We start from the raw sequence: 67,937 nt of genomic DNA on the forward strand, positions 1-67,937 counted from the left end.
ACACATAAAAAACATACTAGAGGAAAGCTTTCTATTTCAGTCATGTATGAGGGCTGACATCACTAAAATGGACAAAGGTGATGTGTTGTCACAATTATGAGCAAGAATTTATAATTGCAACTTCAAAATATTTTCTACATATTCTAATACACGCAGAGAAACACAAACTACGTAATAGCAGAGGAGAGATGCATGGTTATCAAAAGATGAGACTTAAACCAGTGAAAACACCAATTACTTTCCTATTGCAAAACAAAGTTGTTATTTTTAAGGATACTTACCAGCTACAAAACACCGAACAGCCACATCTCCAGTACAATGACACTTAGAGAAAAGCCAGTAGTGTAAAAGTCCCTTTTTTGAGAAATTGCATACAATACTATCCTCCAGTTGTTGGCTCCAGAATCCAAATATTATCTCTCCCTTTTATTTAGCCAGTAGGGTAAATAAATTTAGGCAGTTGGATACTCCTAAAAAGATTTTTTTTTTTGCTTAGTTCTCTTCTTTTCTCATTCAGTTTTTTTCTCTTTTTGATTTAATGTATTTCCATTTTGGTACTGAATTTGGGCTCAGTTTTTCAGGATGGCTTTTAAGTATGAACACCTAACATACTGAGAAAAGTTGAGGTATCAATTTAATTTTATGCCTTAAACAAACCATTTTAAATTTTTTCAATATTTTAAAATATTAAATATAAGTATTTTAAAATATTTTAAAACCTTTGAAATTCAGAGATACTCCTAAAATTGTAAATCTACTACCGGTAATTGTTATAAGGTACACATTTATGCTATTGCTCCACAAATAATATATTGCCACATATCAGAAGCTTCTTCTTTAGTCTTCATTATCTGTCAAGTACTTTGCCCATCTAATTTCCTCTTTGTGAATATTTATCTGCATTAGTTCCTTTCTCACTGATCTCAGGTCACTCCGACTCTAGCCCAAATTAAGGGACTACAAAATTGTAAAAAAGGGAGAGTTCCTTTCTCCCTGATAAGAGTTCACAGTTCCTATAATTATAGTTTCAGCATCCTTATGGTCCCAGTAGATACCATTTTTCTACCCACTTTCTTCCCTATTCATAATCAATTATCCTGGGCGACTTAAAATACATATTCGGTGTATGTATGTGTGTGTGTCTCTGTATTACAACTAAAAATGTTAAAACATTTAAAAACAATAACAATACAAACTCTAAATACATCCAGATTAATTATACATACTATTGGAAAAAGATACTTGGCCAGTTGGGCAATACATTCAGGAAACAGAGTCCTTAACACATTCAGCACCCCAGACCTAGGAGCGTAGCCAGTTTTTAAGGCATTATAAAAGTTGGGGCCACTCTAATCTTCGGAAGGAGAATGTTCCACATATTTTTGTCCCAAAATAGCTGTTAAATCATCTTCTTGAAAGTCATGACAAGTTAGGTCATAACTGATTTGAAGGACATATTCATAACTTCCCCATCAAATGTACTCGGTGATATATTTCATTCCAGGAACTGCAAGGTCCAGGAACACGAAAAGATGTCTGAAAACCTCAGGCTTAAGGTAAACAAGGAGAGCGGAGATTCATTAGCAACAAATGCTGAAAACACCTTTATGACTTTCAGTAACAAAAGCATTTTATGGACGAGAAATGAGTAAAGATAAATGGCTAACCTACCAAGATATACTAAAATTTTCTCAAGGGGACTGTTAAAAGAAATATTTGATACCAGAAGGATATTCCTGTCAATAGTTTTTTATGAAAAAATAACTGAAAAGTTTAAAGTAGATAAAAGTTATGATTTTGAACAAAGAATGAATTTGAAACAGAATGATACACTTAAGATGAATATATTATTGCTAAAATGTATAAACTTTTGTTGAAATATGAGACAGAGAATAAGTGAAAGAACGTTATGATAAAATGGGCTAAACTTTTAGTTATAATATACAAATGGACTAATGGGAAAATATGTGGTTGAAAAGACTGAAATTTATATTATATTCTAGCCCTAAAGAGAATTTTTATAAAATAATATATCATTAGTGCTTGTCATCAGAGAAATTGTCTAGAATGTATAAAAGTATTTCAAATCATTGCTGGATGTGAGCAACATGAAGTGACATCCTATCATGTTTGGTGGGCTGATAAAAAATCAAAATATTTTGAGTATAAATACATGAATAAATTCAAAAGATTTTATGGATTAAAATATAACTGAAACCAGAGATTTTTCTTTTGGGACTAATGGACAAGTAACTAGAAAAAATTGGGGAACTTAAGTTTTTATATATGACAACTGCAAGATTATTATATGCTCAAAAGTGGAAAGGTTCATCATTTACCTACAATAGAGAATTGTTTGGTGAAGATGATGGAATTTGCAGAGATGACCAAATTAATTGATTTGGTCAGAGAAAAAACAGTAAAAATATTTATAGTAGACTGGACACTCCTTACAGATGTTTTACATGAAACAGAACAAAACTTAGGATTTGTGATTTTGACAATTAGAAAAAAATTGAATAGAAAAACATTGAATGTTTTTTTTTGTAATCAGTGTATGAGATAATTCTGAAATATTATTTATATTTGCTCTAAGGGAAATCAGAAGCTTCTTCATCCAAATTTTTCTTTGATTTTCTTCCTGCTGTTTTGCTTTTGTTCTTTCTCTATTGATTCTGTTCTTTATTAGTCTGTTAGTTTTTGTTTTGCAAGTTTAATAAAACAAATCAAAAAATCAATAGATAGATGTTAATAAATTGGTCCAGTAAGTTACAAGAAAGTCAACATCAAACTGCTCATATTCAACATGTCTTGAAAATCACTAATTTGAATGTACTTATTATCTGCAAGAAAAATATTTTATTTACAGAAATCACAGTAGCAGAAAGATTAATCAATATAATTATACTGATTTCAACAAGTAACAAGATGCAATTGACCTTGGAGAAGTTACAAATATTTGCACTTTTTTGAAAGCAAGAATGTATTGGATAATTCAAATGAGAGTATCCAGTCCAATGGCTATATTACAAGCTTAACATGACAGAAATTCATTAAAACCATTTATATATTGCTACGTATACTGCATTTCCAAGTTGTTTACAATTACTTTTAAGAAGAATAAAACCATTAAGCTAGAAGTCTCCGTATAAGATATACATTAAAAATGAATGGGAGAAAAAAAAAATCCACCTCTACCGGTACCAGTCAAAATGAGAAATTAGTACATCTCTAAATGTACCAATAGTTGCCCTTTGTTTATCAAGTGAGAAAATATTACAAAGGGCAGATATTATGATCAAGAAAGCCCATTTTCAGTGACTGCAGAATGATGATCCACAATTTATATACCAACATAAATTCTTTAACAATGCTAGCAATTTTGCATATCTGTAATGAAAAACAATCTGCTTGATCTTGCGTTACTTCAAATCCAGTAGCTTTAACTGGGAGCCAATTCACTTGCTTCAAAACAAGGGCTATAATTATGGCCAAGCACTGTACTTAGGAACCAGACAAATGCATCCTGCACTGGTCACATGACAATAATGACAAATTCAGTTTTAATTGCTTACTTTTTCCCATTTGCAGGCCATTACTTGTTAATGGCAGACTTAAAGATTTATATTAACCAGCTGATTTAAAATTTGTTGTTGTTGTTAGCTTAAATTTACTTATAATTAACATTTCTTTAAGAACATCTTGTAGGAAAGGTAAGATGGCACAGCAATTCATGTGCAAGAGGAGTTTTACAAAAATACTTTTTCAGCTTTCATAATTAGTGCAATTTGGAATCTATCATATTTCATGCATTAATATGGAAGAATTGCTTCAAAGAAAGCCATGCTTCCTTAGGCATTGGGTCAAGATGTTAAATGAGTCTTCCTGGTTGATTTGTTTATGGTTGTTGAGTTTTTTACTGATTGTAAAATTGAATTTTTTAAATGTCTGTCATGTTGTACAATATATTGTTTGTGGTTGACATTTCTTTTGAATTATTTACATTGTTCTATTTTTTTTTGTTTTAATTTCTTGTTTGCTGCCCAGAGTAATAGTGATATGGGTAGCTATATAAATTGTTTAAATAAATAAATAAATTCTAAAAGGTCCATATTTATTGACACCTTTGTTTCAAATTTCAAATTTGATTTTTTTTTTACTAACAAATTCTGATGCAAGTGAGACAGGTAGTAGGTACATCTATGCAGCCTACATGACAGAAGCCATTGAAGACTGCCATGTCCAAGAGCTGCCTGCTTTTCCACATTAACTAGAAGTGGCTGACAAACTTGTGTTTTGTATACTACAATCACAGTTAATTGAACCATGGTTTTTTAGCTCAACTGCTTGGAACTGCAAAATTAGTCACAAATTAGCAAACCACAAATTAGCAACTTTGGTGACGTCAATTTAAATTTAATATGTAATTAAAACTTGAAATTAATGATGATTTTGTATACTAGGAGGGAGAAGGGAAAGGTGCACAAACTAGCATGGTACAACGAACTGAGCTTTAAGTTGGAAACAATTTGAAAGCCTACTCACATATGTAGCAAATTGGGACTTCTGCAAATCCCAGTTTGCAAAAGTAAAATGCTATCCCGAATTTTAAGAGAAAGAGCAATAAAAAAAAATAATAAATAAATTAGTGAAAGCCCTTGCTAATTCAAAAAACTATGCTATTCCTGCTTGTCTGAATTCTACAAGTAGAGATAGTGTTAAATCACTAAGAAACAGTTTGGTATAGTTAAGACAGCAGGTACAAAGACACCTGGGTAACCTTAAGCCAATCATTTTCCTTCAGGGCTAGAAAGGAGGCAATGGCAAACTACAAGATTTGATTGTGAAACCTTGCCAAAAGACTTCAGGGACTCGTCCAGTTGCCAGGAATTAACACTGATTCAAAAGCACACCTCCAAAAAGAACACTGATAGTCCATGCTTGGAATTTTCTCCTAGTTGCCAGCTGAATCTCAATTTTAAATTGATTTCCCAGCAAGTCACCCTGAGAGCAGAGCCCATGACTAGTGGAACAAGGAGCTGACAAATAGACTGGCTCTTCAGAAGTTCTCTCGGCTCAAGGAGAAAATCTGGGATTGCCCACAAGTACTCCATCTAGAATACAGTAAAACAGTGGTCATTGGCTCATTTTAGAGCTCTAGAAGCCAAGGGACTGGCCATCTTTAACCAACCACCATTTAGCACCTTCAAAAGGACACTGAGTTTCCATACTTCCTTTCTTAATCACTTCTGGAAATAGCTTGTTAACAGCTTTTGGGATACCAATAACCTTCAGAAAGGCAAGTTTCATTATACTGAGTCTTCTTCAATCCTTGGCACAAAAAAAAATGTTATGCAAATTTATTTAGGAAGAAAGAAAAAGGTGGTCAGAACATTAATTTCAGAAAGTTATACAGTAAATGGACTGGAGGGGCAGATAGATTTGAAATAAGGTTTTGAAATTAATTACAAGAATCCTTTCTGTGAGCTGTTTAAAATTCTATAAAAATATGTGAAAATTTTGAAATTAAGGGTAAGCATCCTCCCATGAAAAATGCTGTTCATTAAAAAAAAAAAAAGCATGGCAAGAAGGAATTTTAAAAGTTGGACATTAGAGAAACCAGAAAGATTATAACTAAAAGAGAAGAGACCTATTAGTATAGAGTGGATCAATATATTCTAACTTTGGAAGAATCCAATGTTAATTGGGAATAATTAAGTCAGACGTTAAAGATTGACACTATCATAAAAATGGATTTAAGAGGTGATAGAAGAGGATAAGTTTGAGACTGAGGCTGTTTTGAATGTGGATTTAAAATTGACAGTTACAAGAATGATATGGAAAAAGATGTTACACTGAATTTACAAATGAAACCAGCTGATGTTTTGATAATTAGAAGGGACATATAAATAACAAACCGGAGGAGTGACTTGGATAACTTTTAGATTTACAAGAGAGACATGTTAAACTTATGAAGGAGTTTCTGAGAAGTGACAAAGAAAAAATGAAATCAATTTTTGGTACAATATTTAAAGGAATTTAAAAAATTCTTAAAAGAAAAGGGAAGAAATATAAAGTTGGTTTATTTAAAGTTAAAATATCAGTGTTGCTGTTTCTGGTAATTCTTAAAGGATTTTTGCTGATTGAGACTGAATGGTGAGACTACAAAGAGATGTGATATGGGAAGTAGAGATGATTTTGTAGTTATCAGAGAAGGTGATAAGTTACTGGAATAGTTTGTACTTGTCTTGATGAAGGAAGAAGCCATTTCTTTATATATCATTTTTTTTTACTGTTTTCTTTTTACATTTTTTTCACATTCTGTACTTTTATATTTTCTTAGTGTGTGTTGGTTTTTATCTTTGTATCTGGTAAACTCATTAAAAATTCTTACATTAAAAATGTAAGCTGTACAATAGCTCATTTATGCCGCAATTCCAATTTAGTGAGTGCTGTATGCATCTACAGATAGTTCTTGTGTTCCAACTATAATGGAGCCTGTCCATTGCAGTTGTAACTCGTGACAGTCATAAAATGGGTTTGTCATATGTCCTGTTTTATTATCTTTATTGTGGCAGTCATTAAGTGAATCACCACTGTCTCTAAGCGAACACCGCACTCATTAAGCAAACCAATGATTGGCTATGGGCATAGTTTTGCCAAAATTCAGAAGTAAATACCGATCTTGGCAAGCTGTTATAAAACATGATCACACGATTGCAGGACCCTATAAACAGCCATAAAAGTGGGCCAGTTACCAAGTGCCCCCAGTATAGTCACACATAACCATGGGGGCCCTGATTGTTGGAATTTCAAAGCTGGTCATAAGTAGATCCACTGGAACATCAAATGTTTGCTAAGTGACTGGTCTTAAGTCAACGACTGTCTATATTAAGACAGTTGAAACAGATTTGCTTTTATTAACTCTAAACAATAATCTCTAGAGAGCCATAGCTATCTTTGAAACATATTCCTTTGAAAGCATGGATTCTGCAGATTTTCTTTGTAGTTTGAAATGTATAAAAAGGAACTGAACGAGTCAAAAATGTAAACAGAGAAAGAGTAGCATAACTATAAAATTATCAGTAAAGGAAGAGCCTTTTCGGTTGTGATTGTTAGGATCTTCCTTTTATAAGAAACAGCCATCCAGTTTAATTGCTTATGGATTTAGGAAATAACTTAAGCTTAATGCTTTACAAATACTTTTGGAAAAGTTACAGGTATGCATATATTTGCTTGGGAGAAAGTTATAAATATTGTTTATTGTTAAAAAAAGAGCTATTGGTAAGCAGAAAACATCCATATGCATTTTCCTTTCTGTTGCAGGGATAGCTCACCTTAAAGTCTATGCAATTCTTCAGAGGCTGATTATTATGTATTCCATGCTGCCATTGCACATCTTTTCTGTCAGATTTCTCTGAGTATGAAGTACTACAGTGCACTTGGACCCAGATTCCATTTTCACATTGAGAAATATCTAGCATGTTTTGGGATCAGTTCTAGATTTAGAAAATGCTTTTGCATCTGCTTCATATTTAACTTTTGTAAAAATCTAGTAGGCAACGTTGCTATTGCTCATATTGCAATTATTCTGCCCATATTCTGGATCTCCACCTGTGGGCTGCAGGGGAAGATATTTGCACCACCAAGCATATATTTCATTTCATTTTACTTCATTTCAATTTATTTATTTATTTAGCAAATTTATATGGCCATCCAACTCACACAAAGATGACTCTGGGCAGATTACAACATTAAAAATCCACAATTTAAAAATCTAGCCACCCCACCCCACCCACAGCAGCACTTGATCGGCTACATCTCCATTTGTAATCCCCAGACCCTCGGAGAAAACCCTGTCGTCAGGCCCTTTTGGAAAGGCAACAAGGTAGGGGCCAATCATACTTCCAGAGAAGAGGAAAACTACTGAGAAGACCCTTTTTGTGGTCTCACCAGATGTCCATTCCCTAATAGATGGCATCCACAACATATCCTGCCTTCCCGTCTTGGTGGCCAAGGGGGATGAAACAGGGGAAGGCCATGTGAGCTTTAAAGGTGATAACCAAGAACCCTGAATTGTACCTGGAAGCAGACTGGCAGCCAGTACAACTCTAGCAAAAGAGGTGCACAAAATTGTTCAGGCTGCTGCATTCTGAACCAATTGAAACTTCTGGATATCTTCAAGGGCAGCCCCATGTAAACACATTATGGTAGTCACAGACATATCCAGAATTGTGGAATATTTCTCTTTTGAAGACTCTACAGCATGTTAAGTACCATAAAGCATTTTATTTGGTCTGGTTTGGTAGCTAGACAAGGATAGAAGATGAGGGAAAGGAAGTTTAGTGTGATTATTTTTGCTTCAGTGAATGTTTATTAAGTTATACAAGTTCTTCTAAAAGTTGCTTCTTTACATCTTAATAAAGTTTTGGGCCACAGATAATTTAGTTCAAATGATAAAATCCATCCAATATTTAACAGACATTTCTGCTGGTATGTAATATTACCCATTAAGAGATAATGGGCTTATTACTTTTCCGATTGAACTGTGTGTGTGTGTGTAATTAATTTTTTTCTCATTAATCTACACTTAGTACTCCATAATGACAAAATGAAAACAGAATTTTAGAATGTCTGTAAATGTATTAAAAAGAAAAAAAACTGAAATATCACATTGGCATAAGTATTCCCATTTCCACACAGGATCTCTGGAACTCAGAGTGACCATTGGATTCTTGGTCACCCTTCTCCCCCTATTGCTCAGATTCACCAGTCGACCAGCTGTTGAAAGAGTTTTGGTTAAGCCAAACTTCTTCCATTTGAGAATTATGGAGGCCACTTGCTCTTAGGAAACTTCAGTGCAGCAGAAATTTTATTGTAGCCTTCCCCAGATCTGTGCCTTGCAATAATCCTGTCTCTGAACTCAGCAGTTCCGTTGACATCATGGCTTTTGCTCTGTTACAATATACATAGTCAGCTTTGAGGTTTTCTATAGAGAGGTGTGTGCCTTTCCAAATCATGTCCAATCCATTTACCAGAGGTAGATTCCAATCAAAGTGTAGAAACATGTCAGCAACAATCAAGAGAAATGGGAGGCACCTGAGCTAACTTTCAAGTGTTGTTGCAAAGGATCTGAATACTTATGCCAACGTGATATTTCAGTTTTTTCTTTTTAATATATTTGCTGATATTTCTAAACTTCTGTTTTCACTTTGTCATTATGGGGTACTGAATTACCCCATTAATGAGAAAAAAAAATTCAACAACTGTAGAATCAGGCTGCAGCATAACAAAATTGACACAAGTGAAGGGGATCTGAATACTTTCTGAATGCACTGTACATACACACACACACACACACACACACACAATTCCATGCCATTGAAAGCTGGCAGCAAATGCAAACACCCCAAAATCTAGCCTCCTCCATTACAAAAATAAGTTCTGCTATAAGTTGTTCTGGGCTGTCCACATTTATTTTAGCATACAAAAGTTAACTGTAAAGTGGGGGGGGGGTTTCAGCCATATTTTTGTGTCCTCTAAATATTGACAGTGTGATTTGTGAAATTCCTCATGATTACACAAAACAGAACTGCACACATTGCATTTTATATACAGCTATGCAAATAATATGCCCAGATATCAATGGCCACTGGAGGACAAGCATTATCTTGCTTCTATCCTACATATATCTTTCTGATCCATTCATTTGAAATGAATATTTAGAATATAAACTATTTTTTCATTTTCTAAAAAACTGAGCAAACTTCTCAAAAGAGAACTAGATGGCTACCCTGCTGTATTGCCCCACTGAGTCATTTTAAGAAAAGACAGTATCAAAAGTTTCAGAAGAGAGTTATAAAATGAACTGTTTATTTCTTATGTAGACTTCCACTGATTTTATAGATGTAATCCAAGTTCAGAATAAAATAGGAAGGAAAAAAAGCAACTGAACAGCATATCATGCTATCCAGTACCATATACATACTTCAATTATTTAATTTCATTATCTCCAAACTATATGTAGTTTCTTTCCATCTTGAAATATACTGGTGTAAATGTTATTTAAAAGCAGAGATCTTTGTGCAGAACTGACATGAATCCAAGAATTAAGAATCCTGACCAGTATGGAATCCTCATTCTCCGAACCTTCTGAAATACTGGAAATTCACTGAAGCTATTCCTTATTAATGACTATAGGCAGAACATAGTCATCAATGGGCAGCAGTTGTCATTATTATGTATTATTTCTAATATGAAAAGCAGCATGAACCTGAATACCAGTTGCTGGACAGCAGCAATGTCGGGTTATGATTCTTACATCCTACTTGCAAGGCTTCCCAGGGACAGCTGCTTGGCTACCACAGGAAACAGGATGCCACTTTAGGGAGGACTTTGGTCTGATCCAGCAGGTCAGTCATGTTCTTAAGTATACACTTTACACTTCGATAAATGTCATAATTCCTGATTTTAGCTTCATGGTATGCTGCATATGTCCACTGCATACAAAAATAATGTACATATGCAATAAGTTAGTCTAATGTTTTCTTTAGAATGTCATAATTGTCTGCTCTTCACCTCTAAATCTCAGTGAAAAACTGTCATAAATATTGCTTTCTTACTTATAGATTTTAGAAAAAGCATGGTTTTCAATTTTCTTAACACCTTCATTGACTTGAGATTAGATCCTTATAATTGCAAACAAGGAATATATATAACATCAGTACAACTTACTTTTAAGGACATATGCAAATATTATTTCATTTGTTTAACCTGACACTCTTTCCATTCCTTGCCAATACAAGCAGTTTCCCAAAATGACCCTACAATCTCACTACCATATACTAAAAACAATTCTTTCATACACAGAATATCTTTACTATAAGCACTAAAATCCAGCTTTTGCTTCTCAAATATTTTAAATCTGAATATGATTTCATAAATCTATCTTCTATTATTTTAGATAACTAAATACATGCAATTTCAAAACCAACCATTAGCATTCAGTAAATTAGAATGGAACGATTAAAAAAGAAAAACAAGATAGTATATGGACTAAAAATGTCAGAATGTTATAATTTATCTACTACATGCAGCTTGTAGTAATGCATTTTTCTAAATAGCCTGTATAGAGATCAATTAAAAAGTCAAAGTCATTCACATTATAGCATTCAGTAGCATAGGCTAGAGCAGAGTCTGCTTCTCTCCACAGACATGCCTAAAGCATACAGTACTACTGGTGCAGTCCTGATCTCAGAGACATGTTTAATCATCGAGTTCAATAACTGGGAGAATTGGGCTTAAAAAATATTACATTTATCCATAAAATTTGTAACACGCATCCTTTTTTCACAATCTTTGATCAAAATGCAGAACATTCAGTCCTTACTAGCTTGAGGGTTATTCCTCCCATTGCCATCACATATAAACCACCAACGTCCTACAATCCATATATAATTTTCTAGCAGAACATGATAAAGAACAAAGCTTTTCAAAATACATTTAAATGAATGAAAGGACAGCAATCCATGCTATTGACAATAACATCTGAATATTTCAGCAACATCTTAGTAAAACACTATGTAGACATGACTAGACTGACAAATGCAACTATGATTTTCTTAAATTGTTCATCTTTTTCTAATATACATTTTACTAACTGATCTGTTACCAACTTCCCTTCCTCATTTAAAACAGACAAACAAATAAAAAGCATTACGATCAGCTTTAAGAATCAGTAAGATTTATCTGCAGAGGCATGACTCAGTATAAACTTTTAATCAAATTCTTCACGGCACTATAAAATGATGTAATCGTGTATAATTCAAGCTTTTCTACTTCTTAAAATAGAGGCACGTTTAAAGTACTACTGTGGTGACAACAGCAAAACAATTTGTAACCCAACGCCCCCGTAATACCTTCATGTTGTATCCTTTAACTGCTCCTTCTTCTGTACTTGCTATAAAGCTACCCCTATAAAAAAAAAACCACAATAAAGAAATCTCCATTGCATTTCATTCATTCCACATCTTTTACAAGTGTCCTCCCTCTTCAGTTGCACCTGCAACAGTCTTTATCCTGCATGACTACTACTGATAGAAATTCAAAATGCAGCTGCCTGAGCATCCTTCAATGACTGCAAAGTGATCAAGCAAAACAAGTATTTGGAAAGATACAAAGTTGGTACCTACAATGAGAGTTTGCCACAAGTAAATTAAAAGCAGCAGTCCCCCCCCCCACCCATTTTTTTTCAAGGCAGACGCTTCCCCTTTGAAATCCTTCCAGTCCGCCCACATCGACTGCATATGGGGGGAGCCAGAAATTAGGAGAGCGTTCTGCATTCACACACATCAAATGCATGCAGGCAGACACCTTTACAGTGCAGCAGCGGCCCAAGAAAAAACCGGCATGCTTTCTTCCCCGCCGGCAGCACCACGTCCTGCTGATACGATCCTGAAACGTTACGAGAGGTTTCGGCCTCGCAACAGCTTCAAGAAAAAAGGCACACCACGTCTCTTAAAGCAGCCAGACACACCACCTCTCTCTTCTTCCAAAGCGATAGTGGAAGGAGGGGGAGGAGGGAGAGGAGCAACAATAGCAGCAACAGCTTGAAGGGTGATGAATATGCGAGCAAAGCAGCCAGTAGTGATTCTTGGCGGCAGCAGCAGCAGAACGAATCTACCTCGGAAAAGCAGTTTTGAGGGCGCATGGAGGCTGAATACGAATGCCTCCGGGCAGCAGCACCAATATACTCCTCGCATAGTCCCTAAGCAACAGCCTTCTTTCCGGGCGGCTGCCTTAATTGGAAAAAGAGGCAAGAGAGAAGCAACAGCTCGGGGGAGATGGAGATGCAGCCCCTACCCAGTTCTAGGCAAGCCCCCACCTCTCGAGACACGCGCTTAACTGAGACGGCGGACCTCTCCCGCCTTTCCCTCCGACTAGCAGCGGGGACCTTCTGACCGCGGCGTCTGCCCGTTCCCCAGCAGATCCACGGTTCGGGTAGCTGCCCCCGTGGGCTCTCCAAAGGGGACCTCCGGCCGTTGCGTCCTCCCTTCCTCACGCACACGACGGCTTCCCTCCCAGCAAGCTCCCGCCCGACTTAGCAAGGCAGTAGAAACGGGTGAGACCAACCGCTCTGCCTCGGCTTTGGGAAACGCTCCCTCCCCACCAGCTCCGGATTCCGCCTCTGCCTGGGGGCGAGCAACGGCCAGCCACCTTCTCCCTTCTTCCCCTACTTACTCTGCGCCTGAGGAAAAGAAGGGGGGGAAAGAACCGCGGCCGCCAGCACTACCGACCACTGCTGTTCTTGCAGCAGTTCAGCCAAACGTAGTCTGCCTTGCCCCGGCTGGAAAGTCCCTGGTGCGCTGCCCCGGCTGGTTCTCTTTCCCCCCGCCCGGCACTTCCTCTCCCGCCCTCGAGCCCAGTCTGGAAATCCCCGCCGCGTCGCGTTCCCTTCTTTGCTCGCACTCGCTCGCTCCCTCGCGCGCTGCCGGGCTCTTTCTACAACCAGCACACCACCCAAGCGCGTCTCCAGACTGGCTCCTCGGCACTGGCGAGGCGGGTGAACGAGGGACGGGCCTACGCGGAGCTCAGTCCCCGCCCCGCTCATTCGCCAGCCGCGGGCTGGTTGGCTCTCTTGCCTGGCCAAACGGAAAAGAGGGGGAAAAGGGAGGGCGCTATTTCCGCACGCATTTCATTCAGGAGGAAAAGGAATGATCAACCCCAGCCGTATTTCCGAGGAAGAAGTGACATAGATGGCGCTCTTTCATTCGTGCGTAATTGGGGTTTCATTTATATGGGGAGTCCCCCTGGAATTCTAGCGCTTGTTTATGTTTTGAAATGATAATAAAGTCTCTCTTTCTGAGCATGGGCCACTTCTCAGCCGGTATCTGTGCAAGCACTGACTTCCCTCGTAAAGTTCATAGGGAATTAAAACTTGATTTCCCACAGTTGGTGAGGAAGGAAAGAGCAATTCTGAGCAGGCATTTGCTTAAATCGTTTTTTTACATGTCGCTCTTTTCCTTTGTATAAGGATCCTTTATGATTTGCACATTATGATAGCATTCATAATTATTTTGTAAAGGTAAGTTTTATAATAATAATACTAATAATACTAATATTACCACTACTACTAATACTACTACTACTAATAATAATAATAGTAAAGTTGGAAGGGACCTTGGAGGTCATCTGGTCCAACCTGCTGCTCAGACTGGAAACCCTATAACATTTCATACAAATAGCTGTCCAGTCTCTTAAGAACTTCCAGTGTTGGAGCATTCACCGCCTCTGGAGGCAGGTTGTTCCACTGGTTAATTGTTCTAACTGTCAGGAAGTTTCTCCTTAGTTCTAGGTTGCTTCTCTCCTTGATTAGTTTCCATCCGTTGCTTCTTGTCCTGCCTTCAGGCGCCTTGGAAAATAGCTTCACTCCCTCTTCTTTGTGGCAGCCCCTGAGATACTGGAACACTATCATGTCCCCCCTCGCCCTTCTCTTCATTAAACTAGATATACCCAATTCCAGCAGCCGTTCCTTATATACTTTAGCCTCCAGTCCCCTAATCATCTTTGTTGCTCTTCTCTATACTCTTTCTAGAGTCTCAACATCTTTTTTACATCAAGGAGACCACAAATTCTTGGCAGAGCCTTGATGTTCTCACCTGCCGAGAAAGTACAATGGCATTCCAATTTTGTGAGCTAAATTCTGCTGTAGAAGATAAGTACCCCCTCCATTTCACTGGTGCTGAAATGTATCTGACAGTTTTAAAATAGAATAATTCATTAACAGCATTTTAATGCAAGTTACAAATTAAGAGTTTCCACAAATATTTAATGCTTTTTTTAAAAAAAAGTCATAAAGGCATTCTCAACACCAAACTTCAAAAGCATCAATACTCTTCCTATTCTGCTTCTTTAAAGCCCAATTTTCAGTTCCATATCATAGGGAACATCATGGCTTGCACAACTCTGATCTTTTTACATGTACAGACTTTGGGCAGTTCACAATATTAAAAAAAAATATATACCATTGGAATAAAAGCATGAAACAAGATGGTCACCCCACCTCATTTGGTGTTTGTAATTATGAGGTACAGTATTTCTAAAATAAAATACACAGGGAAATGGGTAAACAAAATAAGCCTGGCTCCCTATAAATCTTCTCTTAACGTGCCTTCCAGATGTGTTGGGATGGCATGGGCACGCTGGCCTAGAATTCGGTGAGTGCATCAGATTGGGGAAGGATGCTTTGGGCACAACCAAACAGCTATCTCTGCTACAAAAAAACACACTTCTCATGTAAAGAGGTTTTCAGTCAGCCTTGTGTGAAATCACTAGGGAAGCAGGGAATGAAGAAGGAAAAGAAACAACATGACAAGTGAAAATGAAGGGAAATCAAGAGGCCAAATAACCAATTCAAGAAAATAAGCTCATTTCATTCCAAGGTCAAGGGTCAAAACAATGTGAAGAATAAGAATAAATAACATGTAAAACACAACTTCAGATGACAAGAAAACATTCAGAACCCAAGATTTATGGGAGCTATCAAAACCCAGCCAACAGAGGCAACATACATGTATTTCCTGTTCACTCTTAGCAAATATTATGTATTTGCCATCATAACCTAATTCATAGAAAAACTGTTTTTATCCTAAGTTATTCTAGTAGTGCAAAGCTGACAAATATTTAGAAAATGTCATTTGCACGTTTTGGGTGATTTTTAGAGATCAGAGAAATAGCATTAAACTGATAAGTTTGAAATCATCAACACATTAAGTCTACTTTATGGTTGTAGTTCTTTATTTTGAAATGTCTGTAAAGAAAAAATAAGGACTTAAATCATTTTGAAGATATGCTCAGATTTAGGCTTTGACAAGCCCTTCCTCCAGCTGAAAAAGCAAGCAAATAACTGAATCCTAGTTTATCCCGTTGAGGAGTTCTCTGTTCTTACCAGATCTTTGCCACAAGATTTGGTACAACTGAGATGCTTATCCAACACGATCTATGTTGATCATACAATTGAGCATGTTGTTAGAGACTGGCAGCCATGGCAAAGCCTATCAGGAAGAATGAACCTCTCAAGTGAATTAGAGCCACTTCCACAACACCAGCGTTTCCATCCCTTTAATCCCTCATAAAGCAGTGTGATTCCAAGTCCAACCAATAAATGTTATTACTTCTACCAGTCTCAAAGCACTGAAAAACCTCATTGTCCTGGCAGATTTTCAAGTGGATACTTTTCCTTACAGCTGTGACCATGGTTACCTTTGCTGGACTAGGGAAAAGTAGAAATATTAAATTAAACATACAGGAAAAGTCAAGCTCGGAGAACAGGATGCTGAACTTAAAAGGGGGGAAATCATAGAATCATAGGGCTAGAAGGGACTTTGGAGGCCTCGTTTAACATAATTCAATTTAACTAATAACTAGTATAAAACCCCAGTAAGACCACTGGAATACTGCAGCCAATTTTGGTCACCATATCACAAAAAACGATGTTGAAAGTTTGGAAAAAAATCAGAGAAGAGCAACTAAGATGATCCAAGGCCTGGAGACTAAAACATACGAAGAACGGCTGCGGGACTTGGGTTTGGCTAGTCTAAAGAAAAGAAGAAATAGGGGTGACATGATAGCAGTATTCCAGTATCTGGGGCTGCCACAAGGAAGAGGGGGTCACGTTGTTTACCAAAGCACCAGAGGGAAGGATGAGAAACAATGTTGGAAACTGATCAAACAGAAAAGCAACCTGGAATTAAGGAGAAACTTCCTGACAGTGAGGACAATCAACCAGTGGAACAGCTTGCCTCCAGAAATCGTGCGTGCTCCATCACTGGAGATTTTTAAGAAGAGACTAGACAATCAGCTGTCTGAGATGGTATAGGTTCTCCTGCTTGAGCAGGGGGCTGGACTAGAAGACCTCCAAGGTCCCTTCCAGCTCTATTCTATTCTACTTTAAGTGCTAGAAAGCAGGTGAGGTAAGGATTTCAGCCAATGAGAAAATTAACCACTTGCGAGATTTACATAGCTACAGCAATTCTAAGTAAAATATTAGTTTTGTAATGATTCCAAAGAATTTGGATTAGACTCAGAACAGAACGATTTTGCATCTAAAAATAAATGATAGCATGAAATCAATCTGGTTTGGAGCTGATACCAAAATGATTGCAAACAGTTATTTAAAAATGCTTTAGGATTCAAACATGAGTGAGTGTGCAGGGTTTTTTGGGGGGGAGGGGGGAGAATAATAGGTTATTTATTTATGGTGTCTTCTGGTCAATCTTAAATCCTAGTCACTGCCTGTACAACTCCCAGGAGTGTTCTGGCAACATTTTAGGAAGTCGTTTGCCACTGCCGCCTTCTTTCTAAGGCTGAGAGAGAGTGACTGATCCAAATTCACCCAGTTGATTTCATATCTAAGGTAGCATTAGTCTCCCAATTTTTAGCCTGGCAACTTTAACCACTGTACCAAAGTGGTTATCAGGATTCAGTTACAAATTCGCATTCCGTAGAGAGCTGCCAAAGCCTATTTTTATTTTAAATGCCTAAATTCTGCTTCTTGCTGTTGTCTCAGCATGACAAGCTATCTATATGAAGGAGCTTTAATATGGTTTAAGTGATGCTACTGGCTGCTGTTTTTCTGATATCTGAAGTCCACTCAGTCAAGACTTACATTTTTCCAGTTGTTTCCTACAAAGAGTGAAAATTAAGCTTGATATCTCTATGTCACTTACAGCTTCTCATCTCTTATTGTCAGTGGTGTCTAATGGCCAAGAAACAATCTATCCATTGTCCTTCTCACTACTAAAAAAGAGTCAGTCACAACTATTTTGCCTAAATTTGCTAATGTCCTTGTAAATTTCACAATTCACAAAAGTTTCTAGAATCTTTATATAGCAATAGCCAAGACTGAAGAATTCACCAGAAAAATGATAGTAAGTAATATGAATATTATATATTACTATAAATGTGATTCTGTAAATTATTAACATCATTTAATATACAATATTGATCATGCTGAAGACCATATTTGTTCAAGTGGTATAAAACACAGTTATGGTAAGATTATAAAATATAGAAGTAGTTCATCCCTTCGATGAAAATTGAAGGAAAAAAGTGGTGTGGGAATGGAAAGGACAAAGATACATTACAAATTTTTATGAGGCCAAAATAATTTCCTAGAGGGAAAAATGGACTGCTGGGTGATTTTAAAATTATTTGAGACAAATATAACAGCTGAGCATAAATCCAAACTTGGCTCAGCTAAACGACAGAATAGGTCAGCAAGAAGCTAGAAAATTAAATACTAGCCTATTTTAGCCGAGTGAAATGCTAATAGTAATAATACTATAATATTAAATTATAATAATATTGTACTATGTTAATATTTATTGTAAAATGTTATTCCAAACCTTGTTTACTAAATCTATTGATTTTTCCCAATGGAAAGTGCCATCAAGTATAAACAAGTTCTAGATAAGTAAACCATGGATGTTGACATGGATATTTGTCAGTTGAAATTGCTTATTTTAAATTGATAATCTATTGAAGAAAAAAATCAGACAGTATTATGCTCATGGCTTCCAATGGAGATTGATTGAATAAGTATTGTAAAATGGAATTAGTCACTGTTTTGCAATTCAGTTTTTATTGGGGGGAGGGGTTGAAATTCATCAGATAAAACCTTAGGAACACTAAGGATGGACAAGAGTTCCCAAATACAGGAAAATATGAATAAAGAGGAAGTCTACAGGCAAAAACTGAATAAATAGTGCAGACATGACAAAAAAACTGAGACAACTGAAGAACTAGTAATCATGCTAGTTAGAAATTAGAAAAAATGTGTTCCGACGACTAAGAAACTATGATTCAAGGACTTGAGACAGAAAAAAGATGTGACTTCCTAATTCAAGAGGTTAGGAAAGAAGTATAAATTGAATGCAGGGAGGCTTTTAAAATGAATAGTAGATAATAGAGGTGTCTATTGAGTTGATAGTTAGATCACTTTTTTCTACAATATACCATATTCCTAAAGGGTAAGATTTCTATAATCAAGAAGTGAGCAATGTGGCATATTTAGCTGGCATATAAAGTCCATGGAACCCTCAGATTAAATAACAATTAATAAACAAAATATCCCAAAACTTATAATTTCTATAATTTAAATTTAAGATGGGAACCCTGAACTCTTATGAAGCTTTATTGCTCATGTGCAATAGCTTGCAAGATTGTGGATCATTTTCATTCTTCTTTGTATTATTTTTTGTGTGTGTGCAGTGTAATACAATACTGTCCACTAATTAGAAAAAAATACTGCCATAATCCCAACCAAATTGTCATAATCTGCACTGTTAGAATATGATAGAAACTAAAAGTATGCATGTTTAAATGACATCAGATCCTGGAGGCTAGTTCAGAATTTTGAAAGTTGTAATTATTCTGGGAATTTAATCACCAATCTAGGTCCCAAATGTATTAAAAACTGTCCTGAAATCTCACTATGTCTGAATTGTTTTAAATTGGCTTAGAATAATCAAAGATACTATCTAAATGAAAACTTAATTCCATCTGAGACAATCTGATTTCAGCCTAGAGTAACTTGTATATCAAAAATTATTTGTACAGTCTATATCAAGGTTGCTCCCTCTTCAATTTCAGGTGGAGGTGCACAATGAACTCAAAGCTAAACTCATATCAAAGCTACAGTATATTCTTCTATCAGAATTGTAAAATATTATATTGATAATCTCAGTTGTTAAATAAAAAGAAAGAAGAAAAATTCAAAGAATGCCCAGGAAATATAAATTAGTGGACTGGGTTAAATAATTTTTCCAACTACGAGGAAAAACAAGAAAATATAGTGCAGACTTGCCTCAAATCACACACTGAAGCAGAGAAAAGTCAAAGAACAAAGAAAGCAACAATCACAATTCACAATGTAATCAGTTATGTAAATCCTGGCTTTCCTTGACCTTTCAGTGACTTTTACAACCATCAGTCATGGTATCCTTCTGAACTGATTCCAGGAATTGGAGGGGATAACACAGTATGCTTCCTTCTTTTTTTTTTAACAAAATTTTATTAAGTTTATATAGATGAGGAAAAATAGGAACAAAACAGGTATGGTAAAGGGAGGGGTGTAAGGAAAGGGGGAGGGGAAGGAGATAAGGAATTAGGTTAAAATAAGGATAGATACTGTTATGTCCCGAGCCTTTGCAAACGGCTCGGGCGTTTGCAGGCAGTCCCGGGCAGGTGCAAAGCTGCCCGGGACCAGACAGGCTGTCGCCAGCGCCGTGCGCATGCGCGGGTGCTGGCGCGGGAAAAGTAACCCATTTACCCGGGAGTTGCCTATATAAGAGGCTGCGAGGCGTTTGGGCGAGGCTGAAGCCATCTTCCTGTAAGCTGAACGCTGAATAAAAGAAACTGAGAACTCCAGCTGCTTCTCGTGTCTGTTTTCCCGCCAAGGACGCAACACTGGCGACGAAGGTGGGATGCCTTGCACTACCTGGAAAGGAAGAAGTGTAAGCTTACCCGAGGAGTCCTGAGCGGCGGAAGAGGAACGGCGTCGACTCGGCAGCTACCCGCCAATCCGGTGCGCATTCGGGGGTAGGCTGGCTGATAGACCCGTCTCCTGAAGATCCGAAGATGGCGAAAATCGGAAGGCTTTCGGAATTCGACGTCTCACATCCAGAGCGGTGGGAGTCCTACGTATCCAGAATGGAGAACTACTTCAAGGCAAACCAAGTGAGGGAAGATAGCTTGAAGGCCGCCACCCTGCTTTGCGTTTGCGGCCAAGACGCCTTCGAAATCGCAGAAAATCTTGTAGCACCTGTTCCAGTAGAGTCTGTAAGCTACGCAGACCTGAAGAAGCTGCTGAAAGAGCACTTCCACCCCAAGGTGTCCGTTATCTCATGGCGCCACACCTTCGAGCAGAGGGATCAACGGTCCGGTGAAACAGCCAAGGAATACATCGCCGCGCTACGGAAGGCCGCCAAGCCCTGCGAGTTCAAGGACCTCGAGGAACGACTGAGGGACCGATTCGTGTGCGGGCTAAGGCATCGAGAGCTACAACAGAGACTTTTTGCCAAGGAAGAATTATCCTTCCAAGACGCCTTAAGGGAAGTCACCGCAGAAGAAGCAGCAGGCGGCGCCATCAAAAACATGCGGCCGATCAGAAACAGTGCAGAGGGTGCGTCCGTGCACCAGGAAGACGTCCGACGAAACTCCGAGGAGGATCCGGACGAGGAAGTCGACCGTCTACACCCCGCGAAGGAAGAGAACCAGAAGGGAAGCTCTTCGGCTCTGCTCAAGTGCATCGGCTGTGGAGGTCGCCACAGGAGAACCGACTGCAAGTTCCGCTCCGCTACCTGCCGGGCATGCGGCAAACAAGGGCATATTGCAGCTGTGTGTCTGAGCCGACGAAAGGCACAACCCCAAGAAGAACGCCTGAAAGGTACCAGATTCCCCAGCCAGAATAGGGTAGGGTTTTGCGCTTCGCGAAGAAGCATCTGTAGAACAGGCACACACAAGCCCATGAAGAAAAAGCTGTCACTCAACGTGAAGCTACAAGGGGTTCCATTATCTATGGAACTAGACACAGGGTCTGCCCTGTCCATCATTTCATTGCATACATTTAGGAAGATTTGTTCCAGTAGTGGGTCTAAGGCCAAGTTAAGGCCTTCTGATATTGTATTAACAGATTTTCAGAACGCAAGAGTGTGTGTTAAGGGGGAGGCCACCCTTAACGTGCAATACAAGAGTTTTGAAGGTCCACTAGACTTATTAGTAGTAGGGGGTGAACGAACGAGTCTCATAGGACTCGATTGGTTTGAGGCCCTGGGGATACACGTCACAGGACTCAACAGCTTACAAACACTCGACCTACAGGAAGTCTGCAAAGAATTTGCAGATGTTTTCAGCCCCCAGCTGGGCACATTCAAAGGACCACCTGTGTCCTTAAAGCTAGACCCCACTGTCACTCCCATTAGGATTAAAGCAAGAAGGGTCCCTTTTGCTTTAAAAAGTAAGATTGACACTGAACTAGACAAACTAATCCAACAGGGAATCCTAGAACCTGTTGATTCCAGCCCGTGGGAGACCCCCATTGTCACGCCTCTAAAGGCAAATGGGGACATTCGCATTTGTGCTGATTACAAATGCACACTCAATAAGGCATTGCAGCAACATGCCTATCCTGTTCCTGTGGTCAGTCACATCCTGGCCTCTCTCAAGGGGGGGCGTGTTTTTGCAAAGCTTGACCTAGCTCAAGCATATCAACAGCTGCCTGTTGATGATGATGCTGCCATAGCTCAGACCATTGTGACCCACAGGGGAGCCTTTAAAGTAAAAAGGCTACAGTTTGGAGTAAATGTCGCTCCTGGGATTTTCCAAAGCGTAATGGAAAACACACTACGAGGTATACCAGGGGTCTGCCCCTACTTTGACGATGTCTTGATTGCAGGAGACTCCACACACATTCTAGCTGAAAGACTTAGGGCTGTCCTGTTAAGATTCAGGGAATCAGGCCTCAAGCTCAGAAAAGACAAATGCAAGATCGGGGTGCCTTCTACTGAATTTCTGGGATTCAAAATTGATGCTGCTGGGATTCATCCTGCTGAATCCAAACTAACTGCTATTTTACAAGCACCCAGGCCAAAGTCTAAGGCCGAACTTCAGGCCTTCCTAGGCCTCCTGAATTTCTACAATTCTTTTCTTCCACATAAAGCTAGTGTAGCTGAGCCTCTTCACAGGCTACTAGACAAACAAGCTGTGTGGCTGTGGTCACAAGCACATGAGGCTTGCTTTAAAGAAGTCAAGGCCTTGCTCACTTCTAACAGTGTTCTTGCACATTTCAACGAGTCTCTTCCTGTGTGCATCGCTTGTGATGCATCCCCCTACGGGGTTGGAGCTGTCCTGAGTCACCTCAGGTCTGATGGAACTCAGGTTCCTATTGCATACTACTCCAGAACACTGTCTTCTGCCGAGCGCAACTACGCTCAGATAGACAGGGAGGCTCTGGCTGTTGTTGCTGGAATTAAAAAATTCCACGATTTTCTATATGGCAGGCATTTCACGGTCTTCACTGACCATAAGCCTCTGCTGGGACTGTTTACCACACGTAAGCAGACTCCCCACATCATTTCCCCTAGAATGCTTAGGTGGTCTATTTTCTTGTCTGCATATGATTTTTCATTACTCCACAAGCCTGGGAAAGAAATGGGCCATGCTGATGGCCTCAGTAGGTTGCCTCTGCCAGTAGTAGAAGCTGACCCCGCGCCAGCTGTCAACATTCTATCAATCCAAGCCTTGCCCGAGCTCCCTCTTAGTGCCAGGGATGTTACCGCTGAAACGGGTACAGATCACACACTTTCACGTGTCCGCTCCTGGGTCCTGTCCGGGTGGCCTGAGCACTGCCCTAGTCCTGAGTTTCAGAGTTTCTGGTCCAAAAGGAACGAACTGTCCCTTTCTCAGGGTTGTCTGCTTTGGGGAAACAGAGTTGTCATTCCCACCTCAATGAGGACTAGGGTCTTAGAATCCCTCCACGAGGGTCATCCTGGCATTGTCCGTATGAAGGCTCTTGCACGAAGCCACTTGTGGTGGCCTGCTTTAGATAAAGATATTGAGGCTAAGGTGCACGCATGCCACCTCTGCCAACGATCTCGCCCAGAGATGCCCCAAGCTCCTGTGCATAGATGGGAGGAAACACAGTCCCCATGGTCTAGGGTGCACATTGACTACGCTGGGCCCTTTCAGGGCCAGTTCTTCTTGGTCCTTGTTGACAGCCATTCAAAATGGCTTGAGGTTGTGCCTGTCTCATCCACCACCACTGCAAAGACTATTCAGGTACTGAGGGGGATTTTTGCTGCACACGGGCTGCCAGATGTCATCGTGTCCGACAACGGCCCTCAATTCACCTCCTCCGAATTCCAAGCTTTCTTACAGGCAAACCTGATTCGTCATGCCACGTCTGCGCCTTTTCACCCGTCCACCAACGGTATGGCGGAACGCATGGTGCGCATCGCAAAGGACGCCTTGAAGAGACTCACCTACGGGGACTGGCATCACAGGTTGGCTGACTTTCTCCTTTCTTATCGCACCACACCGTCCACTTCTACAGGGAGAAGTCCAGCTGAACTTCGTTGGGGGCGCCAACTTACTACTAGACTTGACCGGTTGCATCCGGACAGACTGCCTTCATCTACCTCACATCCTAGGGCACCTAGACGACTACTTGTGGGTGCCCCGGTTTGGGCTCGCAATTACGGGCCTGGTCATACATGGGTCCCCGCTTCTGTGTCCAGGATCACAGGTCCTCTCTCCTACGAGGTTGCCCTGGACAACGGTCGTGTCCTACGTCGGCACATCGACCAACTTCGCTCTAGGCGAGACTTTTCTGCTGAGACTCCTGGGTCTTTTCCAGGGGGGGAGGGGGACCCTTTGGAGCAAAGGGAAGGGCAAGAGTTACTGCCCATCTCCACTGAGGGAGCCACAAACGGCCCGTCCCAAGATTCCGCAATTGCTCCGAAAAGGAAGTCATGGAGCTTACCCACACAACAGGCACTCACGCCTACTCCAGCCAGGGAGTCACCCCGGGGGCATACTCACGTTCCACACACGTCACACAGCACTCCAGTCACGGAGGATACCCGGGGGCATCCCAACAAATCATTCCCCGCAAGAGAGCTGGCACACAATCCCCAAAGTTGGCCTGACCTTACCCCAAATCCTACAGGGGGTCAAACATACACAGAGCTAGTCGAGGAACCAAGTCCCGACTACAACAACCCTAGCACAAATCAGGGAACACCTGAGTTTTGGGAAAGTACAGAAACCCACACGAGCCCGAGCACAGAATGGGGTTCAGGGAATGGACAGCCTCCTGACAGGTCTTGGACTGACCTAGGAGGTTCTACAGAGACGCCCAGCAGCGGCTATCACTTCAAGGGGCCTGAGGGTCTACAGCTAGGTAGGTCAACCAGGTCACAAAGTAACAGAAGCCCTGGCCTGACGAGCCCGGTGGGCAAGCAAGCAGGCCAGGCATCGGGGCACAGTCCTTGGAAGACACCAGGGCACAATAGAGAGAACAGGCTCACGCCTCCCTCCAGTCAGGGGACTTATGCCAGTAACCCACAGCTAAGAAGGTCACAGAGAGCAAAGAAATCTCCTAAGTACCTAGAAGACTACATAACATTGCTGGCAAGGCAAAGGCCAGTAAACAGTGGGAGCACTGGGGAGCAAAATGTCATATAAAATAAATGTTGTATGTTGGTAGTAGTTTTAGCCCGGGGGAAAGGGGTGTTATGTCCCGAGCCTTGCAAACGGCTCGGGCGTTTGCAGGCAGTCCCGGGCAGGTGCAAAGCTGCCCGGGACCAGACAGGCTGTCGCCAGCGCCGTGCGCATGCGCGGGTGCTGGCGCGGGAAAAGTAACCCATTTACCCGGGAGTTGCCTATATAAGAGGCTGCGAGGCGTTTGGGCGAGGCTGAAGCCATCTTCCTGTAAGCTGAACGCTGAATAAAAGAAACTGAGAACTCCAGCTGCTTCTCGTGTCTGTTTTCCCGCCAAGGACGCAACAGATACAATCACATATTTCAACAAACAAGCTACCGTCCGGATCGTAATAATGAGTGAATATCATATTCAACCATTTTTAGCAAAGTTTAGACTGTAACATATCAAAAAATTTAGTAAACAAATACGTTGATCTATTAAGTAAACACTACTGATAAAATCTCAAAAAAAATCCTAACAATCAAAAGTAGCAAATGAAAGTCAGTAAATCAGGAAAAGTAATCATATCATCAAAATGTTAGTTAAAACTTGATTAAAAATCAGTCATCTATTCTAAAATATTGAATCTTTCAAGTTCTAACGTGTCTCTAACTACTGATAAAATTTTTACCAAGTTCTAAAATAAATTGAATCATCTTTTTCTTTCATTTCTAACGTTAGTCTATCCATTTCTGCACACTCTAAAATTTTGGTAATAATAGTCTGGTCAGATGGTAAATTCTCATTTTTCCAAAATTGGGCAAATACTATCCTTGCAGCAGTTAAAACATGCAATATCAAGTAATCATTCTCTTTACCATAATTAGGTCTTAATATTCCTAACAAAAACAATTTTGGTTTAAATTCTATCTATAGTTTCATCATCTTTTCCAACCATCTATGGATCTTAGCCCAATATTTCTTAGCGATACGGCATGTCCACCAGGCATGGTAATAAGTGCCTGGCTGTTGTTTACATTTCCAACAAATATCCGAAACATTTTTAAACATTTTCGCTAAGCAAACTGGTGTCATATGCCATGTATAAAACATCTTATATAAGTTTTCTTTATATACTACCGCTTTTGTAAGCTTGATATTTTTATCCCAAAGTTTTTGCCAGTCTTCCAAATCTATAGAATATCCAAAGTTCTTTGCCCATAGTATCATTGTTTCTTTCACTTGTTCCTCTTCCATCTTCCAGTTTAAAAGAAATTTATAGAGTTTTCTAATCAAGTTCTCATCTGTTTTTAACAAAATTTTATCCAATGGGGTCTGTTCTTTGTAAAAACCTGTCAATTTTATATCTTTTTCGTATCTTGTTTGAATTTGCAAGTAGGACCACCAAGTCAAGTCAATACCTTGTAGTTGTAAAGTTTGCCTGTCCTTAAGATTTCCCTCTTTGTCTAAAATGTCTTTATAATTAACCAGTTTGTCATAATTAATCAAATTTGGATAAGCAAATGCTTCCATTATTGAAAGCCACTCAGGTATTTTCATATATATATATTATGTTTAATTTTCTTCCATTGTGAAAGTAGGTACGTTTCTTATCGCATGATTTTGAAAGTACTTATGTGCTTTAGATTTCTCGTACCATATAAAAGCATGCCAACCTAGCTGAAGGTCGTGTCCCTCTAAATAAAGCAATCTTTTGTTTCTCAATACAATCCATTCTTTTAGCCAAAGCAAAATAGCTGCTTGATAGTAAAGTCTCCAGTCTAGAAGTCCAAAGCCCCCTCTATCCTTAGATTCTTGTAACAATTTACATTTGATTCTCGCTTTCTTTTTTTGCCATATAAATCTTAGAATCATTGCATTTAAATCATCAAAAAAATTCTTAGTAAGTTTAATAGGCACTGTTTGAAATAAGAAAATTAGCTTTGGTAAAATGTTCATCTTAACCGTTGCTATTCTTCCTAAAAGTGATAATTGAAGATTTTCCCATCTTTCCAAGTCCATTTTTATTTGTTTCATTAATCTCTCACAATTATCTTCTTTTAATGTAGTATATTTCGCCATTAAATAAATACCCAAATATTTAACTTTTTTAACTGTTTGAAGATTTGTCATTTTAGTGAGTTGAGTTTTCTGTTTGTCTGTTAGATTTTTTGTTATTACTTTAGTCTTTTCCCTGTTTATTTTCAGACTAGCCACTACACCAAATTTCTCAATTTTCTGCAAGAGTTTATCAGTTGTTTGCAATGGCTCCTCTAGAATGAAGACCAAGTCATCCGCAAAGGCCTGTAGTTTATATTTCTGGTCTTTAATCTCCAGGCCTTTAATTTCTGTATCTTGTCTGATATTTCTTGCCAAAACCTCTAATGTAAAAATAAACAACAGAGGAGACAATGGGCATCCCTGTCTAGTGCCTTTTTTAAGCTCAAATCCATCTGTGTAATCTCCATTTAAAAGTATTCTTGCTGTTTGTTTCTTATAAATTGCTTGAATTGCTTTGTTAAAATTTTCACCAAAGTCCATTTCTTGAAGTTGTTGAAACATAAATTGCCAATTTAAGTTATCAAAGGCTTTTTGTGCATCAAGAAATATAAGTGCCAGTTCCCTGGATGGATTTCATAGTACTCCAAATAATTTAAAATAATCCTCAAATTATTCTTTATCTGTCTTTTTGGTAGGAAACCATTTTGGTCTGGGTGTATAAATTCATTCAAAAAAAATTTCATTCTTTCTGCCATTATTGCAGCAAAGATTTTGTAATCCAGATTTAGTAGCGATATTGGTCTGTAGTTTTTAATTAGTGTATGATTAGTATCTTTTTTAGGTATCAAAGTAATATTAGCTTCAGTCCATGAATCCGGTATTTTTGTATGTGTAAAAACTTCATTACATAATTCTTTCAGGGTTGGAGTTATAGTATCTTGTAACGCTATATAAAATTCAGCAGGAAGACCATCAGGTCCTGGTGTTTTATCTTTCTTTTGCTTTTTTATTGCCTCTGTAATCTCCATCATTGAAACATTTTCGTTTAACCTCTGACGCATATTCTCAGGAATCTTTGGGAGATTTGCTTCTTGTAAGTAAGCCTGAATTACATCTTTAGAAACTGTCTCCACCTTATACAGTGTCTCATAATACTTCTTCGTAATTTTTTTCATTAAGTCATTGTGACATTGTAGATCACCATCCGTATCCCGTAGCTTACTTATTAATCTTTTTTCTCTTTCTTTTTTTAATCTATATGCCAACCATCTCCCAGGTTTATTAGCATTTTCAAAAAAGTTCTGTTTGGACCTTTTAATCTGTTGTGCCATTGTATTTGTTTCAAGTAAGTTTAACTTATGTTTTAATAGTTCCATTTGTATTTTCAACTTTTTCTTTTGAGGGTCTGATTGTAATTCAGCTTCCAACATACAGTATGCTTCCTTCTTAAGGGATCAAAACCAGTCAATGTTGATCAGGAGTGAGAATCCACCCTCAGATGCTATAGTGAAGGGGTACTGCTGCATGCTTCAGTACTCTCCATACTCCTGTTTAACCTCTACATGAAACTGCTTGGGGAGATCATCCATTGCTATAGAGTGAGGTATTAGCAGTAGGTATTAATGATACTCAATTATATAATCTTTGATCCTGGCAAATTAAGTGGTGCTGTGGAGGTCCTGCCATGATACCTGGAAGCTGTAGGGGTCTAGATGGGGAACAATAGGCCTTAACTGAACCCTGGCAAGATTGAGCAGCTTTGAGTTTTAGGATTTTCCAGATTTAGGGTTTTATCTTATTTGATACTAGATGAGGTGGCACTGCTCCAAATAGACTCAGTTTGTAACTGGGGGTCCTTCTGGACTCACAACTTCTGTTTGAAGAGTAGGTGGCAGTTGTGGCCAGGAGGGCCTTTGAGCAACATTTGTGCACCAGTTGCCCCTGTTCTTGTATTGTGAAGGTGTGCTCACAGTTATTCATGTTTTAGTCATTTACTGAATAGACTATTGTAATGTGCTCTACATTGGGCTGCCTTTGAAGAACATTCAGAATCTGCACCTGATGCAAATCTGCTCCATAAGTGTTACCAGTCGCCAGTTTGCTTCTGAATCCAATTCAAAATGCTGGTTTTGACTTTTAAAGCGTTACATGGCATGGGGCCAGGTTATCTGAGGAACTGTCCCTTTCTGATTAATATACCCATCTCATCAGATCCAGCAGGAGAGGTATGGTGTAGATTTTGTCTGCTAAGGAGTTCCATCTGATGGGATCTAGGAGATAAGATTTTCTGCTGTGCAACCCACCCTCTGGAACAGCATCCCTCCTGAGGTGAAGTTAGCCCCAGTTCTTCTAACTTTCAGGAAGACCCACAAAAAGTAGGTATTTTTCTAATAAGCCTGGAGATCCCCTTGTAACAGAGAGCCTGTATATTGGCTGCATTATATATAATACTTTCCCTCTCATGGTCTTGTACCCATGTTTATCATTTTAATTGGTTTTGTAGAATGCTTTAATTGGTTTTATTGTACACCACCCAGAATCACTTCATGTGAAATGGATGACCAAATAAATTTGACAAATAAAACTATAAACAAATAGAATGCAACCCTTGTAATAAAGGACAGGAAGAAGGGATGATGGACAGGGCAGCTCAGGCAATCCAAAAATAAAGAAGAGATCTGATAGTAATCTTGGGCAACTATCTTGGGCATTGTCTTAATATAAAGGAAGATGCAGACCAAGGGAAAAAGGTGGAAGGTCTTTTGGAAGATAATTTCTGTTTAAATGGGCCCAGTGCACAGTATATATATACATATACATATACATCTATATATATATATATATGTATGTATGTATGTATGTATGTATGTATGTATGTATATATATATATATATATATATATATATATATATATATATATATAGGTCTTTGGTTGTTCGGGTTTTCTCCCGCGTAAAATTGGAAGTGTCTTGGCGACGTTTCGACGAAGTCCCATTCGTCATCTTCAGGCTGGTGTTTTCAGCTTCGTGCTTTGAGCAGCAATGTGTGGTCTTAGCTGTTTCTTCCTTTTAACTGCCAGTGGGGGTATGAACTGATTGGGTGGGAGCTTGGCTGTGTTCTGATTGGGTGGAGGTGTGTTCTGAATGGTTAGGGGCTTGGCTGTGCTCTGATTGGCTGGGGGAGTGTTCTGTTTGGTTGTGCTCAGGTTAGTCTGAGTTGCAGAGGGGTTTAAGATTTTGGGGTTAGGGAGTCGTTTGTCAATAAGGGCGGGTTTCCAAATGGCTGGTAGGCGGGAGGTATCATCTCGCTGTTCATGCTGTGTGGGCGTTTTTCTATCTCGATGGCTTCTCTGATTATTCTGTTATTAAAATGTTCACTTTTGGCAATGGTTCTGGTATTTTTAAAGTCAATTTCATGTCCTGTGGCTTTAAGGTGTTGGACCAGGGAAGATGTTGGTTCCTCTTTTTTGACTGAGTTCTTATGTTCTTCAATGCGTGCACTTATTCTTCTGTTGGTTTGTCCGATGTATGTGGTGGGACAAGTGGTGCATGGGATTTCGTATACTCCTTGATTTTCTAATTCAATTTTATCTTTGGGGTTTCTAAGGATGGTGGATATTTTTCTGTTTGTGCAGAATGCTGTTTTGATGTTGTGTTTATGGAGGATCTTACTGATTCTGTCTGTGGTGCCTTTTATGTATGGGAGGAGGGCTTTGCCGTTTTCTTGTTCTTTGTCTTGGATTTTAGTGGGGGTTTCTTTTTGGATTAGGTTTGTAATCTTATTTCTATGGAATCCATTGGATGTTAGTACATTGGTGAGAGTGTGTAGTTCGGGTTTTAGGTGTTGTTCGTCAGCTAAGCGTTTTGTTCTGGAGATGAGTGTCTTGGCTACAGAGTTGATCTGTGCTGGGTGGTGGTGTGAGAGAGCGTGCAGATAGCGGTTTGTGTGTGTTTTCTTCTGGTAGATGGTGTGTCCTAGGGAGCCATTGGATTTCTTGTAGACTAAGACATCCAGGAAGGGAAGTTGGTTGTTAGTTTCTGTTTCCATGGTGAACTGTATTTTGGGGTGTAGGCTGTTGAGGTGTGTGAGGAAGTTGTCCAGTTTTTCTTTCCCATGTGGCCAGATTATGAAGGTGTCGTCTACGTATCTGAGCCAGAGTTTGGGTTTGTAATCCGATTTTTCTAGAGCTTGGATTTCAAAGTGTTCCATGTAGAGCAGTGGTTCTCAACCTTTCTAATGCCGCGACCCCATAATACAGTTCCCCATGTTATGGTGACCCCCAACCACTTATACATCACCGGGTGCCAGGGGCATGGCCAAAGAAAAGGGGGAAAAAATGGCGGACAGCCTGTTTGGGGACCCCCGTGAAATGGTCGTTCGACCCCAAATGGGGTCCCGACCCACAGGTTGAGAACCACTGATGTAGAGGTTGGCAATGACAGGTGAGAGGGGTGATCCCATGGGTGCTCCTTCTGTTTGTTTGTATTTTTGTCCATTATAGATGAAGTATGTGTTGGATAGGCAGTGGTTGGTCAGATCTAAGATGTGTTTGGGGGGGTTATATTTGTTTTGAATAGCTGTCAAGGCTTCTTTGATAGGCACTTGGGTGAAGAGGGATATGACATCGAAGCTCACTAGTAGGTCGCTGGGCTGTAAGTTTTGTTTCTTTATGATCTCTATAAACTGGAATGAGTTTTTTACGTGTGAGGTGATGGATTCTGCATAGGGCTGTAGTTGTTTGGCGAGAAATTTGGCTAGGTTTTGTAGAGGTGAGCCTATGGAGCTGACTATAGGTCTGAGTGGGGTTCCTTCTTTGTGTATCTTGGGGAGACCATAGAGTTTGGGGCATCTGGATGATTTCTCTCTGGGAATGATTCTTTGCTGGATCTCTTCGCTAATGGGGGAGGCTTTTATTTTGGATCTGGTGGTTTTTTCCAGGTAGGTGGTGGGATCTGTATTTAGGGGTTTGTATGTGGAGTCTTGGAGTAGGTTGGTTAATTTGGTTTGGTAGTCAGATGTGTTCATAACCACCGTGGCGTTGCCCTTGTCTGCTGGTAGGATTATTATGCTGGTGTCTTCTTTCAGGTTACGTAGTGCTGTCTGTTCCTCTTTGGGTAAGTTGCTTTTGGGTGGCTTGCTGGTGCAGAGGATGTTGGTGATTTCGAGTCTGATTCTGTTAGCGTCGTCGGGGTTGATTTTGGTCAGGCTGGTTTCAACTCCACATATAATGGTTTCAGTGGGGATGTGTTTGGGAGCGACTGCAAAGTTGAATCCTTTGGAAAGGACATTGGTTTCGGCTTTGGTGAGGATCCTATCTGAGATGTTATGCACTGTTTGTTTCATGTGTGGCTGTGAGGGAGGAGGGGTTTGTTTCTGGCGTTCTTGTAGTCTTCGGAGTTTGTTGGTGTGTGTATCTGTCTTGAGGGTGGTCTGTGTTTCGGCTCTCCAGACGGCGAGTTGTTTGGATTTGTCCCAAAGTGCGGGGTGGATCTTGTTGCTGAGTTTGAGGTGGAGTGTGAGGAGATCTTTGTTAATTCGGTCTAGGAGGAATCTTTTTGTGTGAAGTTCATTTCTGATTAGGGCCAATTCTGTTCTTTTCAGGATCCGTTTGGTGGCTGCAGAGTTGGAGTGGAATTTCAGTTGGAAACATGTGGGGATTAGATTTTGATCTCGGCAGTTGCGTAGGAATGCGAGGTCGCATAAAATGGAAGCTCTTTGGACTTCAAGTTTTTCATAGGTCCTGGTCAGATGGTGGATTTCCTCCCCGTAGAGGTTCGATATTTGTTTTCTGAGGTTTTCGCGGGTATTTGTATGTAGGTCTTTGGTTGTTCGGGTTTTCTCCCACGTAAAATTGGAAGTGTCTTGGCGACGTTTCGACGAAGTCCCATTCGTCATCTTCAGGCTGGTGTTTTCAGCTTCGTGCTTTGAGCAGCAATGTGTGGTCTTAGCTGTTTCTTCCTTTTAACTGCCAGTGGGGGTATGAACTGATTGGGTGGGAGCTTGGCTGTGTTCTGATTGGGTGGAGGTGTGTTCTGAATGGTTAGGGGCTTGGCTGTGCTCTGATTGGCTGGGGGAGTGTTCTGTTTGGTTGTGCTCAGGTTAGTCTGAGTTGCAGAGGGGTTTAAGATTTTGGGCTGCCTTGCTATTTTTTGGCTTCGCGTTCGTGGTCGTGCCTCCTCTTCATGGAGGGTGTCAGTTTGCTTCATGTATGGATTGGAGGGGTTTAAAGTGGCTAATGATGCAGCTGTGGTCTGGCTTCTGGTTTGTGGTCGTGCCTCATCATCGGTGTGGCTTTGGGTTTGTTTTTTGCGTGGATGTGTGGTGGTGACATCCTGTGTGGTTTTTGTGAGTGTGGGTCACCACATACATCGGACAAACCAACAGAAGAATAAGTGCACGCATTGAAGAACATAAGAACTCAGTCAAAAAAGAGGAACCAACATCTTCCCTGGTCCAACACCTTAAAGCCACAGGACATGAAATTGACTTTAAAAATACCAGAACCCTTGCCAAAAGTGAACATTTTAATAACAGAATAATCAGAGAAGCCATCGAGATAGAAAAACGCCCACACAGCATGAACAAGCGAGATGATACCTCCCGCCTACCAGCCATTTGGAAACCCGCCCTTATTGACAAACGACTCCCTAACACAAAAAATGATACCAGACCCACACTCACAAAAACCACACAGGATGTCACCACCACACATCCACGCAAAAAACAAACCCAAAGCCACACCGATGATGAGGCACGACCACAAACCAGAAGCCAGACCACAGCTGCATCATTAGCCACTTTAAACCCCTCCAATCCATACATGAAGCAAACTGACACCCTCCATGAAGAGGAGGCACGACCACGAACGCGAAGCCAAAAAGTAGCAAGGCAGCCCAAAATCTTAAACCCCTCTGCAACTCAGACTAACCTGAGCACAACTAAACAGAACACTCCCCCAGCCAATCAGAGCACAGCCAAGCCCCTAACCATTCAGAACACACCTCCACCCAATCAGAACATAGCCAAGCTCCCACCCAATCAGTTCATATCCCCACTGGCAGTTAAAAGGAAGAAACAGCTAAGACCACACATTGCTGCTCAAAGCACGAAGCTGAAAACACCAGCCTGAAGATGACGAATGGGACTTCGTCGAAACGTTGCCAAGACACTTCCAATTTTACGCGGGAGAAAACCCGAACAACCAAAGACCTACATACAAATACCTGCGAAAACCTCAGAAAACATATATATATATATGGCAAAGAATAAAATGACCACCAGGGTAAAGGTAAAACTATAAAAGTTTAATTAAAAAGCGCCAAGCTTTCGCCGTCACCTGCCGGCATCCTCAGGGCTAATGTGTCAGGAAGTGTGAGAGTCTTTTATAGGTATGTCAAAGCCTGCGCACGGCTCTTCGACCTCGTTACCGGGCCGGCTTGATTCAATTGCATAGGATTGGTTGGTTCTTTCCTGTTCCTTTCAGTTACGTGTCTCTCTTCATCCGTCCTACCTTCCTTTGGGGTGGATGGATAAAGGTCTCTATTGTTTCGGTAGTCTCTATGCTTCAATTCCTTCCCCCGGGTTCGGGTAGCAGTATGGATTTCATATTCCTTTCACAATCATCGTTTACTTGATTGCTCCTTTTACGGTGGCTTTCTCTGCTTTCACTTTCTACACAACTCTCATCCGGATAATCTTGTAAGTTGTTGCGAATTGGTTGTGATCTAATGCTGGTCTGGGGTTGGGAAGTAAGTTGTTTAGTTACGGGGGGGGTTGTCTAGCTGTCGTTGTGCTTAATTGTTTTGTGTAAGTCATACTGCGGGTAATTGATCTGGAGGGGGGGGTGGCAAGATCACATTCCCCTTGATTGCTCCAGTGTTTTTCTCCCATTTTCTTTCTCTCTCTTACGTTGCTGGTGTCTGTGCATGTCCCACAGGGATCCTCAGGATTTACATCGTGAACCTCCCCCCTCCGTCTTCCCCTTCGTTCCAGTCTATTCTTTTCTTTCTCCCCAAAGACATTCACGGGTCCATCGTTAGTTGCACTTTGTAATTCACACTGTTTTATGCACGTCATGCTACGGGTAACTAGTCTGGGGGGGGACAGCAATAGTGAGGCTACATTCCCCTTGGTTATTATAGCACTTTTCTCCCATTTTCATTTTCTTTCTTGCGTTGCTGGTATCTGCGCAAGTCTCAGAGAGGTCTTCGGAGTTCGTAGGTGGGGGGTGTGATGGTCCGGTCTTTTGCGCTCCGTCGTCCTCACGAGTCTCCCCCCTCCGTCTTCCCCTCCATTCCAATCTATTCTTTTCTTTCTCCCTAGTGGCATTCCTGGGTCTATCGTTAGTTACGCCTTGCAGCTCCCACTCTCCCCCCAGTATGGTTATCTCGGCCGGGCGAGGGGATCTTTCCTCTCTTTCCGAATCGGCTAGTGCGTTCCTTTCTATATGCGGATCGATCGTCGTATTCAGGAATTCCTCTCCCCTTTCACTAGCTGTATCTTCCTTTGCATTAGTCACAGTGCCTCGGATGTTCGTAGTATCGGGGTTCCGGATCTTAATTTTCACTATTTCTTTGGTTCTTTGAGGCTGCGGCAACCTTGCTGGTGTCACCAGGATATTCCACGATTGGCTTTCCTCCTTTGGATTGATCTGGATCAATTGGGGGATCTGCTCTTTCTCTTTGATGTTGTTAAGGTTGTTACTGGGTCGTCGGGGGTGTTGCCGTTGGTTGCTTGCATTCCATGATCTTAAGGCTACATATGCTGGGCACAGGTCAACATGTCGGTTGATGGAATTACTATCTGAAAGCCATGCCTCCTTAAGTAGGCGGCCTCCCTTGGTGTTGTCACTCGCCAATACGCTAATCTCATTAAAGTTGAATCTATGGTCCCATTCAGCCATGTGTGCCCATATCTGGGAGTACTGATCTCCCCTTCTCACTGCTAGCTTATGTTCATGGACCCTGGTCTTAATTCGTTTAGCTGTCTCCCCAACATAATTGCACTGGCAGTCCATACAGTCGATCTTATAGACGGCTGCCGATCTTTCAATGTTGGGGAGCGGGTCCTTAGGGCGCATTATAGCCGCCCGCAGTGTTTGATTTGGTCTATGGGCCACTTGGATTTGATATGGTGCCAAGATCCTTGCTGTGGCTTCTGAGACATTATGGATATAGGGGAGGGTAATCCGTGTGGTTGTCTGAGGTGTAGGTTCTTGGGGTGTGGGGTTACTCCGGGTTCCAGATGGCTTGCCAACTCGATTAACAAACTTGGCCGGGTACCCGTTACGTTTACACACCTGGAAGAGATGATTTCTCTCTTCCCTCTTAGCTTTGGCGTTGCTGCAGTGTGACTCCACACGTTTAAACAGGGTCTTGACACAGCTGACTTTATGGGCCATCGAATGGTTACTCTCGAAATGCAGGATCCTATCCATGTATGTTGGTTTCCGGTATGGATCCCTGTGGGACATGCACAGACACCAGCAACGTAAGAGAGAGAAAGAAAACGGGAGAAAAACACTGGATTGTAACACAAGCTCGTAGTCCCCCCCCATGCTATTCCTCCTCCCCTCCTTTTTCCCGGCAGTAGTGCTCTCCAACAATGGACGGAACAACGAAGCACTGATAACGGAACAACGGCAAGAAACATCGCGACTGCGCGCAAGAGAGAGAGCGTGGAAACGAACAGCAGACCGCTCAGGAGAACCTACGGGAAAAAGGAGGGGAGGAGGAATAGCATGGGGGGGGACTACGAGCTTGTGTTACAATCCCGGGAGATAGGAAAACAGGATCAAAGCAGCCTTGGGGCATGTAGTGATATTGAAGGCAGTGTGGATAATTGCCTACCCCCGCTCACAAAGGGAAGTGATGTCTGGGATGGTGGAGGGGTTACGAATAGGGAAGAAAAAAGGACTTGGGCTTCCAACCCGTTAACAACTAACGAAGCAACATATGATCGAACTCAAACTAACCATGGAACGGAGATAGATGCTGACGTGGGGCGTATGCTTAGGACTCAGCCCGATCAGCTGGGGCCTATGACGCGCTCCAGGAGCCGGAAACAGGCATTAAACAACTGTATATAAGACTCCCCCGTAGTTTGCCTTTTAACCCTGACGATGTCAAGTGTATTTGACGAAAGCTTGGTAGATTAAATTTCTATTTTTATAGATATTCTCTTGGTGATCGTTATTATTTGGACAATATATATATATATATATATATATATATATATATATATATATATATATATATATTTGAGATTACCAAATAAGCAAGCTTTGGTTATTTAGAGATTCTGTCTGGTCACTTGATTTATGTCCAAGAAGAAATATAACCCACAAGTGAAATTGGGTAGCTCAAGAACTTTGGGTGTGTGTGAGACTTTTGGCAGCCTAGATATTGGCTTTTGTTCTTGATTCACCTGAAACTAATGATTCAGTAGAATGTGACTTCTCGTTTGCTTGCACTATAACACTAATCTAGGGGTCTTCAAACTTGGCCTTTTTATGACTTGTGGACTTCAGCTCCCAGAATTCCTCAGCCAGGCACACATATAATGGTAGTTTAGTGGGTTCATTAATATTCCCCAGCTATTCCCTTCACCAAAACCCAAGAACTATCCCAATTAAGTCCAGCCAAAAGCAGTCTGATGCTAGTCCACAGAACAACGGCCAATGAGTCCACAAGGCACTTGAAATTTTCCCAAACAAGATAAACCCACCAGGCAAAATTAAATCCACAATATAAGAAGGTTCACAAGGCAAGAAAAGTCTAGAGTTCACAAGGCACAATCCAAGTCAAGGCACTGTGTCAATCCAAAGCAAGGCAGGGATCACAACCTGGAAACACACAGCTAGGAAATGAACATATTGTTCCCAGCATCTCCATCTGTCCGCTGTGGTAAATAGCTAGCTTTTGGTGTAGCCGATCAAGAGAGGCGAGATTGCCTCTGCATGAGTAATCGGGCTGACCTTCGCTGCTCCTGCCTTTTCTCTACCCTATGTGTTCTCAGATCAGGTGCAGAAGGCAATTCCACTCCCTGATTGCTGACCAGCTGCAGCTGTATGCTATCCCCACCTGAAGCCTCAGGGTTGTCCTGCTGCAGCTGTGCTCCAACCAAATCCCTCTCAGATGGCTGCTTGGAGCCATTGACCAATTCCCTTCCTGAGATTCCTGGAACTAGTTCATCCTCCTCCAAAGTGAGATCTGAAGAAGTAACTGGGGAAGCCTCTGGGGAGTCATCACAAATAGTTTAACTGAAATTCAGGTTAATGAGGGCAGATATGATATTGTTGCCATTACGGAAACATGGTGGGATGAAACCCACACATGGAACACACAGCTAGAGGGATTTAAATTATTTAAAAGAAACAAACCAAATAAAAGAGGAGGTGGAGTTGCTCTCTATATAAGAAATAACTACATCTCTACAGAAATAGAGCACAACAATGATAAAAACTTTCTTGAATGCATTTGGGTCAATATAAAAGGGGGGGGAAATGACATCGCCATAGGTGTATACTACAGGCCACCCAACCAAACAGAGGAAATAGATGAACTTTTTGCTAGTCAGCTAACTAAGGTATGTAGGAAGCACAGCACAATAGTAATGGGGGACTTTAACTACCCTGACATCAACTGGGAGACAAACTCTGCACCAAGTGAAAGATCAAACAGGTTCCTGGCAAACCTAGCAGACAACTTTGTCTCCCAAAAAGTAGAGAAGGGAACTAGGGGATTAGCCATTTTGGATCTAATTCTCCCTAACAGAGATGAAATGATAGAAGGTGTTGAAGCCATAGGAACCCTGGGAGGAACTGATCATGCAATATTAGATTCAACATTATGGAAGCACAAGCAATAGAACACAGTCAAACTAGAGTCTTGGACTTCAAGAGAGCTAATTTCAATAAACTTATTTTTCAAAGATCCGGGAGCACAGGGGAACTACCAGAGGACTGAAAAAGAGCTGATGTCGTTCCCATCTACAAAAAAAGGAAAAAAATGGAAATTACAGACCTATCAGCCTGACCTCAGTACCTGGGAAGATCCTGGAAAAGATAAACAATGAATCAACGAACACCTAGAGGCAAACAAAGTCATTACTAAAAGCCAATATGGGTTTGTCAAAAATAGATCATGCTAGACAAATCTTATTGCATTCTTTGATCAAGAATGCTATATGTAAAATATCTTTAAACTATAGAATGGAGTCCAAAATAGAAATAGTCTAGTTAAGAAACAAGCAGGATTTAGAGGAGACAGTTCAACTCTAGACCATTGTCCAGTCCTGTACTATTTAGCTGAAAAATATTCCTTACTGCCCAAAGGCACCTTTTTGCAACATTTATGGATTTCAAATCATCTTTTGATCTGATTCCAAGAAAGAACTATGGGAGAAACTGTACGAATCCTCAATGGATAAATTTGCTCTTTTGTACATAGTCTAGATTGTTTATTCTAACATTTCATTGAGAGTCAGATGCTCCCCTAAGGGCATATTTTTGGAATAGGGTGAGGCGTGGGTGGATTCTAGCCCCTTTTCATCTATCCATTAATTCAGTAACTCAGTCTCTTTCATCTTCTAATTATCACTCTCCAATGATTCAAGATTATGCAATTCCAGCCTTGCAGTATGTAGTTGATGTTGTTAATTTTGTCAGTCTCCCAGGTCAGAATGAGAAGGGCATAACATCTTGCAGTAAATTATAGAAAAAAACCCAAAGTGCTAGTCTTTGCATAACATAATAGTATGATGCATAAATAATAAATTAATGGGACCCCAAGAGAGCAGGTATATACTTATAAATAGTGCATATTGGGGTGGAGTTCTAGTCTTCCTCACCTTGCAGCAGACAATCTTCTTATCAACCAAGATGTTGTCCAATGAAATTCCATAGGTGTCTTAAATTTCTTCAATTCAGGACTTTCAGTTGAGGACCTATGGGTTAGATTAGAATTATCTGCAAGGTTCTCCATGGGCAGATACAACACACAGCAAAAATCAGCAGCCAGGCATCAAATTCTGGATGACAAAATTCTCTCCAGAGGAGGAATTGGGATATTGTTCACTTGTGCTCTGGATAGCTGCACCTTGTGATAAGACCACAGGAATTGAGTTTCTTGCAGTCAATCATGAATTAGGTGTCTTATATACTGAGGGATTACTCATTCACTCAAAACTGCTGTGCAGCATTTATGGACACATGCCTTACAAAAGACACACTCTGTTAAAACATTTTTAGATACAATTAATTTACAACTTAAGAGTGATTTTTCAATCAGCAGGAAAAAATAAAGACACTTGAGTGGCCTTCTTTTTGGAAAAGAAAAGAAAAAATACTATCATAATGGATTTTGACGTAAAAGCAAAAAGTTTCACAATATTGTGATTTAAGAAAGTTTTAAATGTGTAAAGGGACAATTTTAGAAAATGAAAAAAAATATTTTATAAACGTTCTCTTGAAACTAATGAAATTAACTAGACAAACAGACTGGACCTTTGTGGAAATCCCAATTATTTATTATTAAGGAAAATAGACAATTGGTGGATTTTTCAAAATATGTAAACAGACTGTTTGAATGTAGCTATGGAGAGCTAACTGGGATTAAAGTATTAGACAAAGAAAAGCAAAACAGGAAAAAAGAGAAGCTTGACTTTTACTTTCACCCTAGTAATAGACATGTGTGGCAACCACACAAAAAAAAGCAGCAAAAATGGGAAAAGAAAAGAGAGGTACATAGAAAAACTTATACATAAGGACATCACTAGATTTATTGCAGCAAATGTTTGAGAAATTTGCTAAGAGGATGACTGAAATAGTTACCAATAATTTGGAAGCTTTTAAAAAGAAATGGAAGAAGGTTTTGCAGGGATAAAAGATATATGAAAGAAGTTAAGAAGATTGATGTATCTGTAGGACAATTGGCTGAAGAGGTTAAGCAAATTAATGACAAATTGAAAGCTTTGGAAAGTAAGATAGAATATATAAATAAAGAGATGGAGAAATATTTGGATAACTTGGCATTACTGAGAGAGAAGAAAAATATTTAAAATTTTAGAGCAATTCTTAATTTTTAGAACAATTAAATGACCAAGAGGAAGATATCAGAGAAAAGATTTTTAAGTCGCTGTCTAATTTTTTGATTGGGATGAATCCTCAATTTGCAAAATTAGGAAATATTCCAAAGGATGTTCTTCTGCATTCCATCTGCAAGAAGACTAGGGATCAGGTTTTGCTGCGACATTTTAATACTAAATTAAGAATTGATAATATAGAGGTAATTGTACTTAAAGAAATTCCAAATGGAATACTGTGAAAGAAAAAATAGGTGGGTTTTTTTTACAAACTTAAACAGAAATAATTCTATTTAAATGGGATAATTTGGAAGGATAATTTTTGCTTTTAAACAGCAAAGTTTCAAACTGAAGAAAGCAAGAGATTTATTGGGAAAATTTTAAGAATTAGAGGAAATGCAAAGGGAAGTCACATAAAGATGTAATAAACAAATGTCACAATAGATAAAGCAAGACACTGAAGATGCTACCACCTTGGATACTACAGATATTGAATTTTCTCTAATCTTGGCATAACTGTGAATTATAAAAGCTTAACATGAAATGTAAATGGTGCAAATGCTCCTCAAAATAGAAAAAAATGATATTTGAAAAAGTTAAAATGTGATTTGTTTACATTAAAAACATATTAAGACATAAAACATTTGAGTCATAAAAATTTGGATGAAGGGTAAACACTTTAGGAATGAAATTGAATGAAAAATAATGGAATTGTTTTCTATATAAATTTTCAACTATATCCAAAACCTATATTGACTTATAATTATGGCATATATATTGGGATGAAAGTTAATCTATAGGTGACTATTGGGAATTTATGCCCCAAAGAAAGTTAAAACAGCATTTTATAAAAACTTATGGATAAACAATTGAACTTTCTATATGAAAATGGATGTCTCCTAGGAGATTGTAATGGTGTGGTTCTCATAAACAAATAGAACTTACCCAAGGCAAATTACCAAAGGTTTTCTTTGATTTAATGGAGAATAGAAAAATGGTGATTCAAAATAATATATTGATTTTTCTAAAAGACATAGATCTTTTTCAAGAATAGATATGATTTTGATCTCTAAGAATTTGGCTACTAATAATACATAGAGTGGATCTATTATTAAAAAAATTTTCAGACCACAACCCAGTTACTTTAACTTCTAAAAGGAAAAATGACTTTTTTCGAACAGAGATTGAATGAGATGTTGTTGCAAAAGGAAACATTAGTGGAGGATTGCAAAAAGAAGTTAGAAGATTTTTTGAGAATAATCTTAATAAAGGCACAGAAGTAACAATGGTTTGGAATACAAGCAGAGTTTTTATAAGAGGATATCTTACACAACGTATAGCTGTGAATTTAGAAAAGGCAAGAGAAAACCCAAGTTATTTTGATGAAATTTGAAAAGGAAGCATAGTTTAAATAGAGGGTAACCATTACCCACCAAATTAAACTTTTACAGAAGCAATTATCTATGTTAGCAGTGAGAGAGATAAATAAAGATGAATTTTGCAAAATGAAGAAGTTTTGAATTGGCAAATAAAGCAGAGAAATGGTTGATATATAAATTGTGAAAAGAAAAAGAAAAGAAATTGATGCTAAAGTTACAAAAAAGAACTGTAATAACTAATAACAAATAATGTAAACAACAAAAAATGTTTCACCAATGTTACTCTACTTTACATAAGGATCTGGAAAAGTCCTTGGAAAAAGTGGTGAATACATAAGCAGAATTTATTTGAAGATTACAGAGAATCAGAGACAAATTTTGAAAGGACCTATAACATTAAGAGAAGCTTTAATAAAAAGACTAAAACAGTAAAGTCCCTGGTCCGGATGGTCTGTTGGCCTCTTACTATAAATGTTTGAGAAAGGGGCGTTGTCTTACCTGAACGCTTTTTCTCAGCATGATGATGGAGAATCCACGGACGGATGGGTTGTCTTAATCTATCTGCTCCAATTAGACTAAGTCTGAAATTTAGTACCGCCCCCTCTGTGCCAACTGCACCCCAGTTTTAGGCTAAGGCGATACTCAGACTTTAGTCTGACGCGTCTGAACAATATGGGAACCAGGCCAACTGACCTAATGGGAGGGAGTGGATTCTCCATCATCATGCTGAGAAAAGGCGTTCAGGTAAGACAACGCCTCTTTCTCCAGCATGATTGGATGGAGAACCCACGGATGGGACATACCAAAGCCCTGTGTCCCTAGGGTGGGGAATTAGATTGGGCCTGGGTCCCATCCGATGTTAATGCGTGTTCTAGAACTTTGCGGCCAAATGAAGCCGTAGACGATGCATATATATCCATCTTGTAGTGACGGACAAAGGAAGAGGGCGATGCCCATGTTGCTGCTCTACAAATTTCCTCTACGGAGGCCTGAGTAAATCAGGCAGCTGTAGTAGCTGCACCCCGGGTGGAATGGGCCGTGATATGCCTGGGAGCTTGCAGTGACTGAGTCTCGTATGCCAGAGAAATACAAGCTCTAATCCACCTGCGTATTGTGGGTGAAGAAACCCTCTGACCTAGTGATGAAGGGTGATAGGACACAAACAGAGCCTCTGTTCTGTGGAAGGATGAGGTTCTCTGTATATAACAACATAAAGCCCTGGGCACATCCGATTTTTCCCACTGAACCTCTATGTCATTAGATGGTTAGGACAGAAGTCTGGCAAAACTATTTCCTGAGATCTATGATACAAGGACTTAACCTTAGTCACGGAGGAGGGGTCTAGCCTAAGGGTTACCCTGTCCTTATGGAAAGTACACAGGTCCTTCCTCACTGAAGAGCAGCCAGTCCAGAGATCCTTCTGGTTGAAGATACAGCAACAGGAAGTGCCACCTTCATCGATAACTGTTTGAATAAACAAGTGTCAATAGGTTCAAAGGGTGTGAAACAAGAGCCTATAAAACCGGATGAAGATCCCATGAGGGGTATCCATGTACAGTTGATGGGTTGGCGTTGTTAGCTCCTTTTAGGAAGGAGCGTATCATAGGGTGATGTGTTAAGGATTCATTACCGCAGGAAATAACTGTGGCAAGTGTTCCTACCTGCCTGCGTATGGTGCTTGTAGAAAGCCCCTTGTCTAGACCATCCCTCAGGAACTCCAAGATAACTGGCATTGAAACCGCCAAAAGGTCAATTTTGAACCGAACACCAATTACGGGAGCCTCTCCACGTGGCATCGTATATTCTATTCGTCGAGGGTCGCCTGGATTGCTGAATCATAGCTATGACTTTCAACGAATATGAGTCTCGGCCTAAGTCTTGCCTCTCAAGTGCCAGACGGTTAACTGGAGCCTTTGAGGGACTGGTTGGCATAGTTGCCCCTGGATGAGGGAGATGCAATTTGCTGGGACCTTCCCTGGAGGGGATGCGGAGAGCTCCATTAGGTCGGCGAACCAAGAGCATCTCGGCCAATGCAACGCAACCAGGAGGACCTCTGCTCGTTCGCGAAGGATCTTCCTGATCATGGCAGGAAGAAGCGGCAGAGGAGGGAAGGCATAGAGCAGTTCCCTGGGCCAGGGACTGCGGAGCGCATCTGTTCCCTCCGCTGATGGAGATGGGAACCTGGAAAGGAATCTGGGAAGTTGTGAGTTGGTGGAGGAGGCAAAAGGTCTAAGGTTGGGGAACCAAACCTGTCCACGATCTCTCTGAATACCTTCGGATCCAGCTGCCATTCGGAATGGTCCATGGTTGCTCTGCTCAGGAGTCCGCCTGCTGGTTGGTCACTCCGGATATGTGCCCCGCCCTGATGGAGGCAAGATTCAGTTCCGCCCAGGACCCCAGCAATTTGGCCTCCTGCATGAGAGGCCTGGGACCTTGTCCCCCCTTGTCTGTTGACATGGGCCTTGGCTGTAATGCTGTCGGTTAAAATCAGGACACGTTGGCCCTGTACTATATCGCTGAATCTCTTTAGGGCCATATGTATGGCTCTGAGTTCCAGCCAGTTTGTCTCATTCTTTAGGTTCTGTTGGACCACCGACCTTGAGCCCAGTGCTTGTGGAGGTGTGTCCCCCACCCAAGCAGGCTTGCATCTGTGGTATGGTAATCCTGTGGTTCTTTGAATTCTGCTCCCCAAGACAGCACCGGGGAGTCCCACCATTGAAGGGAGTTCAACACCGGTCGTGGAACTCGGACTTTCTGGTGGGATGTGCTGGTGTGAAGTCTCTGAAATGGAAGGAAAGGCCACTGTAATTCTCTGGCCTGGAGGTGTGCCCATGGCACAATTTGCACGCAGGACCATCTTCCCCAGTAGCTGTGATAGGGAGGCCAATGTGCCTACTCTGTCCCTTCGGATCCGACATACAAGGGTCTGAATAGAGTTCCGTCGATCCTGAGATAGGTAGACCGTACAATTGTCCATGTCTATAACAGCGCCCAAATGGAGGAACCGGTTGTTGGTACAGTATGACTTTTCTAGAGATTAACAGAAAACCATGCTCCTGAAAAACCTTGATGGCTAGGGCGAGGTCTGACTGAGCGTTTCGAAATGATGATGACTGAATTAGTATGTCATCTAAATAGCATTGAATTCTGATTGGAACTTGTCTAAGGTGAGCTGCGAACACCGCCAGTACCTTTGTGAATACCCTCAGTGCCGATGAGAGGCCAAATGGTAGGGCTCTGTACTGGTAGTGGCGTTGGGCATAGTTGAATCTGAGGAATTTGCTGTCAGATAAATGGGAATGTGCAAATATGCCGCATTTAGGTCTATTGAGGTACGAGAGTCACCTTGCCTGATGCTGGCCAGGATTGATTGAAGTGATTGCATCTTAAACTTCTTATACCTCAAGTAAGGTTTAGACCCTTCAAGTCTAAGATTGCCCTCCAGCCCCCCGAAGTCTTAGGGATGACGAAGAGGTTTGAATAACCTTCGTCCTTCTTGGTCTTGTGTACTGGATCCATTGCTCGTATTTGTAATAAATGAGCTATGGCCTCTGACATAAAGTCAGCCCTGGACCTGCTCGTTGGGATAGGGCAAGAGCGGAATTTGTCAGGTGGTTGAGAACCAAATTCTAGTCTCAGACCTTGGGTGACGGTGTCTAAAACCCATGAATCTGTGGTGGTGGCTGCCCAAGTGCTGGAATAAGGGGCCAGCCGGCATCTGTAGTGGTGGCTGCCCAAGTGCTGGAATAAGGGGCCAGCCGGCTTCCTATGGGAAGTGAGACTGTGAGATCACTTGCCTCGTTTAGAGGAACGCCCCCCCCCGGGCCTCAAAGGGGCCGCTTGGCCTGGATCTGTGGTCTGCTTCTGCATGCTGAACGATCCTGCTTGTCTCTGAAAGGAATAGAGGATGCTGGGCCCAGTCCCAGGATGGAGCTGGTCGAAAGGCAGCCTCCTGTAACTGCTCTGTGACATGAGTTAACCAGAGTTTACATTTGTCCTTCAGTTAAGTATGGTTCTAGTGCCTTACCAAAGAGATGTCCACCTGTGTAAGGTCTAGAGGCCAGACGCCACTTGGTCTTGGTGTCTGCTCGCCAATCCCTGGGCCGAAGGAGCCTTCATGCTGAGATGTCTGCAGCGATGGTCCAGCAATGTATTTAGCCATGTGCAGAGAAGCGTCGGCTAGGTACTGGGACGTAGCCACTAACTTACCCAGATTTTGGTGAGCTCTGAGCTGGTCCGGAGGGATCCTGTCCTGGAGCTCACGTAACCCAAAGGCTGAAGCCCTGGCAAAGAAGGCCATGGATGTTGCCGCCTTTGTTGCCCAGGCTGACGCCAGATGGGAACTACACAATGCGGAGTCAATCTTTTTATCGTCCGCCCTAAGTGCCTCATTTATATCCCCAGGAATGTTAGCATTGGGAAACAATGAGTTCAATGGCTCATCAATCTCAGGGATCTCCAATAGGGAGGTCAGAGAAGGGGCAACATTGAATAATGTCTTCTCTACGGCACCAGGACTTGAGAGGGATCCTAACTTCTCCCATTGTTTTTGAACCCTATTGTGAAAAAAAGGGGGGGGATATGGTTCTGAGAGACTGAGGGCTCAGTATATATAGCATGGGGACCCTGGATGTTGTAGGTGGGCCTCCTGCTCTTGAGGGAGGTTTGCAGTTGTGCAGGCCTTGATTAGCAGGGAAATAAAGGTGAATGGTCAAAGAGACCGACAGAAGGGGTGGGGTCAGATGAAGTGATACCTTTGTCCTCTGACATAATCAGGCCCGATGGTTCAGCCCTTGTTGATCCTAGATCTGATGAAGGTTCATCCATGATATCTGGAGATTGGAATGATACATGGATTGTAGGGGTGGCTGTTGGGCGTGGGAAGCCATGAATTGAGCCACAGCCTGAACTATCATAGACTGAAGGTAGTCCGGGTTTAGAGTCTGGTTCTCAGGGGGGTGGCCCACATTAAGGGTGTCCTGGCTAGTCAAGCCTGTCTCTGGGCCCGCCCTTGTGGCTAATTCTAGTTGGGAAATTCCCCTGGGGGGAGACCAGGCCCCTGGGCTGAGGTACAATGTGAGGAAAGGGGTTCAAAAATGGGCCTTCCCGTAGTGCCTGTCTGACCTGGGGAAGCTGCCCTCTGTGGATTAGTGGTTTCCCTGCGTGACTTGGCTCGTTTGGAGTTATTCTTTCCACTTGCCTCAGTAGGATGATTCCTCTTGGCCGGCGATGGTAGATTTTTCTGCCATGATGAATCTGCTTTGGGCTCAACCTCAGCAAAACGACCCCCCCTCGGCGTTATAGCTTGCTAAGGGAGCCCAGCAGAGATGATCCGGCCCGGTGAGGGGTGTGGGCCATGGGGGGGTTGGTAGGCACTGCGTCCTTCCGGAATGAGCTGGCCCTCCCCAATCCAATCACTCTTGTCCGGTGATAAGGTTGATCAATATAGAGGCCTCTGTCTCAACTTGTCAGAAAACTGCCTTCTGGAATGATCCTGCAGGCAGTCTGGGCCTCTGTAAGTTCCAAAATGGCGGCCGGGAGGTAATTCAAAATGGCGGCCGCAAGCTCTGCGCGCCAAAAACGGCCGTTAGAAAGGAGGCCTTGAGGCCTGAGGCCTAAACTGCGATGAGCCCTCGTTCCTGAGAATCACCTGGGCCCCTAGCGCAGCGGAGGCCTGAACTGCGGTGAGCCCTCGTTCCGAAGAATCACCTGGGCTCCTAGCGCAGCAGAGGGTGTTAGGATGGTCAGCTGGGAGGCACTGAGGCTGGCCGAGGCCGATAATGCCTCCAGGCCTCGGAAGATAAGATCGCGCCGAAAACACTCTTCTGAGGCCGAGGGACCTGGAAAGGCTCCCTCCAGGCCTGGCGAGCTTCGTCGCCGCTTGCGGAGCCCCCCCCATCGATCGGCAAGGCTTACCCTTGCCTCTGGAGCTACAGACGGTGGACGAGGATCGGGCCCTCCGACGATCAGCTGGTAGTTGGGGAATCCTCGGAGCGGCGGCTGACGTTTTGGAAGCTGAGGAACGGCCCCCTATAGGGGCTTGCCCTGTCTCAGGTGAAGGTAGAAAATTCAAAGAAATTGCTCTTAAGGAGAGTTGTTCTTAAGGAAAGTTCTCCTGAAGTAAGAGGGGTTCCCTTGAAGGGAAGAATCTATAGATGCCCAGCCTGTCAGCCTAGCCAGGCTGTAGGTTGAGGGAGGATTGATCAGTAGATAATCCTGTAATAATGTTATCAGTTACAAATGATAAGGATTGGAATTAAGCTAAGGAAAAATACAAAGTCTTCTGCTCCAGGAGCGAAGAAAAAACGCGTCTTAGAGCAAAGAGACTAAGTCTAAAACTGGGGTGCAGTTGGCACAGAGGGGGCGGTACTAAATTTCAGACTTAGTCTAATTGGAGCAGATAGATTAAGACAACCCATCTGTCCGTGGGTTCTCCATCCAATCATGCTGGAGAATGAACCTTTCCAATTTTTATTAAAAAACAATGAATATTAGATTCCTGACAGCTGGAAAAAGACTAATACAGCATTAATATCTAGAAATCCAGGACCTGACTTTAACAAGAAATTATCTGTTTTGCTACCTCAGGATGGGGTGTTGGCTATCAGGTTGGCTGGCTTAAAAAAAAAAGTTCAAGCAATTCATGGCAATAGAATAGAGCTGGAAGGGACCTTGGTGGTCTTCTAGTCCAGCCCCCCCCCCCCCGCTCAAGCAGGAGAACCTATACCATCTCAGACAGCTGCCCCTGCAGTCATCCAATCACCTTCCCAAATAAATCTACTAACAGAGTCTGAGTCTCTCCACTCACTTCACATGAGAGTTGTAAACTTTTGCATTTGGACTGGTATTCACAGCAGGCATAAGTCACTTTAATTTGATATTTGCTTTTTAGTATGTATGTCAACAAGATATGTAACAGTTGAATTTTAACAAGCTTAGAACACCATCATGTAACAGGGTAACAAAAAATAAGATTTAGCCCCCAAACCAGGACTGTATCTAGAGAGATATTAAACAAGAAAAATAATAAACCAAAAATACCTTGAGCAGATGCATCATAGACAGCCCTCCCAAAAGAAGAATATGAAAGATTATTTAATAACTTAGTTTCTAGTAATAAAATATAGAGTAAGTAGTAATATAATAGTTAGGAGGGACATTTAGTAGTAATAAAATAGTTAGGAGGGACGTTTAGGCCATGGAGTAGTAGGACTACCAGACACAGGCGGCTGCAATAAATAACAGCAGAGATACAGGCAACTCTAATGTGCTGCCCTCTTGTGGTCTTTCAAATTTTACCACTCAGAGTTGTGGCCTTATCACTGGTATAATTCTTTCTCAATGAAACAACCCAGATTGCTTCAGTACCTTCTGTAAGAAAAGGGCATTAATTCTGAGACAATTGTTTCAACGTCTGTATTTTTCTTGCTTTTGAAATTTTAAAAAACCCTTTTTTAATATTTTATAGTCAGAACGTGCCTTCTCATTTAAATTATTTTGATTTTCATATTCATTTAGGTAGGTTCCCCAGCCAAAGTGCTGATGCTAATAGATGTTACAGGTCTCTTGCAGTGTTCTCCAAAGTCATTGTTCTGTGTCTCCTTTGGTTTGTCCTTTGAAGCTCTTTTAGTTGTTTACAACAATTGGCAGGTAGTTTCCTCCTGCAGCTTGCAAGACCTGGAGGAGGTGCGGTTTTGAAATTTCAAGCCTTCAGGTCTTTCTCTATTAATGTTTTGCCTGCTTTTTTCAGTAAAAGGTCTACACCAGGAGTAGGCAACTTTGGCTCTTTTATGGCTCATGGACTTCAACTCCCAGAATTCCTGAGCCAGAGCCAATGTTGCCTACCACTGGTCTACACTAACCCCTTTTGTAGGGCTGGAGGTTGTTTGGTTTTCTTTGTGTTTTGACCTTGGTGTGAACAGTTTCCCACTATCACCAACGGTAATGTCCCTTCCTATAACCTAAATCCTTTATTTCAAATACTGTTGGTAATAGAGAAAAAGTTATGGTGTTCTTCTGTGGACTCCATAAATAGTTCAGCCATATCTCATCTCAGTGCTTTTTTCTGAATGTTAAACCTATAGTGCCATCTATATCCCTTCTTTTTTTTCCTGGAGTATTTAGTAGGTGGGACTGGACAATTGGGTTATGGTTATGTCTGCATAGAACTGAGAGAGAGAAAACACTTCAATCCATAGAAAATCAAGTCTGCTTTTAGTTAAAGCTGCTTCTTTTTAGCCCCACAACTAGTCAGCTTTAGATTCAAATAACTGTACAATTTTACAAGTGTGCATTGCACACGATTCAAATAACTGTACAATTTTACAAGTGCAGCATGTTTCTACCATTTTTAAATTTTTCTTCTTTGTCTTATTTTCTAAAAAAAGTTTTATTTAATTCAATAATGCCTTATTCCCTCTATTTTTTATTAAAATTCCTTAAATCTCTCTCTCTCTCTCTCTCTCTCTCTCTCTCTCTCTCTCTCTCTCTCTCTCTCTCTCTCTCTCTCTCTCTCTCTCTCTCTCTCTCTCTCTTTCTGTCATCTATCTGTCTATCATCTATCTTTCATTTATTTAATTATTTTCTATACTGCTCCTATACCTTCTAGTGAAGTCTGGAGAATTTATAAAACATAATTTAACTAAAATAAATTTAATAAATAAAATAAAAAGCAAAATTATCAATAAATGTAAAAAGACAGGAATCATTATCATCATCACTGTCATCATCATCATCATCTAAAAAATAGTTTGATCTTGGAATAAATTGTTATTCCACAAATATCTGAATGAACATAAATGTTATCTAATAGAACATAGATTTCTCCCTTAGATGGGAAATCTACAGTTGGGCTGCTTCTTCCAAGAAGGTCTAACTCATGGCTACTGTTCTATCTGATGAATCAACCTGTGAATATAGATTTTATGTCTAGGCAGCCTTCCTGGCAGACTTCGATGTATGACTTGGTTGGTACTGGGGAAGAATTGACTCTATGCTGAACGGGTTTATTATTCTGTTCTGAACAGTTTTAAGCTGTTATGGGTCTAATTTTAAGAATTAAGCAAATGATTTAACTGTGCTATTTATGGATGTCATTAATGCATTATTATTATGCTAAAATTGTATTATACTGCAGCTACTTTGTGATGCTATTTCGGTAAGTCATGTTGAAAGAAGCTAATATTGCATAAGTATATAGGCATTTGCAGAGTCTTCATAGCTATCCAGCAGTTTCCTGGTTGTTCAGTATAAATAGGGAGACATGATCTAGGGCTGATTTCTTTCTACACACCCCAGGCTGATACTGACCTGGCATTTCTTTAATGCCTAATGCATGGATGGGCACATTTTTAGCTCAAGAATCATATCCATTGATATTGCATAATACACACACACACACCACATATCTGAACATTGATATATGCACCCATAGTTAAACATACATGCAAAAAGTTTCTCCACTGAAACTTTTTACTCTATAACCTGTTCATCACCCCAAATCAGTGTCTTCCACATGTTGATGGCTGGATGTTTAAAGTAAGGAGTTAGATCCTGTGCATTCAGTTATTTATTAGATTTATAGCCTGTCATTTTCCCCAGCCCAGACCAATAAACTTATGCTACAGGTTTTGCTGAGAGATACTGATTGGCTCAAAACCACCAAATGAGCTTTCATTTTTAAAAGCTGGCTTGAACTTGAATTTGCCCAGACTTAGCTCTTCAATCAATCATTTCCCAATCTGCAATGAAGCACCAGATAGCAGAAAAGTATAAATATATAGTTAGGCACAAATGAAGATGATACAGTAGACAAGTGGGCCTTTGCAAATTTTTCAGGACCCTGGATAGAGCCAAGGCAGCAATTTATTCCAATCCCAGCCTGTTTTTGAACGGAGATCTTCTATGCTCCTTGAGCCTGACCATCCTTCTCAGCCTCCACTTGTTTCCTGAGAAATAAAACCATCAGAAATACAAATCAGAAATACAATTTTTAATGGAAACATGGAGAATATATAAAATTTGTCAATTAATCAAGGGTTTGGTTTGTAATAATAATTGCTTTTCCTTAAGTTTATCCTTGGGGTACCAGCTCTGTAGCCCTTGGCAGTACAAGTGGTTATTATTGAGTTTAGGTCTGGAAGCAGAAGACACTGGTCTCTATTTGGATTCAGGCTCAGTAATCACAAGCCTGGTAATACTGTAATTCAGTTATCTTAGCGGTCCATAGTTCTGTTGTTGCCTTGGAAACTACATTTCTCTTCATCAATACAAGCTTGTTAGCCTCAGGGGTATTATTGGACTCCAAGATCCAAGAAAATCATGCCATAAGACTATATTCGAAGAGAAAGCTCCCGATGCAGAAGTGAACCCATTAATGCATAGAGGAGTGCAAGAATGGAAGACTGGGATACCATAGGAAGAGTGAGACTCATAAGCTCAATCTCATGGGGATAAGCTTCGGAAGTTGCACCTCTGCCAAATGTTCTCTCCATTCCAACTATCTGGAATCAGCAATTTTAGAGTTACTTTGGTCTTGGAGTCGCTGTGCCTCTTTCTCCATGCCTGTGGCTTTTATTCACAGTAGGGGAGGGAAAATAATTTATGCACTTGTATGTCCTTACATCCATCCACAGGCTGAACGTGTCTCGTGCAGGTGTGATGCAAAAATACTTGAAAAGACCATGTTTGCCATAGGTTGGTCCCATGCTGTACTTAGCAAAGAGTAGTTCTCTATTTAAAATATTCTCATTTGGAAAGGGTCCCAATCCAAATCAAAGTTAATGGCTAAAAAGACCGTGGGGGAGAAAGCAGGGGCTTTAAAATTGCACATCAATAATTAGCACCTTGACCACAAAATGAAAACATATGTCAGCAGGTAAAAAACCTCTGCTTTATTGTTTTCTGGTTAAACTATACAAATGATTTCCCTATTTATATCTATATCTATCACTTAGTAGCTGCATATTTTATACAAATATGTATCTTCTTTTCAGTTCCTTTTGGAGTGACACATTTCCTTTTTACAGTAGATACTGTTTTCCCTCTTTATCACAGATACCATTTCACCAACATTCTTTTCACAAAGTTTTCATCTGTGCTTCCTCTCCAGTACTATTTAAAATAAAAATACTACTTCCACTAATAAATACTGTAGGTTAAATTACCACAGTCCCGCTGTTCCCTCACGAAAGGGAAGTTGATATCTATCTACAGTACATAAAATGCAATGTGATATCCCATAATACAAATGGAGCAGAAATCAACAAAATCCACACTTTAGGCAAAGTAATTTAACTTTATTATATCAGAATGACAAGTACTTTTCTCAAAGACTAGAAACCTTTTATGGAGACACACAAACATATACACACACTGAAATCAGGCAGATCAAATCATAGTTATCCTTTGCTTTCATTTTCAACTTCATGATGGTCCTTGATTAAAAATGGCATATAAATATGGAAAATTATGAATACTGTACATTCACTAATAAATGTGAGTATTGCACTTGTTTTTAAATACATAGATTGAAGCAGAAAGTGGGCAGAATTGAATTAGGGCTTTTAATGCTTGAATGAGTGATTAAGTGCCATCAAATAATTTTTGTCTGAAATAGAATAATTTGAGTCTGGATATTTGTGCCTTGAATAAGAACTCTGGGTTGATTTGTTTGTTTTCCTGCCTGTCCAATGAGTTTTCTCCAACAGAAGGGTTGTAATGAATACTTTCTACTCTAATGCGTTCCTTATACTTAACAACACCAAAACATTTCAGGAGCCAGATGTGGCCTCAATTTGTGCACCTCTGAATTATTCCCTTTTGTTCCTTGCAATTTGTTTTACTCAAAGAAGCTTATAGTAAGCATCCATTAAACCATCACATTATATAATGTGTAAAATTTACAATTTCAGACTGCTGAATCATTTAAAAGCAGCACAATTGAACAAAAAAACTCTTGAACAATTCCAAAAATAGTTACCAAGCTCATTTTTAATGTGACAGACTGAGAAAGTTATTAAATGCATGATTGCATATGTATCTATACCTATCTACATCTCTGTACAACCTTAGTTAAATTTAAATGTCAATACAACAAAAATTAAAATTTGTCTAACTGCACCCACTGCGTATGCTACGCAAAGGCAAAGTTAATATTCAAAAAAGTTTGTGTCTCTTGCTCTACTACAAGTAAACTTGTAAACTACCTTAAGCACAATAACTTATGTCACCTTATGTCGAGTTGGATCATTGTAATGTGTTGTACCTACGTCTGTTCTCGAAGAGCATTTGGAAGCTGCAATTCATCCCGAATGCAATAGCATGGGCAATACATTTTTTGTCACCTCTACTTTACAAGCTGCAGAGTCTCCCAATTGACTTCCAAGCTGTTGGTTGTCACCTATAATGCCCTACATGGGCATTTGTGGGCTGCCTGTCTCTATAGTTTCTGCTTGCTCCAGAATTGGCAGGTTTGACATGTCCAGGTCCCTTTTATTAGAAAATGTTCTCTAGTGGAAACTAGGGGTCATATTCTTTCTCTGTTGCAGGTCCCGCACTACGGATCAGCGTACTCCTGAGATCTACATGGCCTCAGCTTTTTTGACCTTTTGTAAAGCATTGTAAACTCAGATGTACTTGCAGGCATTTGGATTAGGAATTGGGCTCTACCTTCTCTAATTGAAAATGGAATGATTTTTAAAACTCAGATATATGTTACTGTATGTTATTATTTTGTGTGAGGGTGGTGCCTATCAAAGGGAGGTAGATATGATGGACCACAGTGAAGCAGCTGTTTCCCAGGAAAGAGGGAGCACATTCCAAGTGGGGGCAAGACAACACAGCCCAGAGCTGGATCAGACATAGAGGAAGGGAATTAGGATAGCCACTCCCTAGAATTTCCCAGGGTACATCTGTTGGGGTGAAGATCAAAGGTTTAGTAAAAGTTTAGTCTGACAAGTTTCTGTCTGTTGGCTGTAAGAAAAAAAGAACTGAAATTTGGCTCGATTGTTCTATGTCATTCTTAGGCTGGGCTTGTCATTTTGGATGGTTACTTACAGAACATAGAATAACAAAGTCAGAAGGGACTTTAGAGGTCTTCTAGTCCAACCTTCTGCTCCAGCAGGAGACCCTATACCATTTCAGGCAAATGGCTATCCAGTCTCTTCTTAACCCCCCCCCCTCCCAGTGATGAACTACCCACGACTTCTGGAGGCAAGCTGTTCCACTAGTTAATTGTTCTTGCTGTCAGGAAATTTCTCCTTATTTCTAGGTTGGATCTATCCTCTATAAACTTCCATCTGTTACTTCTTGTCCTGCCCTCAGGTGATTTGGAGGTTGATCCCTTTTCTCTGTGACAGACTGCCTTTTTGGGGATTTCACTCTCTATGCTCTACCAAGAGTCATTGTTATGAAATTCATGGTTAAATGTCTTGTTGGCAGATTATGCATATCAATACGTATTCAACCGTCTTATAATACAGTGTGAGAAGTATTAATTCTGCCTCACAAGATGCAACTATGTTAAAGTGCAATGCAGATTCATATTTAATTTTAACTGTAATATTTAAACTGCCTCTCTATGTATAGGAAGCTGTCCTGCTGAGCTAAGATTAAATTAATTGCTAAGTGGCACCAGACTAGGCAAACCAAAAATAATTGTTTATATCTATTTCATGAAGGGTATAATAATATATTAAGTTTCTATCTTAGCCTGAATTCATCATCTGTATATGAAAAGGAAGGCTTTTACTAGGCACCAAATTCAAACTGCTCAACTTGAACTGTTTATAAATCAAACTGTTATTATATTTGTTACTCTTTCATAATTGGCCAGTTTGATGTATAATTATTTACTTATTTTACTGTTCTTGCTTTTCACAATATTAGCCTTGAGTTCATGAAATAATTCAGGACAGAATCATAGAATTTAACAAGAACGAAGCAGAGGCTGTAAGTTTATATGGAAACCCCTGACAGCGTCTGGGTGCCTCTAAGTCTGCTTAAAAATAAACAAATATTCACGACCTCTAGCATTTCACAAAATAGATGCACTTGCTTTGAAATGAACAGGAGAGAGGAACAAGCAAGCCTCTTTGATGAAAGGTCACTGGTAGAACCCAATGAGGAATATTAAAAATATTAAAAGGAATATTTGCTGTTTACTGTCACTATACGACATCTTTTTTATTCACATTGCAGCAGTTCAGGACACTGCCTTAAAATGTTAGCGCTTCTGTTTTATTAGTTACTATAATAACTAATCACCGTAATAAATAAGCAATTTAAGTGATGAATTATCTAATGCAAATGCATGGATTAGCACATCTCCTACTTTCTGAAGGAAGAACATCCACAGTGAAATTCTGTACATGGCTAAGTCTCTGAAGCCCAATAGAATGCACTGGTAACTGTGTCATGTATTGTGCCTTAAGGTATTGTATACTAGTAGCTCTTGACTTACAGCACTTCATTTAGTGACCATCTGAAGTTAGGGCACTGGGGAAAAAATGGCCTATGACCGTTTTCCACACTTAACAACCATTGCAGTATCCCTGTAGTCACATGATCAAAATTCAGACATTTGGCAACTGACTCATATTTATGATGTTTTTATTAAGCAAAATCTCAATTTAGAATTTGAGAAATCAGAACCTACTGGCTAAAATTATGAGATCTCATAAAAATAGACAATACAAAATCAGGGGGAGAAAAGTTCCCTGCGGCCTCTTCTTCTAGGACTGGGCTGTGTTGTTTTTCCCAGAAGACAATAGGCTACAGCTTCCCTGTCATTCCTGAACATTTTTCTATGGATAATTCCAGGCTGTATTTCTCTAGTTTAGCTGTCCAAAGGTAACTCTGTACCATAACAAACCAGCCTGGCCCAACACTAAAATAGCAAATTCCAGATTCTAAATCAGAGTCACCCAAATTATATGTTAAGGTAAGCTTAATTCTGGAACACGGAAAGATTCTTAGCTTGTATATTTGATTAAACTTGCAAAGGAAAGAGAACCTAGTCAGGCTATAAAATCTGTCTCATTTTTTATTGATGCATATCCAGTGCTATAATTAAGTATATGTGCCAGACCTCATAATACTATGAATCCAATTTGATTATTTGGTAAGACCCATTGGCTCTGTGAAGTAAAACACATTTTTTTTCTGAAGGAATCAGAACTAAAGCTGAATCTTCCTTAAGCTTCAGGAGCAGTGGAAAGGAAACTGCTGTGTTTCTGTAAACAAAACAGAACCAAAACACTTATTTACTTTTCTATATTTGGGAAAGCAGAACATGGATTTAATAACTGACAGATTTGTTTTCTAATCCAGGGCTGGAAATATTTTGATCAGGAGAGGCCATTCTTTTAAAACTTCTTTTTACCCCAAATCATCCAAATTGTATAGATTTTTCCTAAATCACTCATTGGTAAGTGAGAGTGATACTATGACATCATGCAACATTGCAGAAAAGATAGTAGGAGATTCATGTTAAGACCACCACTCATTGTACTGAGATTAATTTGAATGTTGTTGTTGTTAGTTGCGAAGTTGTGTCTGACCCATCGCGACCCCATGGATAACGTTCCTCCAGGCCTTCCTGTCCTCTACCATCTTCTGGAGTCCATTTAAGCTCACGCCTACTGCTTCAGTGACTCCATCCGCCACCTCATTCTCTGTCATCCCCTTCTTCTATTGCCCTCAATCTTTCCCAGCATTAGGCCCTTCTCCAGGGAGTCCTTCCTTCTCATTAGGTGGCCAGTTGAAGTTGAGTTTCAACTTCAGGATCTGGCCTTCTAAAGAGCAGTCAGGATTGATCTCTTCTAGGACTGACCGGTTTGAACGCCTTGCAGTCCATGGGACTTGCAGGAGTTTTCTCCAGCACCATAGTTCAAAGGCCTCAATTCTTTGGCGCTCAGCCTTTCTTATGGTCCAACTTTCACAGCCATACATTGCAACTGGGAAAACCATGGCCTGGACTAAATGCACTTTAATGCTAGAATTCTAGGGATTGAAATCCCCACATCTCAAAGTTGCTGAGATTGAGAAGCACTGTACAGCAGGGGTCCTCAACCTTGGCAAATTTAAGACTCCCAGAATTCCTCCTCAGTTTCCCAGAAGTCCACAAGTCTTAAATTTGCCAAGGTTGAGGACCCCTGCCAAACAGTACTAGACTGAAAGCAAAATAAAAAAAGGAAAGGCGGCACGTATGCACTTTCCGCACAGATGAAAAAAGATTCAGTCTTTAAGAATTTTAAGTGTGACTAGAAAGATTCACTCCCGGTCAGTACAACATGTTAAACTATGTAGAGCAATGATTGCAGGAGATTAAGTGAATTACTTTTTTTTTTTGCTCTTTGATCACTAGTATCCAAGCATTTTTTTTTCCTTTTTGTGATTGCTCCAGGAAGAAATGAAGGATCACATAACTGTTTCAACTGAGTGATTTGGAGCCAAATTCAAATAAAAGAGGGGGGGCAGGCCAGAACAAATATATATATATATATATATATATATATATATATATATATATATATATATATATATAAATTACCTTATTTCATTTAAATTTAAATTCAATTAGTTTTACCAGAAAAAATAACTATCCAAGCATGCATTGAAGGATTTTCTTCTTCTGTTATGACACAGTTTGGTATCCATTTTTAGATGTCTCGGGAGATCACCCCTAAGGCTTCTGGGAACCTCTACATAGCCCATGGATATACTTGTTGGCTTCTTCGCTCTAGTCTTCTAGGCAAGGAATGCAAAGGTATTGCAATTTTTTTTAAGCATCCACACCTTTTCTCCCAGATGCAAAATTTTGCTTTCATGCAAAATTAACCAGACTGTTGAATTGAGCCATTTTCTGGATTTGGACAATATGCCAAACTATCCAAACAGGCTGTGTTGACAAATGCTAACCCCAGATAAACCTAGGTTAAAATTAATCAAGCCAGTAGTTTAATACATTCACAACCAATGGGTCCTCTAGGGACTATCATTCTCAATTAAAATTCATACAAAATAGTTTTGACTGAGGAAAGTTGTATATAAAAAGGGTATATTACAATTTTGTTTTAAGTATGTGTATCATGGACAGTTTTGTCAATACAAAAAGAACATATTCTATTTGCCCAAAAAGAAAGTGACCCCAAATTTAGGACCACGTCTGCTAAAGGAAGATTAGACGGGGGGGGGGCACTTTTCTGCCTCCAGTTCTATATTTTCCACTATCGTAAGAAACATTCCCATTTTAAAGGTTAATTATTTGAGAAAACAATTAGATGCATGTACATATAGCCAATTGTGTAGCTGTGTTAGAAACTGAAAGAAGTCGCAAATGAAACTGAATTGATTAAAATGACTTGCATACAAAAAGCATACAAAAGATATATGTTAGCAAGTTTCAGTTGAAAGGAAATGGATTTTCATGATTTTTAAAAACAGCAGAAGATGGGATGAGAAACAGAATGCAGTCGATGCATGCAGTCATGCCATGGACTAGATTTAGACTCATCTGCAAAACCATTCATGAATTGCTGTTCTGTATATATTGAGAGAAATGGACTACATTTCTGTTGGCAAGAATGTTCCAGAAAGCCACCAGCAATAAACTAAAATGAAGTAAAAAAAATCAAGCCTATACAACTATTAAAAATATAAAATAAAATAATACATAACCATAAAACCCAAAATATGAAATGTCAAGGTGAATTCCCTCACTCATAACCATTAAATAATGGAATGGAATGGAATGGAATGGAATGGAATGGAATAGAATAGAATAGAATAGAATAGAATAGAATAGAATAGAATAGAATAGAATAGAATAGAATAGAATAGAATAGAGCTGGAAAGGACCTTGGAGGTCTTCTAGTCCAGCCTCCTGCTCAAGCAGGAGAACCTATACCATCTCAGACAAGTGATTGTCTAGTAGTCTCTTCTTAAAAACCTCCAGTGATGGAGCGCCCACGATTTCTGGGGGTAAGCTGTTCCATTGATTAATTGTCCTCACTGTTAGGAACTTTCTGCTTAATTCCAGGTTGCTTCTCTTTTTGATCAGTTTCCAACCATTGTTTCTTGTCCTGAATGGTGTCAAACTCACCGTGATGTGTCACGACATTTTTTGCATTGCCAGAGCTGGGGTTGGTGCGGCCTCTGCATGATGCAACTGGCCCATGGGCCGGCAGTTTGACACCCCTGCTTTGGTGCTTTGAAGAATAATTTGACCTCCTCTTCTTTGTGGCAGCCTCTCAAATACTGGAATACTGCTATTATGTCACCCCTATTTCTTATTTTCTTTGGACTAGCCAAACCCAAGTCCTGTACCCATTCTTCATAGGTTTTAGTCTCCAGGCCTTTGATCATCTTAGTTGCTCTTCTCTGAACTTTTTCCAAGGTCTCAACATCTTTTTTGTAGTATGGTGACCAAAATTGGTTGCAGTATTCCAGGTGTGGTCTCACTAGGGTTTTATAAAGCGGTACTAATATTTCACATGATCTTGGCTCTATGCCTCTGTGTATACAATCCAGGATTGTATTAGCTTTTTTGGCTGCTGCTGGACATTGTTGGCTCATAGTCAAGTGATCGTCCACTAGGACTCCAAGGTCCCTCTCACAGTTACTGTTTTTGAGCCAGGTCTTGCCTAATCTGTACTTACATCTTTGATTTTTCCTGCTTAAATGTAAAACTTTGCTTTTCTCCACATCAAAACACATTTTGTTGGATAGGACCCATTGTTCAAGTTGGTCAAGATCTTTTTGAATCCTGACCTTGTCGTCTGAGGTGTTGGCTATTCCTGCCAGTTTAGTGTCATCTGCAAATTTGATGAGTTCTCCTTCTATTCCCTCATCTAAGTTATTGATGAAGATATTGAAGAGTAATGGGCCTAAGACAAAGCCTTGTAGTACCCTACTGCTTACTTCTCTCCGTGTAGATGTAGTATCATTGAGGACCACTCATTGACTATAGTTTGTCAGCCAGCTACAAATCCATCTGGTGGTGATGTTGTCTATTCCACCTTTTTCTAGTTTACCAAGCAGTAGATTGTAGTCTATTTTGTTGAATGCCTTACTGAAACCTAAATATACTATGTCCACAGTGTTTCGCTGGTCTATTAATTTTGGTCATTTTATCAAAGAATGAAACAAGATTGGTTTGGCATGATCTGTTTTTAACAAACCCATGCTGGCTACTAGTTATAACTTTGCTTCTAGTTGTAAGAGTAAGTGTACTAAGGAAAAGTAACAGAATAGGGATTACTTTGACCTCTGCTGAGGAAAGACTTCCATAAAGGGTGTAGGGCAGTGGTTCTCAACCTGTGGGTCGGGACCCCATTTGGGGTCGAACGACCATTTCACAGGGGTTGCCAAACAACGCAGTCCGCCATTTTTTCCCCCTTTTCCTTAACTGTGCTACTCCCTTTTATTCTACTGGCTTTTGAAAGCCAATAGAATAGACTCTCTTGAATAGAGTCTAATTCTATTGGCTTTCAAAAGCCAATAGGAATTGTCCAGGCTGTCTCTGCCCTGCTGAGCCCGCCAAAAGTCCTATTCTCCAAACGGTGCTGCACCAGTTGAGTAGTCCTCAACTTACGACCGGTTGAGTAATCCTCGAGTTACGACCGGTTGGGGGTCGCGGCATTAAAAAGGTTGAGAACCACTGGTGTAGGGGGAAACTGTCACACAGAGTTGTATCATCATGCTTCCATTCCCATGAATATCATAAAAGTGAGTGTGTGTTGCACAAGTGGGGTGGGTGATTAAAGCATGAGTCATATAGGCAAGACCTCCAAGTCCAGAAATAGGCGCAGTTGGTGCACAAGCTGAATCTGCGCAAAGCCCCCCCCCAACTACAGACCCCCTCCTCTACAAGCAGGAGTTGGAGAGTCCAGGAGGCTCCCCAAATTGCACACTGGCAGTTAGATTGTATAGAGCACAGGTCGGCAACCTGTGGCTCCAGAGATGCATGCAGCTCTTTGAGCCTTCCACTGTGGCTCCCAGCCTCCTCTGCCATTTGCAGAGAGAGACAGAGAGAGGCAATTGCGCTTCCCTGCTTCTCTCTCTCTCTCTCTTTCTCTCTCTCTGTATGTGTGTGTTGTGTGTGTGGTTGTGTGTGTGTGTAAAAGAGAGCGCGCTCACAGTGTTCTCCAAGGAGCTGAAAAGCTTATTGGGCGGAGCTCCTCCCTTTGCTGCATCTCTGCAGGAAGCAGGAAGCAGGAATGGCAGGAGAGAGCTAGCTAGCCCAGCTATGCTGACTCAGGAATTCTGGGAGTTGAAGTCCATGAGTCATAAAAGAGCCAGGTTGCCTACCCCTGAGCTTGTTGGAGAACAACTTGAAGCCAGCTTGCCAGGTGAGCAGCAGATAGGAGAGAGGGAGGGAGGGAAAGAGGGAGAGAGAGAGAGAGAGAGAGAGAGAGAGAGAGAGAGAGAGAGAGGGTGGGGGAAGAGGAGTGGCAGACCAAGGGCAGATAGAGAGAGAGGGAGGGAGAGAAAGAGACAGAGAGAGAGAGAGACCCTTTTGATATCTAAAATGAAGATAACCCTGCATATATCCTTTTTTACCTGTGTGTGTGTGTGTGTGTATGTATACACATAATACACACATACATACACACACACACACACACACACACGCACATCTGTAATAAAGATAAAAAAGGATATATGCAATGTTATCTTCATTTTAGATATCAAAAGGGTTTTGTCGCTCCCCGTGTTTTGTTTTTGGTGGGTAACGGGTCCAAGTGGCTCTTTGAGTGTTTTGGGTTGCCTACCCCTGGTATAGAGCCACAGTTAGTCAGTGGGGTGGATAGCTGGAAAAATGTAAAAAATAGCAGAATGAATTTCCCATCATTCTGCAAAACTACAAATCTCTATCCAAGAACACTTGCAGAAGATTTGATAGTAATGCAGTGATAAATATGCTCATGGACAGGCATCTGAGCCAGCAGATACATCTCAGTTAGATTAAAAAAGCTGGCAATTAATTCACTTTAACTTTAGTCTAAGCATCCCTTCTGTGCTCATTACTGCTAGTATACAACATCCTTTAACTTCTTCCCCAAATTAGAAAGCTGTTGTTTGGTTTTTATCCATGCAGCAGGAAAATCAATAATCTTAGCTGGATTTGAGACAACTTTTGAGATGGACATTGAATCCCCAGAGATGCTTAGGAATGAAGCACGTCCAGTACATCTCTAACTTTTGTTTGATGCATTCCCAGAGGATTCAGAAGGAAAGGGGACAAAAGACTAAGGACAGACTTTGTTATTAAGACAAGACTTTCCCTTCCTTGGACCTATTTGTAATGCCTTTTAATTCATCTTGGGCTTGCACTCATAATTTTCTCCCTTTAGATTCCTAACAGAGGGAGAAAAAGAGAAAGGGAGAGATGAACCTATCATGTCAAATATCATTTACCGGTAGTCCATTCCCAAAGACCTCCCCCTCCCCAGTACAGATGAAAACAGACTTCCCAACCCTCTTCCAGATGTGTTGTTACATTTCAGTTCCCCTGGTGCCCCAGCCCAAATGAAACTTAAAGAAGTGGATGTCCATTATATCTGGGGAAGCAGCAATGAAACTTTACTTGGTGAAGATCAAAGGGATTGGTGTAAAGAACACAAAGATTACTTTGGAGAAGGTATGTAGTGGCAGTTAACAAACATGACTTAAGCCCAGGACAGAAAAACATAGAAAGTGACTCTGCCTTGATACTCTTGGGTATGAAAGAGAGGGAGGACAATTCTGTTGTGTTTTTCAATATATTTTGCTATTTTATCCTATATCAATATGATATGATATGATATGATGACATGAAATATGATATGATATGTGAAAAGTAGTAGTCATTTTTAACCTTGTCCTCCTTGAAGGGCTGATAACTGGATAATACAATATCCTATTTGCAGCAATTGGTAGCTACTAGTGACATATATCTGGGCATCTTGCAGGTAGCAATAGAAAGTAATGGCCACATTTCTTCTTTGGATTTTCCAGAATATCTCTTGTTCAGTGCTTTTAGATGTCTAAAGTTAATACTGGGGAAGATCTAGTAGATAACTAGAACTCTCAGATATGTTGGATTTGTTTTTGTTTTTTAACACAATACACATAAGCTGGGGCACACATGAATGAGAGGGACTTTTCTGATTGTTTTAGGGCAGTTAAGGAATTCCTTTGAAGTTTTGTTTTTTAAACCATGTCAAGCTTCTTTTAGATTCGTTTGTATAGCTTACATATCCCAAATTATTTAAAAAAAAGTTTTCTGGCAATTGCAAAAATGTTCAGGGACTGTAAGCAATTCCAGGGCACTAGGTTGCCACAATGATATAAATTGATGATGATGATGATGATGATGATGATAATTATAATAATAAAGTTGGAAGGGACCTTGGAGGTCATCTAGTCCAACCCCCTGCTCAGGCAGGAAACCCTATACCATTTCAGACAAATGGCTGTCCAGTCACTTCTTAAAAACTTCCAGTGTTGGAGCATTCACCGCTTCTGGAGGCAGGTTCTGGAGGCATGCTGAAGTAAGAGAACCAAAAAATAAAACAAGATCAGTTTTTTCAAATGCTATATTCTACAATTTGAATATTTTGTTTTTGCAACAGTCTTAATGAAATGTGATTATTATTTTCAGATACCTCCTTCCCCTCCATCATGGATAAAAGAGTTATTCATAGCATGTTAGCCTAATACTGCTTTTTCTTTCAGTCAGGCTTTTCAGAAATCAGTCTATAGTGAAAACACAAAAGCAAAGAACAATGCAGCTTTAATGAGCTGGGAAGCATACAGACTCATTTGTGGCAATTCTATCAATAGCATTATCAAGCAAAGGCAATTTGCTTTCTCTTTTTTCAAACAACAGGCAAAGATGAATGCCAAACAAAATACAAAGGTAACATGAAGGAAGGTAGGGAAGAAGGTCAAAAAGTGTGCAAAAAGGCATAAAATATAGATATTCCATGCCTACAATGTAACAAAACTTTGGAACTCAGCTGGGTCATTATTAGTAGAACACAGTAAGAAGCAAGTGTTTCAACTTGAAGATACCAGAAGGAACGTCATTCCTTGTCATTAATCTCCATTTCATTTCACTAAAAAAAAAAAACCTTCACCCAAACACTGTTTTGAATGTATGTTCAAACACTGTTGGATATGTATGCTACTTTGATGTTTTTTCTTCTGTTCTGAAAACGTTTGAGGAATATTCTGATTATATGTAAGACCATTTGGTAACCGTCATAGTGTATGGAACTTCGTAACTTGGTACATAAGAGGAATAAAAGATAAAAAGCATGATTAATAAATGAAATGATGGAAAAAAATAGATTGTGTATATCTATGAAACTAAGAAAAAGGGCAAAATTGCTATAGAGCAATAGAATTAAATTGGTCTGAACTTACGGAATTCATGAATACCAGTAAGTTTACATTTAATTATAGATAAAGGGGCTAAAATGCATGTCAGGAAGTATGAAATGGTATCATCTAGGTCAGGGGTGTCAAACTGCTGGCCCATCATCCGCAATGGCAAAACTGTCCTGATATGTTGCGCGATGTCATGTGATGTCGTGAGTTTGACATGTCTGATCTAGGTTGTTGAAGATATGTTTGAGGGTAAGCATATAGATTGGTGATAAATAATGGTGGCAATCAAAGAATTAGTAGGGATTTTGGGGAGGGGGATGTAAAGGTGACGAAAAGTTCTGAATGTAGGTTACTCTATGTTTTGGTAGTATCAAAATTAGATTTTGGGAAAAGGGAAAGGAAAGGAAAAGAAAGGGGAAACTAAAAAAAACTGCAGAAAGAGAGAATACAAGTCATGTACAAAAAAATTAGATTAAATTAATGTCTATAAAAAAACAATGGAAAACAAACATAAAGAAAATGGCAGTGGAAGATGCTCATATCAGGGTAAAAAAAATGAAGTACCTATGCTGCAAAACATTCCAAAGGGGGAAAAAAAACAAGAAAGTGGAGTTGCCTTTGAAAAGTACCTTTGGGACAACCATGACCTGGATGATTGAGAATCTCCATAAGCACTATGCTGCAAAAGATATAGCAACCATGGGGGGGGGAGAAATAGTAGAATATTGAAGTGAAAGTGCCTTTGAAACAGGAAATATTTATTTATTTATTTATTTATTTTCAAATATTTATATGCCGCCCAATCCCAAAGGACTCAGGGCGGCGTACAAAGTTAAAACAATCATAAAACAATAAAATAATACAGACATACCGCGAGTCCGATCATATCCCGGCCCCCCGGGAACATCAGCCCCAGGCCTGCCGGAACAGAAGAGTTTTAACGGCTTTCTTAAAGGCCGGCAGGGTGGGAGTAGTTCGAACCTCGGGGGGGAAGTTGATTCCACCAGGTCGGAGCCACCACAGAAAAGACCCTTCCCCGAGGGCCCGCCAGCCGACATTGTCTGGCCGATGGGACCTGAAGGAGGCCCAATCTATGGGACCTCACCGGTCTCTGGGAGCTGTGCGGCAGAATGCGGTCCTGTAAGTAACCTGGCCCTATGCCATGAAGGGCTTTGAAGGTGATAACCAACACCTTGAATTGCGTCCGGAGACCCACAGGAAGCCAGTGCAGCTCGCGGAGGATAGGTGACACGTGGGCGTACCTTGGCGCGCCCACAATCACTCTCATGGCTGCGTTCTGAACCAACTGCAGCCTCCGAACGCCCTTCAAGGGTAGCCCCATGTAGAGCGCGTTACAGTAATCCAGTCTTGAGGTGACAAGGGCATGAGTGACTGTGAGTAAAGCCTCCCGGTCCAAATAAGGCCGCAACTGGTGCACTAGGCGAACCTGTGCAAAGGTCCCCCTGGCCATAGCCGATAGATGTTGTTCCAGATTTAGCTGTGAGTCCAGGAGGACACCCAAGTTGTGTGCCTGCACTGAGGGAGGTAAGTTTGCCCCCCCCCAGGACTAAAGATGGACTATCCAGTTGGCCTTTGGGAGGCAAGACCCAGAGCCACTCGGTCTTGTCAGGGTTGAGTCTAAGCCTGTTCACCCCCATCCAGACCCTCACATCTTCCAGGCACCGGCACATCACGTCGACGGCTTCACTGAAAGGACACGGGGTGGAGATATATAATTGGGTATCATCCGCGTACTGATGATACCTCACCCCGTGTCGCCGAATGATCTCACCCAGCGGTTTCATGTAGATGTTAAAAAGGAGGGGGGACAGGATCAAGCCCTGAGGCACCCCATGATCGAGGCGCCTAGGAGTCGATCTCTGTCCGCCCACCAACAC

At 40.5% G+C, this 67,937-nt stretch overlaps 1 long non-coding RNA gene across 1 annotated transcript; it reads right to left on the reverse strand.

Moving 5' to 3' along the window:
- Positions 1-9,285: 9,285 nt before the first annotated feature.
- Positions 9,286-13,558, reverse strand: LOC120317876. The gene is made up of 3 exons (XR_005559329.1): positions 13,240-13,558; positions 11,919-11,973; positions 9,286-10,499 (listed from the first exon to the last, which is right to left on the reverse strand). It is a non-coding gene; the product is annotated as an uncharacterized LOC120317876 (long non-coding RNA).
- Positions 13,559-67,937: the final 54,379 nt, after the last annotated feature.

This window comes from Crotalus tigris, unplaced genomic scaffold (assembly GCF_016545835.1).
Source record: "Crotalus tigris isolate CLP2741 ecotype Arizona unplaced genomic scaffold, ASM1654583v1 scf7180000019866.67937, whole genome shotgun sequence".
Taxonomy (NCBI): domain Eukaryota; kingdom Metazoa; phylum Chordata; class Lepidosauria; order Squamata; family Viperidae; genus Crotalus; species Crotalus tigris.